General features: G+C 43.1%; 2 protein-coding genes across 3 annotated transcripts; both read left to right on the forward strand.

Moving 5' to 3' along the window:
• Nucleotides 1-5,137: 5,137 nt before the first annotated feature.
• Nucleotides 5,138-5,819, forward strand: LOC147437950 (uncharacterized). Its single transcript, XM_086486035.1, is given in 2 exon segments — nucleotides 5,138-5,749; nucleotides 5,751-5,819. Coding segments are annotated over 2 exon segments (681 nt in total).
• A 20,935-nt stretch (nucleotides 5,820-26,754) lies between these two features.
• LOC147437951 (uncharacterized) lies at nucleotides 26,755-52,195 on the forward strand. 2 transcript variants are annotated; one of them, XM_086487345.1, is made up of 7 exons: nucleotides 26,801-26,992; nucleotides 27,452-27,518; nucleotides 48,975-49,117; nucleotides 49,623-49,698; nucleotides 50,782-50,962; nucleotides 51,051-51,172; nucleotides 51,939-52,195. In XM_086487345.1, exons 2-7 carry the CDS (start codon nucleotides 27,479-27,481, stop codon nucleotides 52,004-52,006), a joined length of 630 nt encoding a protein of 209 aa, XP_086343471.1. In that variant the 5' UTR covers nucleotides 26,801-26,992; nucleotides 27,452-27,478; the 3' UTR covers nucleotides 52,007-52,195. The 2 variants fall into 2 exon arrangements, with proteins under 2 accessions (XP_086343470.1, XP_086343471.1); XM_086487344.1 differs by lacking the exon at nucleotides 27,452-27,518 and having other exon boundaries at nucleotides 26,755-26,992.
• Nucleotides 52,196-72,089: the final 19,894 nt, after the last annotated feature.

The raw sequence follows: 72,089 nt of genomic DNA on the forward strand, positions 1-72,089 counted from the left end.
GTCCGCCAGAGGTGCACTTCGCTCAAAAGGAGATAGTAGATCTTTGTACCCCACGTAATTTTGCTTCCAAATAGCTTCAAAAGGAGTACAAGACAAAAACTTCTGCATGCCAAAAAGACGAGTACACTAACAAAGCTTTTAATGCAAATAAAAGTGGAACAAGTTATAGAGATTCCAAGGGCTTACAATGGTGATCTTGTTTTAGAATTTCCACCTACCATGGGGAGGCTGCACCATATGGATGCAATGGAGCATAAGTATGATCCTCATTTGTGGTCGAAGCCACAAACCTCCAATATAGTTTTTCCAGGTGTAGTGCGTCTTAGTCATTGCCTAGGATCTCTGAAGTGAATGAATGAACAATGTACCCGCTTTGTTAAATATCATATTCCCAATACAAGTCATTTCAACGGGTACATACAAAAGGCACTTGCACCCGGGCAATATTGTAAGATTGGAGATAAGATCCTTACATGCCACTTTTGTAAGGCAATTGCTTTCTGTATTGCAACATGTGATTGTGTAGTATACTATGTCATGCCATCAGATGAGACGACCACCAGAGTCATGATTCATCGTGGCACACATAGACACGATGTGCGCATCGACACATCCAAAACACTAACGGACAACACCAAGGTGATGGTGCAAAGGATTTTGACTGTTGATCCACGTACAGGGGCCAGGAAGGTTCAAATGTGTATGGCAAAAGAAATTATAAGTACAACACTTCTTTGCAGCAACATCAATGAGGGAATTTTAGGTGAGCAACAGCTATTTGCAATCGCTGAGGAGTTGGGACCATTGGTGCAAGATAATTGGTATGTGCATTTCTCAGATTCCTATTTCAATGCAAAACTCTATGCTGAATTATTTTTGCTCTGCACATTGTGAACGTTGCTAGGTTTCAAAGGTCAGTATCTATTTTACGGAGAGGTGGTGAGAAAGAATCTTTTGGCATTGATGTGATCCTAAAGCTGAAGCGAGACTGCACATATGACTTTTTCCATGGAAGCAAGTTTCCTGCTCAAGGTACAGAGGGAGAGAAATGTTATGTCTTCAAAATGTCCACAATTGGTCTAGCATCCGGTGTGGACCTGGTGAACCGAATGAGACAAGACGGGGATGGCGATCTTCGTTGTGCGTGGATCTAGTTTGATCACACTAGATGCGTGAACGATTGGGTGACTATGGCATGTCATGTCTATGATCCAAGGTACATGGTGCACCTTGACAGCAATGTGGGTTGCCTTTGACTCCCTCTCTAACAATTTGTTTACAGCGCATGTAGGACCTTCTGACTATTGCAACTTGTGAAATGAAAGAGGAAGACATGGAAACGCAATGTCTGTTTTGGGAGTGCCTCAATGATGTGATGCTATCATGTGGGTGTGAAAGAGCTAATTTCTTTGGCTTCATGGTGGACGAATCTCAAGCAAATTGAAATGCAATTTGAATTGTTTTCAATGGTGGCGACAAGACTAATACAATGAGCGGTCGACAACGTTCTTGTCTTTTCCATTGGAAGCAAAGCTTGAATCAACACACAACAAAGTATGTGGCGCAAGCTTCTCAACACATACACAAAGAAATGTGTGAGAAGTGGAGGCAAGCACCCACAAAAGAGGCCCCAACAGCAGAGGCTCGTCTGATATGCCAATGGTGTAGACCGTAACATTCCATACATGGAATCATGGCTTAGTTAGTGGGGAATTTGTATTGCACATTGGGGTGGCATCATGACGTGCATAGAAAGAAGCTCTGATGGACCAAACACTCCACGCACAAACCTCGCCGAAAGCAAGCATGGTAGCTGGCTAGCAGAGGAGGGTTTTCGTAAACGCATTTCTTTATATGATGCATGTACAACCGACCTAGTAAATTCCATCTTACAGAGCACAAAGGCCATTTCATACAGCCAAGGAAAACACATTGGGAAGGGTCCATCAATACAAAAGCTTGTGAAGTGCCATGAAGAACATCCCAGTCAAGTAATAAGAGCAAGGAACGAGGCTACCGAGGGTATTCCAATGTATAAACAACCGACTCCATTAACAAGAGATAAGGAGACATCAAGGTGATAACGCAAGCCAAATGAGGTTATCAATGTGGAAGATGATGCATCGCATAGGCCTGAGTACAACTCGGTCACCAAAGAAGTGTGGAAGACCCTGTAAGATCAACTTTGCACAAGAAGGGATGTCACAAACCCCAAAACAAAGTATAGGTTTGGGTGGGCAGTATGTAGTGGAACGCAAGGTCAATGAGGCAATGTGGGCCATACGACAAACTCCACAAGGTAGTAGAGTCATATGTAGCGGCACTCCAAGAGGAGGACGAAGGTGTGGAAGCAGTATTACAGGTTCAAGCCTTGGGATACCGGCCCCATCTTTTGAAGGATATCGAAAGCATCCAAAAGGTGTGGTGCGCCAATGGTTTTGGTTTTGTCCTAATCATGTCTTGCATTGCCACATAGTAGACCAGAACATTGAGTCGCAACCTCAACATCCACCACACATTTGGCCCATGCATGTGGGCACCAACCTACCTGAGGATGAGGTGCAAATATTGCATGAAGGGGGGTATCAAGTGGAGTTCAGGAAAGAAGGAATCTCTACTGTAACGTCGGTTGTTCCTGCACAAAATACAACCAATTCTCCTTTCAGGTCAAAAGATACATCCACTCCTCAAGGCAGTGCACAAGCCACAGTGCGAGATGGTGTGCGTGTACGGTACCCGACTTCCATTTCCATGGATGATGCTCGCAAGATCAGTCTAGCGCTAGTGGTGAGAGCTAAGGTCGTAGAAGAGATATCTGGGGCAGATGGTGTTCATGAGGTCTTCAAAGTAGAGACCAAAGGTGAAGATAGTCATGTCGGGTTATACAATGTTTGTATTTGCAATGAGCCATCGAGCACATGTCTAGACTTCATGGAACGGGTGAGAAAGCAAAAACTATATCTTGCATGTAAACATTTTTATTTCTATTTATCTGGGTGTGCTAGGGTTAAGCCAAAATGAGAACATGTTTATCCATCAACCAATTTTGGCAGATGCTAATATATTCAGGGTACTGAGCGTAGGTAGGACCTATCCAGGCATGGATGCATAGCATTTGCCATTTTCAAATTTTTGTATGTCAGTTCACAAAATGGACAATACTACTAGGTTCTAATTTTATCTTAGGATGGCCACATTTTGGTGCATTGTTTTGCAATTTTTTTCAAACAATTTTCAAATTTGGAAGGTGGTTGTTTATGTGTCACATCGTGAATAAAGCAATAATTTAATATTTCCACAATTGCTATAAATTGGTATTACTTGTATTATTTTTGTGAAACCGTTCACTAGCTACCATAGGGCACTTCTCTTTCTTTTCACGATGACCGACGATCTTGAGAAGAATCAAGTCTACGTGGGATGGCATGGAAGCCATTCCCAACGGAGAGGCATTGTATGGAGCCGAATGGTTTAAGGAGGCTCTGAAGGCAACAATCAATGTGTATTGCCTCTATCATTGCTGCACAGACCTCAATATGCGGTCCTTGCTCAGCTTGAATGAGAAGAGACAATTTGCTTTCTCTTGTTGGAAGAAGATTGGGCTCATCAGCTGATGCATCCGGTTGGAGGTCCAACTGAGGAAATTTGAAAAATTTTAATGACGGAGGTGACCTTGGAAAGCCGTCGGCATTATGTCATGCGAGCTGCTTGAATGAACCCGGTACTAGCGCATGCTATCCTTCCTAAAATTTTAATGACGGAGGTGACCTTGGAAAGCCGTCGGCATTATGTCATGCGAGCTGCTTGAATGAACCCGGTACTAGCGCATGCTATCCTTCCTTTCTGTGTGTGTGTGTGTGTGTGTGTGTGTGTGTGTGTGTGAGAGAGAGAGAGAGAGAGAGAGAGAGAGAGAGAGAGAGAGAGAGAGAGAGTCTTGGCCTACTGCTTGACGTGTGAGAGTGGGAGAGAGAGAGAGAGAGAAAATCTTCCTTCGTCTACCACTTGCGAGAGCGGGAGAGAGAGAGAGAGAGAGAGAGAGAGAGAGAGAGAGAGAGAGAGAGAGAGAGAGAGAGAGAGAGAGAGAGAGAGAGAGAGAGAGAGAGAGAGACTTTGCATTCGACGGCCACCTACTGTTTCTTCCATTGCTGCTGCTGTTGATTTGTCTTTGTCAATTGCTACTGCCTCGGCTACGGTGTCATCGACTACCACTTACTGCTGTTGTTGCTAATTCTACTGCCTCAGCTATGGGTTCCTAATTGCTACTTAGAACTGCTACTTTGACTTCGACTAACACAAGTGCACTACCCTCGTTGTCCTCTGTCGCATGTGCAGTGCTTCCATGTGTCAAGCCGCTTCCCGTCGGCCCCCCCTGACCACCCTCCTTTGTCAACCCGCAGCTCCTGCCCGTTCACATCGCCAAATGCAGCCTGTGTCAAGCCGCTTTCCATCGTGTGCCCTTGACCCACCTTCTCTGTCAACCCGCAGGTCGCTGCCCGTTGACGTTGCCAAATGCCGTCCCGTGAGGGTCGCGTCCCATCGTCATGCCGCTGCAATCACTTCCCGCCCGGTGCGATCGCCATCCGCTATGCGGCTACAGTCGCCCGCCGCCCCTGACCACCCTTCTCTGTCAAGCCACAGTCGCTGCAGCGTTGTCCTCTGTCAACCCGCAGCCTACGCCGCCCACTGACGTCGCCAAGCAATAGGCCCGTGGTAGTAGCGTCCAGCCGCCGTGCCACTGCAGTCACTTCCCGTCCGCTGCACTCGCCCGCCATCGTGCCACCCTGTGTTAATGTGTGTGTGTGTGTGTGTGTGTGTGAGTGAGAGAGAGAGAGAGAGAGAGAGAGAGAGAGAGAGAGAGAGAGAGAGAGAGAGAGAGAGAGAGAGAGAGATGAAATGAAATGAAATGATATATTAACGTCTTCAAAAGGTCAAAATGACCTATGAGACCAAACCGGAGAAAAAAGTAGGGGATCGGAGATTGATAGGGCAAATTTTAACGTGAAAGAGGGGAGGGATTCAGGCGGCGTTCGAATTTTAGTTTTCTAGAGAGAGAGAGAGAGAGAGAGAGAGAGAGACAATCTTGCTCCACGCTCTATCCTAACTTATCCTAAATAACCTATCATAACTTCTCAGAGTAATGGAGCAAGCCCTTACCTCTAGAGGAGATTCGTTGGAGGTGGTCTTTTCTACCCCAAAGAGAGACCAAATCAACAATGTGCGAAGTGCTAAGCGTGTTGCCCGAGGGGGGGATGAACCTTCAAAGAGGAAAATTGCAGATGGATCATCAGAGAGGCAGATTGCAGATGGGCTAGGTGCAATCCGCACAATATACTCCAACATTCAAGCCTCATGTGAGAGAGTGGAGGCAGCACATGTTTCCTACAAAGAGAGCATTCACGGGTTGAGCCATTTACAACATGAGCAAGGGGCTCATCTTCGCTGCTTAGAGGTGCAGATGCAAGTACAGATCAGTGATGTTTTGCAGCAACAAAACTCAGTGCAAGTACAACTTTCTGACATAAAAAGCAACCAGGACAAAATCATGAGTCTCTTGGAGATGTCTCTTCTTGAGAACAAACCTGACAAGGATGGCATTGATTTAAAAAGCATTGTGTTTGAATTGCGAAGCACCAGCAACAAATTGATTGCCGTAGCAATACAACATAATACAGGTGTATATGAAGTCAGGTCTATCACAAACAAGCTCAATGCATTGGTGTCGACCAATTGGCCCAAGAAGGGGCTTAATGTGACTGGAGATATTCCATCGAGTTCAAAGCAGGTGGCCCCTCACAGGAAGTGAATTATATAATGGATGATAATACTCACGTCTTTCTCATTTATAGGCTTTGTGGATCTACATGTTCTTCTCTCTCATTTATAGGCTACTATGGGGATCTACATTTTGGGGGTCTATCTTATGTATGTAGTGGATGGATGATGAGCTCTCTTTTCTAAGTGTTTTTGCCATTATGTCTCTTGAGTCACACCCCCTCTCTCTCTCTCTCTCTCTCTCTCTAAAATTGTGGCCATAACATGTTGAAAGAAGTGATCTCCAAAGTTGTGTTATGCACCAGCTCTCTCTCTTTCTATTAGATCCTCTCTCCCTCCCCCCCCTCTCTCTCTCTCTCTAAGTGGTCATGCTAATTTGGGGCACAAACTCCTCTCGCCTTCTCTTTCTTGCCTCTTTCAAGGTTTATAGATTCGCCTCTTTCAAGATCTCTCTCTCTCTCTCTCTCTCTCTCTCTCTCTCTCTCTCTCTCTCTCTCTCTCTCTCTCAGCTACTTTTCGGAGTGGTCTCTGTGAAAGAAGTATCCCCCCCCCCCCCCCCCCCCCCCCCCTCTCTCTCTCTCTCTCGATATATATATATATATATAAAATTGTGGCCATAACATGTTGGATGAAGTGCTCTCTAAAGTTGTGTTATGCACCAACTCTCTCTCTCTCTCTCTCTCTCTCTCTCTCTCTCTCTCTCTCATAGTTTCCATACATGAAACGTGAGAGATGGAGATAGAGAGAAGATCCACTATCTCCTAATTCTCCACATTTAAGATTACTTATAAGAGTTCTTTTTGGGACAGATGGCTATTTGTCCGAAGGTGTTGATGACCGGTTTTCGAAACCATGACCGTGAGAACCACACCCTAAGGAAGGGAAGGCTTATTCCCAAAAGAGGAAAAAAAAAAAGCTCTTTATCATTCACCATACCCCCCCCTCTGCCAGTTTGGCCACACATCTCTCCATTATCGCCAGAAGACGAACCCCTCTCTCTCCTACTGCTCGGCTCCGCCAAATATTCCCTCTCTCTCCTGCTCCACCACTGCATCAGGCGGCCCGGTGGGCGCATGAGACACCTAAGCCTCTGTCCACACCCCAGCACCGGCGGGCCGCCACAGATATGATATACTCTCTCTCTCCCTCTTTCAAAGATTCTCATTCTCTCTCTACTTGTCCACACCCCAGCCCCGGCGGGCCGCTACATTATATTCCCCCCCCCCCCCCTTTGTTTCTTCCCCAACCCTAGGGAACCATCTCTTCCCCCCCCCCCCCCCCCCCCCCATCTTCACCTAGCCCTGAATCTAGCTCTCTCTCACCCTCTCTTAGAAGCGGTCCCGTACACCTTGAAAAAAAACTCTCTCTCTCTCTCTCTCTCTCTCTCTCTCTACCTCACCCCCACCCTCTCTCTCTCTCTCTATCCTCTAAACTCCCACCCCTATCCTCTCACCCCTCCCCTCACAATCTCACACTCCCCCTCTCTCTCCCTCTTTTTCCTTGGTGGGAACCACCGCTAGGCCACTAAGCACCTCTCTCTCTCTCTCTCTCTCTATAACATTATCTCTCTCTCTCTCTCTCTCTCTCTCTCTCTCTCTCTCTCTCTCTCTCTCTCTCTCTCTCTCTCTCTCTCTCTCTCTCTCTCTCTCTCTCTCTCTCTCGGTGACTACATTCCCCCCCCCTTGTCTTGCCCTCTGTCGGCTACGGGCCTCCGGGCCTCGCGCTCGCCCACACCCGCCTCGCGCGCTCTTGGCCATACACAGCCACACACCACCCCCCCTATCTCCTCTCCCCTCCCTCACCACCTCACCCCACCCTCACCCCCTCTCTCGCGCTCTGTAAATAGCCCGCAGGCGGCCCGTTTTCACCCCCTCTCTCGCGCTTTGTACACCAGCCCGTAGGCGCCGCCGTGATGCAACACACATACACATACGCACACCACACACACGCACACGCTGTGCACCCACCCCCTCTCTCACTCCATCTTCACCCCCCACCTCTACGTCGCCAACCGAAAAAAAAACTAAATATATAAGTATATATTTATATACATACACCCCCCCGTTCCCACGCACGCTCACGCACACATCTATACATATACACATACTCACAAACACGCACACACACTTATACACGCCTATACACATACATATTTGCATACACATACACACACACACGCATATACGCACACTCACATCATAAAAGAAGAAGGAAATCCGAACGACATCGACAAAGAAAGAAGGCGGCCGAATCACGCGACACCAACAACAAAAAGAACAAAGGCGCTGAAGGCATGCCTCGGCCAACCCCGAAAAGACGTACGGGCTACACCGAGCACTGGCAAGCCACCATTCACCGGTATCACGCAACCTTGACACCATTTTCAGTAAACCGTAGGTTATCATTATCATTTTTCTGTTTTCACCCAAGCCTTGTAAAATTCCCAATTTGTAAATTTCCTCTCTCTAGGTGATGGTCACAAAGGCCCACCTAGAGGTTTTCATTTTTAATAACTCCCAAGACAAAGCAAGGGTCAACCACACCGGGCCCACCACCTTGCTTTGTCTTCCCGATTAGCTTACCCTAATCAAACCGGGATTACCCTAATCCAAGCAACCAACACCTATAAAAAGGGCACTAAGAGGTCACTATTGGGGGGGCAGTTCATGAGAGGTCAGCACTTGGTAGAGTTTTAGTGGGACGAATTGACACTATTGGCGTCACGGGGAGGGGACTTGTGTGATGGTTTGTTTTGGGAATTGCACCATGTGAAGGGAGCTACGTCCACCTCTCAACTCCAATGGTCGATGCACACACACATACACATCCTTGGTAGCAAGTTTCGCATCATCGAGTCGTCTTTAGAGAACGCACCAAGTAGATGCACCATCTCTTCTCCCTACCTCTCTATCACCACGATGTGCCACCTCGCCGGAAGGAGGGTCGTTTGTAAATACTACAACAAATAATTCTCCCTCACACCCCCGAGGGTTTTCATCATTTGTCAATGCTCTCTGTGTGTGTGCGTGCGTGTGTGTAAGTTTGCGGTGTTCACATCACCGTCGTCTGCGTCCTAACCGCTCAAAGCTAGTTGGTGCCCCCTATTCGCTTTATCATGACCGCCTCGAGGCGTGCCATCGGCTCATGGCGTCTTAGAGGCCGTTGGGGTCCGTGTCTCGCTTTGCTCCCGTCATTTGGTGCACCCACTGAGGAGGGCTTCTAAGAAACCTTCAGTTTATAATGCTGAAAGTGATGCACGCCATCAATCATGGACGAATGGCTGAAGGAATTTTCTAACTGGAGGATGGAAGAGGAGGAGACTAAGGAGGCACTAGTCGCCTTCATCGAAGTACTACTACCACGCTGTAGTGTCGTCAGTATTCAAGAGGTAAGCTCCCCATCTCGTGTTGCTCGTTCTAACCACAAGTTGAGAGCATAAGGTGGGAGGTCTATGAAGTGCCATCACTGTTGTCAACCAAAACACACGGTCAATGAGTGCCAGCAACGAAGGCAGCGAAGGGGCTGAAATCGTCTACATCGACATTCACCGTGAAGAAGTCATCCACATCAAAGGAGGAAGGAAAACGGTAAGTCCTCTCTTCCCTAAGGAAACTGCAATCAAAGTTATAACCTTTACTCCAAAATGGCCTAAAGGGGCTGCTCGAGCCAAAGGTAAGGAAAGGTTAAGCCACTCTGGAAACACATGACCCCAAAGGGAGAAGCATCTGGCCAAGCAAGTGCTTCAAGCTCAAAGAGCCGGGTCGTACCCAGCTTGCCAAAGAGGAAGTCATCCGAAGCTAAGCGGCGGAAGGTCGCCTACCGATTCGCACGACGCATGCGAGTACTACCAGTCCACTTCGACAATCTTGAAGAAGAAGTGGTAAGAAGGTTTCCATGCCCTAAGGAAGAGTGGTTCTGCTACTGCTCTCGCTGTTTTGGAAGACGGGTAGAGGGTCTTCCTCCTCTCCCTGTACAACTTATCATGAAGAAGCTCTCCACCACAGGTGAAACCCAGTGGGCTGGAGACGAGTTGCAGCTGAATGGAGTGGAATTCATGCAACACGCCGACTACGATAATTATTTGCAGTCGCTGCTAGCCAAAAGGCTGGGAGTGGTCAGACGCGTCACCATCACCCCGTACGTGCTAAGCGACGAAGGAAAGGTAGAGCCCATGAAAGGTGATGACCTCCTGTGGATGTGTCGACTCATCAACACTGGCACGGTAAGAGTATAAGTAAGTACTCCACCCTCTGTGCATGATGGAAAATGGACCGACAACATTCCCGTTCAGATTCCTGCATCATATGCATGTGAATATCTATGTAGATAGGAAAATCTTCTACCAACATAAGATCGTGTACCTATTTGGTGCGGCGGTGCTAGGAGAAATCCTTAATTCCCCAAACCCTATCATTCTCCCCATATTGGATTACCACCATTCCTTTAATGTTTCTATCTTTATCCTGTTTTAATCTATCCATCCAACTTTGTAAAAAGCCGCTATGAGCTGCTACTGTTGTTAGTATAATATTTTTAAAAAAAATTGTAATTTCTTGAGTCACTACCATGGCAAGTGTTTCTTTCCCCACGTTCAATGGAAAGAAGGGAGAAGATCTCACCACCGACTTTTTGGATGATTTCGACATTGCTTGTGTGGTCTCCAACAAAGATGACGACGCTTCACGACTTCTAATTTTTCTTCTACTAATGAAGGTAGAGGCCAAGTCCTGGTACAATGCATTGCCCCAGGCTACCAAGAATGCATGGGATGTGTTATGGGTTGCCTTTGTAAAGAGGTTTGGTGGAGGCACAACCTCGGAGAAGCTATGGCAGCTACTGACGGAATTGAAGCAGGAAGGTCTGCTAGAGTATGCCACCTACGACTCCAAATTTGTGGACTTATGGGAGAGATGGGTTGCCTCACTGGAGGAAGGCGAAGGAGCACCTAATGTCCTAAAGAAGGACCGTTTCATTGCTGGTCTGTGGTCGTCGCTTAGAGAGAAGGTGAAGGTTTCCTGCAACATATGAGTTGGCAGTAGAAGTAGCCCGCCTTAAAGACAAGAACTGCGCATGCAAGGAAGAGTAAATGAGTCAGAGGAAACAAGCTCGGTCCGACCAACCCCAGTGAATGCAACAGCCAGTCATAGAGCCCAATCGCAAGAGGCATCAGAGGAGCAACAAGACCTGCTGAGTCGCATCACTACCCAACTAGAGAGTTTATCCGTGCATCTGGTGCAGCAAGGGCATGCATCTGTCAGAAATTCAGAACAAGGAAGGGGACAACAAAGGCAGAACCAAGAGTACCAATGCTGTAGACATGTAGTAGTGTTAGTGTGTATACGCGCTTCACCAGGGGCACTTTTCTCCCACCGGGTTTTTCCCCCTGGACATCCGGTGTGAAAGGACACCTTATCTCTTAGGGTTTCATATAAGCTTTGTTGCTCTGAGTTTGTATACATTATTATTCCAATACAGAGAGAGAGACTACAGAGATCTCGTACACAAGCTATGTGTCTTCTCCTTCTCCATCTTCTTCCTACTCTGAGTTGCTGTCTTCCTTCTGTTTCCTGTTTCATCATCTTCAACAATTGGTATCAGAGCGAGGTGATTTCCAGAGCCTCTACTTGCGTTTTCGCGTCCGTGCACGCAATCACAGTTTTCAGGCAGTTTTCGGAAAATTTGCTCGTGGGAGCATCCTCGACGTTCCGGGAGTATTCTGATCAGGCGACCTGCGGATTTACCCCCCTTTAGAAGCCGTTCGAGCCCTCAGAATTTTGTTCTGAGCAGCGTAGCAGAAGTTACTTTTCGGAGGCGTTTAGATCAAGAGGGTGTGCTTTTTGACAGATTTTCTTTAGGTAAACAGTTCTTTTGGGAAGCAGCTTGTCTTAGCTTTGTGATGAGATTTTTTGTAGAGTTTTGCTTGCATTGGAGAGGAGATTTGTGAATCTCTTGGAGGTTCTTTTGCTCTCTTGTGTGCATCTACAGTATGGCTCAATCTACGGAGAAAGAGATTTTTGGTGCGTTTACATCCGAAGACAAATTGGATGGTACCAACTATTCTCTTTGGTCTTTTATGGCCAAAAATGTTTTGGTTGGTAAAGGATTGTGGGATTATGTATCTGGAGATGAAGTTCGTCCAGGTAGCATTGCACCTGCCACGCCTGGTCGTGGTGCAGCTGTTGGTGCAGGACCCTCACAAGTCACTCCAGAGCAAAAGAGATGGGATACTAAAGATGCACATGCTATGGATGTGATTGCCTTAACCATAAAGAGGACAATCACACCACATATCAGATCTTGCAGAACTTCTGAGGATGCTTGGAACACTCTGCAAGCTATGTTTGGAGGAAGAAACGCTGCCATAATAGAGTTTTTGAAGAAACAACTTGACAAAATACAGATGGACGAAGGTGACGATATTGTCGAGCATCTTACAAAAATCAGGGATCTTAAAGAACAATTGCTTAGCATTGATGAAGTGATTCCAGAGAAGGACTTGGTTTCCAAAACACTCAATTCACTACCACCATCTTATTTGACTTTTCAGACTTCTTTGACTCTGTCTTTGTGAGCTAATCCTGACCCTCTTCATTTTGAAGAGTTAGTGGCTTTGCTATTGCAGGAGGATCAATCATGTAAGAACAAGTCTTTACAGGTGGATGGTATGGATCATGCTCTTATTGTACAGAACAAAAATAAGGGTAAAGAGAGTGCTCATCACTCCAAGTCTGGTGCAGGACAGTCTTGAGAGAAGTCTAAAGGTGATTCCGACAAGTCCAAGAAGAAAGGTAAATGTCACTACTGCAAGAAACCTGGTCACTACATTAGTGAGTGTAAAAAGCGAATTGCTAAAGAAAAGAAGAAAGAGTCAAGTTTGGTTGTTTCAGCTTCTAGTGATTCTTCTACAGCTAAAGAAGAGTCTGCAAACTTTGTGCAGAATTCTTATGCTTTTGTAGTATGTTCAGATTTTTCTGCTTACAGTGTTGACAATACACAAATGATTTGGTACTTTGATAGTGGTGCATCCAAGCATATTACTTCAAGGAAGGATTTGTTTTGTTCATTGGATGCAGCTCTAGCAGGAAAGAAGGTGACATGTGCAAATAATGCTTCTTATCCAATCAAAGGCGTTGGTAAGATTTTGATTATCATTTCAAATGGTTCAGATTTATGCTTGCCAGATGTCTTATATGTTCCAGGGATCAAGAAGAATTTGTTGTCTATATCCTCTCTTGCAAAAACTGGTCTTCGGGTCATTTTTGAGGATGACAGATGTGTTGTACGAGATTGAGAGAATGGTGTTGGGTGTATCCACTCAAAGCAAAGTCAGACGTGTTTGCAGTTTTTCAACATTATGTCGCCATGGTTGAAAATGAAACAGGTTGCAAAGTACAGACTCTTCGTACCGATCGAGGAGGTGAATACATGTCAGGTGCATTTAAGGATTTTTTGGGAAAGAAAGGCATTAAACACCAATGCACTATGCCATACACACCACAACAGAATGGTGTTGCAGAAAGGAAGAACAGGTCTTTAATGGAGACGGCTAGATGTATGCTCAAGGCTAAGAGTTTGCCTCATAAGCTATGGATGGAGGCAGTTGCTTGTGCAGCACATGTTTTGAACAGGTGTCCTACTCGTGCCTTGAAGACCATTACTCCATATGAAGCTTGGTATGACAGAAAACCTTCAGTCAGTTATCTTCGTGTTTTTGGTTGTCTTGCTTATGCTCACATCCCTCAGCAGTTACGTGGGAAGCTTGATGATAAGGCAATCAAATGTATATTTGTGGGGTACAGTAGTGGAAGTAAAGGTTATAGACTTTACAATCCTGCTACAAACAAGATTTTTGAAAGTCGTGATGTAATTTTTGCAGAAACTACTGCTCAACCTATGGTTGCTTTTGATGTACCTCATATGCAGACACATGATGTATTTGAAGGTTTGCTTCCTTCTTTTGTGGAGAATCAAGAATCACAACAGGTTGATAATCTTGATCAATCTTTTGATCAGCATGTGACACCTCATGATGTAGAGGAAATTGTGCGTGAAGAGCAAGAAGTTCTCAGGGAAGAAAGAACCTTGCCTAAATGGGTTCAGAAAACTTTGCAGGATAGCAAGTTGGATGCCCCGTTGCCACGAAAAACACGTGCTGGTACTACTTTTGGCAGAGAGCAAGTAGATTTGTCTTGCTTTAGCACTCTTTGTGATGCAGATGAGCCTGATTCATTTGATCAAGCTTTAGAGTGTGTTCAGTGGAAAGATGCTATGCAGCAAGAAATTGATTCTATTCATAAGAATCATACATGGGATCTAGTGGACTTGCCTACAGGTAAAAAGCCTATTGGTACAAACTGGGTTTTTAAGGTAAAAAGGAAACAAGATGGTACTGTTGACAGGTACAAAGCAAGGCTTGTGGCAAAAGGCTATGCGCAACAGAAAGGCATAGATTATGATGAAACCTTTGCTCCTACTTCTCGTGCGTCCACAGTTAGATCACTAGTTGCAATTGCTGCTCATCATGGTTGGAAAGTGCATCAGTTGGATATCAAAACTGCTTTTTTGAATGGTGATTTGCAAGAAGAAGTTTATGTAAGTCAACCAAGTGGTTTTGTTGTAAAAGGTCAAGAGCAAAAGGTATGTAGATTGCGTAAAGCTTTGTATGGTCTCAAACAGGCTCCAAGAGCATGGTATGAAAAGATACATACTTATTTGATTGGCCAGGGATTTCAGAATAGTCCAACAGAAAGTACTTTGTATGTCAAAAAGAGAGATGGAGTTCTCATTATGCTAACACTTTATGTGGATGATATGCTTCTTACAGGCAATAGTGCAGATGAAATTGAAGCGTTTAAAGATGCTTTGAGAAAAACCTTTGAGATGTCTGATCTTGGTTTGCTACATTATTAATTGGGTATTCAGTTTGTGCAATCAGAGGATGGCATATACATGCTGCAGGCAAAATATTTGCATAAAATTTTGGACAAGTTTGGTATGCAAAATTGTAAACCAATCTCTACACCCGTAGAAACTGGATCAAAGTTGAGCATGCACGATGTTGGAGAACCTTTTGATGTACATACTTATGCAGTAGCAGTTGGTTTCTTGATATATTTGGCAGGCAACACTCGTCCAGACATTCAATTTGGGGTTTCACAAGCAAGCAGATTTATGCACAGCCCAGGTATGCATCATTGGCAGGCTATGAAGTGCATACTTCGTTACCTTTCAGGTACCCCTAATCTTGCCATGTTCTTTCCAAGGGGGGATATGTATGGAAAGCACAGTTCTATGCAGCTTCTTGGTTACAGCGATTCAGATTGGGCTGGTGATTTTGACACACGACATTCCACAAGTGGCAATTGTTTTTTCTTGGGAAATGCATGTATATCTTGGCTAAGCAAGAAGCAACCCACAGTGGCTACATCAACTTGTGAAGCTGAGTACAGGGCAGCTTTCACGGCAACAGTTGATTGTGTATGGATACGCAGGTTATTGGCAGATCTTTGTGAGTGTCAACAGGCACCCACTACCATTTTCACTGACAGTCAGAGTGCTATGGCAGTTGCAAGGAATCCAGTATTTCATGCAAGAACAAAGCACATAGAGGTTCACTACCACTATGTCAGGGAAAGGCTACATGCAGGGGAGATCACACTAACTTACTGTCCTACACAGGATAACATTGCAGATCTATTTACGAAGGCGTTATCACGAGAAAAGTTTGAAGCTTTCCGAAAAGCTTTGGGCTTACTCTCATACACATGATGATCTGCTACCTTGTACGGATTTACACTATCACTACAGGGGGGATTTGTAGACATGTAGTAGTGTTAGTGTGTATACGCGCTTCACCAGGGGCACTTTTCTCCCACTGGGTTTTTCCCCCTGGACATCCGGTGTGAAAGGACACCTTATCTCTTAGGGTTTCATATAAGCTTTGTTGCTCTGAGTTTGTATACATTATTATTCCAATACAGAGAGAGAGACTACAGAGATCTCGTACACAAGATCTGTGTCTTCTGCTTCTCCATCTTCTTCCTACTCTGAGTTGTTGTCTTCCTTCTGTTTCCTGTTTCATCATCTTCAACAACTGCTACAATTGCGGGGAAGACGGCCATGGTATGTACTACTGCGCACATCCAAGGAAGCAGAATTTCAATAGAGGGGGGAGACAGAATCAGATCTCTCCGCCAAGGGCAAGACCACCACCACCCAGGCAACCAGGGCTAATCCCACCGATCCAGATCCTTCGACCACCTGCACAACAACCACCACCACCACAACCTCTCATTCCACCACTACCACCACCACCTGCATATAAACCAAGAGGTGAGTGTTATTAGCTTGGAGGCTAAAGGGAAGGCAAAGGTAGAAGAGTCAGTTTGAGAAAAGCACAAAGGGAAAGCAAAGGTAGAAGAAGTGGATGCTATGGGAGTGAAGCGTGCCAGGCACGAGGAAGCCTCTCAAAGAGAATAGAAAATGAAAGGGAAGGCCGAGTCTAGCAAGCAAGCAGCTAACCGCGACGAAAGATAGACATCGTGGATTTCTCACTAGGTGAGTATGCAAAACCCTATGGCTTAGTTAAGGATGTATTGATGCAGGGCCCGAAGATAACTTGGCCCCAATTACTCCACCTTGCACCAAGAATGAGGAGGCAATGGACAAAAATGGTGAGTACCAGGAAATCAGGACCAAGGATAGCTGGGGCTATCTCTGGAAGGGATCTCGACGACATCCTACCAACTATGGATGCTCACATCAAGGGGCAACGAATCTCAAACGTCTACATAGATGGTGGCGTGCAAATATGTGTCATGAGTGAAAAAATGATGCACCATCTAGGTCTAGAGGGAAGTAGGCCGGCACCCTGCCGAGCCAAAATGGTAAACAATGTAAGAGTGAAATGCGTGGGCATCATGAATGCGGTCAAAGTAAAAGCATTCAATACAGAAGTGGAGGTAGACATCTTTGTCATGCCACACAAAGGGGAGGGCTACCCTATCATTCTTGGGAGACCCTGGCTCATGGCAATGGAAGCTAAGCAAGACTGGAGCACCAGAATGATTCAGATGAAGGACGCTAAAGGGAAGTCCATATTCTACGATATGGGGATTGGGAAGCAACGCAACATGATCTTGGAGGCCTCAAAAAGATGAATCCACCAGCGACTATTCGTCTACCTCAGGAGAAGAGACAACCACAACTGAAGAAAGTGATAGTAGCATCGAAGTGATGGGGGTCATCCTCAAAGACCCAAAGAGTTTGGCACAATCTGGAGCACCTCGACAAACCAGGAGGAGCCGTGAGGTACACAATCCTTAGAGGATGCAGGTAAGCTACAACGGATTCTCTCAAAAGAGTTAACCGATGAGGAGAGGAAGGAGTATGTCCCCATGCTAGGTAACTTCACTACTTTGTTCATTGATGGCTATGATAAGATCACAGGAATTACAGTAGTGCAAGACCACATAAAGCTGAAGGAAGGTAGTAAACCCGCAGTGCAGAAGCTCAGAAGACTTGGGGTAATCCAACAGGAGGCACTACTCAAAGAAGTGAGGAGTTTGCTACAAGCGGGTTTTATCTACCCGGTCTAAGACTCAGAATGGGTCTCTCCAGTAGTAGTCACACCAAAGAAGAATGGTAAGTGGAGAGTCTGTGTGGACTATAAATCTCTCAATGCAGCCACGAAGAGGGATCACTTTCCCCTCCCATTCCAGGATGAAATTCTCAATGAAGTGGCGGGACATGAGCGCTACACAGTATGTGATGGCTACTCAAGATACTTCCAGATTAGCATTGCGGAAGAAGATCAGAAGAAGACAACCTTCATTACACCTTGGGGATGCTTTGCTTACAAAGTGTTGCCTTTTGGCCTCACTAAGGCTCCGGCCATATTTCAGCGCTATGTGACCTTTGTTTTCCAACCCTACTTTGAACATCAATACGGGTTTTCATAGATGATTTTTGCATCTATAGTTCACGAGCCCTCCATTTAAGCAAAGTCTATGATGGATTAACCAAGCTGCAAACCTTGGGTGGCTAGCTCAACGTGGATAAGTGTCACATTGGTGAAAGGAAAGTCACTCTCCTTGGCTATGTAATTTCAACAAAAGGGATTGAGGCTGACCCTAGCAAGATTCAAGCTTTGGTATCTCTGTCATCATCCACAACAACTAAGCAGCTCGTTTCTTTCCTTCAGAAGGTAAGATACTTAAGCATGTTCATTCACTTACTATCTCAAGTGGTTATTCCCCTACAACAAGTCACCCAGAGGGACGTCTTCTCATGTAGTGAGGAAAATGAGCAGCAATTTACGGAGGTGAAGCAAATCCTAACTAAGCTTCCCACCATTTCACCCCCTAAGTGAGACGAGCCATTTTATGTGAACCCTAGTGTAGGAAGTGATACACTCGGAGCCGTGCTAATGCAAAAGGACCCCCAAACTTCTTTCATGCGTCCTATTTACTTCTCTAGTCGTGTCATGACCCCGTCAGAAAAGGGATTTACCAAAGTAGAACACATGGTTCTTGCACTAATGTTTGCTACCACAAAGTTTCGCTCCTATCTTCTGCCTAGACCCTTTGTAATCCTGACAATGGTGGAGGTTTTTCCATATGTAATGCGACACATGGATGTCATCTAGGATCTCTAAATGGATGGTTAGATTACAAGAGTTTGACTACACCATGCAAGTAGAAAACTCCACTAGGGCTAGTTTAGCAGGAATTCTTACTCATCGCCATTATGAGAAGAAGCTGAAGGTCAACACGGAAGCAAAAGACGAAACACCAATGGTGGAAAGTCCTAAGCTAGAAAGAGCTCACTCTCTATTCTTTGACGGAGCATACAAAAGAACAGTGGACCAGTCTGGCATAGTCATTTTCAATGAGCAAGAAAGAGTATTCTCCATCGACCAAATTATTACACTCCCACTCCAATAATGAAGCAAAATATGCAGCCTTAATTCTTGGGTTGGAACAATGTATTTCACAAGGAACTCAGCGCCTAAATGTGTTTGGCGATGCTTTGCTTTTGATAAGACAGATAAACGGCACTTGGGTTTGTAAAAACCAAGTTTTACTTGGTCAACTATGCCAAGTTAAGGATCTTCTAAGGAAGTTTGAAGCAGTGAAACTATTTCATGTCCCTAGAGCAGGAAATGAGGAGGCAGATGCTCTAGCCAAAGAAAGAATAGAAGACGTTCCCGTAGGAGCAATCAAACTGAAACTACCCCAAGGTAGTGATGCTATGCCTAATATCATTAACTTTCTAGATACAGGAGAATGTCCGTAAGGGTACACCAAAGGCCAGAAAAAGTGGCTAGTAAGGAAGGCTACCAGATACCGCCTTGTAAACGACCACTTGTATTGTAAGGGCAAGAATCAGATTCTCAGGCGGGTGCCAACCTCTAGTGAGATCACAAAGGTAATTTCAAGTTGCCATGATGGCGTCTGCGATGGTCATTTTGCTCTAGATATCACCAGTAGGAAGATTCTACAAGCAGGATACTCTTTGCCTAGCTTGAACAGGGATGTACACCATTGGTGTAAAACATGCAAGGCTTGTCAAGTGGCCATTGATCGCACATTAACCTATGAGCCACAAACTCCTATCATCTCATATGGTCCATTTGAGAAATGGGGAATAGATGCAATCGGTCCTTTACCAAGGGCCCAATTAGGTAAACTGTACATCATAGTGGGTGTAGACTACATGACTCGATGGGCAGAAGCAACAACCACCACCCGCATTACAGCCCAAGAGGTGGAAAAGTTCATTTTTGAGCATATCTATTGCCATTTTGGCACTCCTCTAGAGATAATATCAGATAAAGGACCAGGTTTCAGAGGTGATCTGGTGAGAGAACTAATGAAAAAGTTAGGCATCACACACCAACATTCCACACCATACTATCCACAATGCAATGGTCTGGTAGAGAAGGTAAATGGAATGATTTGCAAAATCATCACAAAGCAGGTGAACAATCACACAGGAGACTGGGATAAACATCTCATGGCAGCTCTATGGGCCTATCAAACCATGTTCCGAACATCATTAGGTTTCACCCCTTTCCATCTAGTTTATGGGAAGGAGGCAATTCTACCCATTGAGGTACAGATAGCCAACTTACGAGTCTTGGCTAGCCAAATACAACGCCCAATTATAAATCTCTGAAACCACATCCTGGATCTAGAAAGGCTCCAACTAGATAGGGAAGAAGCAATCAATCACTATGCAGCGCAGGCAGAATGACGCCGGCTCACCTTCAATCAAGGGCTTAAAGAAAAGGGCCTGGAAAAAGGTATGTTAGTATCGAGATACGACAAGAGATTTGACACCAGGAAGGACAAGAAATTTCAACCCAGATGGGAAGGACCATTCATCGTCGAGAAACGCTATGACAATGGAAGCTACAAGCTGATGGAAGCGGATGGGAAAATTCAAAAGACCAGAGTCAATGGATGGAGGCTTAAAAGGGACCCAGAGTTCATGATAAACATTCCAGAAGAGGGAGAACCCTCTAACTCCACAACTAGAGATACCGAGGAAGGGCTAGAAGCATGAGTGCCTCTAGCCAGATGGGAGGGCTAATGATGATCGGTTTTCAAAACCGTGACCGTGAGAACTACACCCTAAGGAAGGGAAGGCTTATTACCAAAAGAGAAAAAAGAAAAAAGAAAAAAAAAAGCTCTTTACCATTCACCATACCCCCCCTCTAAGGTTAACTACTAGCAGGGCGCCGCCAGTTTGGCCACACATCTCTCCATTATCGCCAGAAGATGAACCCCTCTCTCTCCTACTGCTCGGCTCCGCCAAATACTCCCTCTCTCTCCTGCTCCACCGCTGTCGTGCTGTGACACGTACATAGTGGGAACGCATGCTACAAGATCTATCTTGTATTTTTTTAGATACATAATTATATTTCCTATAGTGTACATATGTATATTTAAGTATAATAATAAGCTTTCTATCTCATCCTATTATTTTTCTCAAGGGTAACATATCCTTACTTTACCATCAGAAAATACTATGGGAAAAGCATCAATAGCTCCGCCTCTATAACTTGGGGCAAAACGCATTGATTCTTTATTTCTACTATTTCATTATCATCTCACACCCTAGCTAGATCCTATATCTAGGGTAAACTCCAATATATATATATTCTATGTATTTTTTATACTTTTCTTATATTTCTTTTTAAATAGCTACTAGGAGAGAATCAAATCCTAGTGGGACACTAGGTGGCATGATTTCAAAGATACACTTATTTTAATGCATTATTGCAAGCATGATTACAAAACTTTGTCAAGGAGCAATGTCATGCTTTCATATGGCATGAGGTGTCCTTTGGAATTAAATGAAAGTCTAGGCTAAGGAGACCACATGAAGACTTTTGCTGCCATAAATGGACCCTATTTTGATGAATTTTTTACACAAGGTTCCAATCCGAATTGGAAAACGATACTAAAATGAAATCGTAGCTAATGAGCTGAAGTTTTTGTCCATATTTTTACTTTTTTATTTGGAGCCACGGTTGAGGAGATATGATCAAAATACTGGACCCCAGTCTGCCCACATCATGCAGGGGCAGCTCATTTCTAACTTTTCCAATTCCTGTTCACACTGGCTCCTCTCTTCTTGTGTAAACCCTTGGGGGTTCCCTTCACCTATAAAAGGGGACCTCTTCTTCCTTGGAAGGAACTCAAGCATTCAAGCCATTGATGAGAGGAATTCTTGAGGGAGTGAGTAGTAATGCCTAATTGTACTTAGCCATTAACATAAGCCCAAGCCTACACTTTCTCCTAGAGGGAAACTAGCCATTCTTGCAACAAGCTAACCTTGGAAGATCAACTCTAATCAAAGAAGGTCTTGTACTTGGTGTATCATTCAAAGTGGAATTATCCACTCTTCTTCTCTCTCCCATCAATAATGGTGCCGAAGGGTTTCAAGTAAGATGTGTTCTACATTGATGTTTTCTTGATTTCTTGTTGTTTTCATTTTCATCTCTAATCCAACATATATATATATATATATGTATGTATGTATCTAATCTCATCTCCTTAACCAAACCTATCTCTCTCATTCTTAGTAATTCATCCTCTCTAGGTTCTCTTTGCTATAGGTACATCTCTCCCCGCAGTATCCTTATTGCCTACGGGCAAGAATAGGGCTAGGGAGGGAAACTTCTCATCTCTTCACTTCTCTCATATCTACATTCCTCACATACTATCCTAGATGAATAACCCACATGATGATCATTTCTATCGCTTTCATTCTGTACGATCTATTAGAATTAACGTATGGATTAGTCGTAAAATACACTTTCAACAACGTATAGTGTTTCTCTTCGGCCCTGAAAGGCTCAATGAAATACTTCTATCACCGGATCCCATCATACTACCTCTCATAGACTATAAATTTTCTTTTGATGTAAGCGTAGTTATCTTGCTATGAACCAAGAGGATTTGTACACACAATTAATCTCAATCACTAGACAAAATATCTATATTATGGTAAGCACAAAACTACAATTCCAAAGAACAATTCGTAGCCTATTTGGTCAGCCAAGATTGAATGCCATTAACTCATCCATTAACCCTTTCATATTACCCATGATACGATATGACCATAGCCTTGATGTTTTCATCTTCGTATTGTTTTGACATTCTCTTTTGCGTTCTTTCTTTGTGTGTGTGTGAGTGCAAGAGAGAAAGAGTGAGTCTTCTTTGATTGCACTTCTTTCCAAACCCTAGTTTTCATGGCATCTATGGTTTAACTCCTTTATATAGTTTTTGTTGAGTTCTCTCACAAACTCTCACAGCCATAAGCCCGGTGCTTTCCTGGCAAGACCGCAAATTTCTCGACACCGCTGCATCACGCGGCCCGGTGGGCGCATGAGACGCCTAAGCCTCTGTCAACACCCCAGCACCGACGGGCCGCCATAGGTATAAGGTCCTTCAAAAATTGGGGAAACTATTAACCTTATTAATAACCTATAATCTCACTTGGATCTGAAGGAGTGATGACCTTCGGATCGCAAGCTAAAACAAATTTAAAAGAAATTAAGAGAAACACACTTTGCACTTAATTGATGGGCTACAAGTGACAATTTTATAGCAATGGTTTTGAGAATGGATACTCGTGGTTATCTTTTACTACTTTGATTGTAGGTATAAGTTAAAAAGGTCTTCAATAGGACATGGATAACAACTGATAGGGTTCGTTGACACCTCTGATACTAACGAATCTATTGTCTGGTTTACATGGATGCACGTGGGGACTTTATCTTTACTTGGGATCTTTTTGGCTTAGCTACTATCTGTCATTGATGTACCTGACCCCTTTCACTCTAGAGTCAATTATTCCCGATTGTCCTTTGTACAAAAATGTCATTAAAACTAATATCTAATACTCCCAATGATTTTCTCGTGTTAAATTGACCATTTAATATGGGGAAGTACTAGGAGAGTAAAGCTAGAATATTGGTAAGGCTGCAGACCTCGCCGGTCTCTGTCAAGGATCCAAAGGAGGAAAAATAGGGATCCAAAGGGGGATAGCCTGCAAAAGAGCAATGTGCTTCAATGGGGCTTAAAATACCTAAGGTTCAGCTCCATTAAGACTTCCATAGGATAAGGTTCCAAAAATTAAACCTTTTATCCAATGGCCAAAGCATATGGGAATTGGATGGTCATGGGGAAGACTAAAAAGTCTTCCCACATCCCTAGGAAGGAGGGGGCGAGCCCATTTTGTAGGGGATGAGAGAGAAACACACACACACACACACACACACACACACACACACACACTCTCCAAGGCTTCCCCTTTACACAAAGGGAATACTGGACACATGTCAAGCTCCTAAGCCAATTGCACCCAACGTCCCCTCAAATCCTATTGGATGGCCATAGAGGTGGACCAATGAGAATTAGGCTAGAGTGAATTTAGTCTAATCAATTTAACAATGCTCGATAAAAGAACCAATAGAAATTAAGCTCCCTAGAAGACTATTGAATAGTCTAACAAGGGTCCAATGAGCATTCAGCAGCCCAATGGCTTGCCTGATTCTTATTGGCTAGAAGACTAAGAGGTCCAATGAGAGTTTAATTGAATTATTTAGATACCTAAATCTCTCACTAAAGGGGAAAGAGGGACACTTGTCACAAGGCTCTCCATTTGACCTCTAATTTCCTATTGGCTAAGCTTGGTATGAGCCAATGAGGGGCCATGAGGAGGAAATAGCAAGAGGGGTCGACCAAGAGTGAGAGGGGGCTGATTTTGCAAGGCTTAAGGCACATACACTCACACAAACTCATGTGTGAAGTAAAGAAGACTATCTCCTTCTCAAGCTTTACTGGAAAGCTCATCATCTACTCCAAGCTTGTGAGAAGGAAGGCCTACACCAACAACTCTTGCCTTTGTGATGCAAATCCAACCAAGAGCCAAGCTCCAATGCATGCTCATCTCCTCTACCATGATAATTACTAAGCTATGCTAAGCTATTAAGAGTGATTATGTGAGGAGAAATACTTCTTTCTCGTAAGATACCTCTTCTTCCTCTCAATCTATTCTCATCCCCTGCTAGCTCTCACCATTTTTGAAGGTGTGTGAGGTCTTGGGACTGAGGCTTGGGACACTAGGTGTGATTTTCAAGCATAATTTGGTGCATGAAGCTTCCATCTTCATTGCACCAACGAGTTTTGTGAAGCAACACAAGAATTGTATTGTATAAAAGTCTCCTTTGATGAGAGAAGCTATAATACAAAGCCTTTATGGAGGGGGGACCGGCTCCATGTAAATATGGTCCTCAACTGTTGTCAATTGTTCTATTTCTCTCTCTTTCTCAATTAAGTATTCCCTCTATGCTCATTAGGAACTCGTTCTTAATGAAATGCTCACTATGTTATCAATTTCTGCTACACACAAGTTACTAGTGCATTAAATGTTACAAAAACCACTAGATGATGCTTCATTCTCACCATAGTGTTAAAAAATGAATTAAAAAGAGTCATTTTTGTGCTACTCCTCGTCCCTTGTTTAAAGCCAGTTGTCTTTTGAATTGTTATGTTCTTTTGTGTATAAGTTTAAAAAACAACAACGCACATACACACAACACTGATAGGCTCTTAAGCAATTGTGATACATATTCAAAACTAACAAAATGTGTTGTCTTGGTCATATGGATATATATGAGAGTTCTATCTTTGCTTAAAAATGTTTAGGTTTGTTGCACTTCGACCTTGAAGATGAAAATCTAGTTCATGTATATACTTACTTCCTGTTTTGAGGTATAGGATGATTGAAATAAATATTCGTTTTGATTTATATAAAAATGCTTCAAATACATAAATATTTTTGTGCAAAGACTTTTTGATTCCTAGAGTTAGTTGTCTTTTGAACATAGTGTTCTTTTGTGTTTTAGGTAGTATGCTTTTAACCCAATGACAACGAAACACACACACACACACACACACACACACATACACAATGTGTAGGACACACTCCTTGAATAGATACATGATTAAATATTTTCATTCCTTCCTCTTGCTCATGTACTAAATGTAGACCATCTTAAATGATTGAAAGCTTTTTTTATGCTCGCTTAAAACCAAGGTGAAAACTTCAGTGAGGCTTTTGAAATTCAAATGTCCCTTAAATATTTGAACGACCCTTTGCAAGCTAAGCAAGGTGAAGACTCACATGGGCTTGCTAACAAGGCCAATAACTATTTTCGCTAGGTCTTTATCGGGACCTTTTGGCACTTGGAAAACCATTGAAATATGATTTCTACATCTCTATTTGCCTATAGGCTTTTATGCTTAAAAAGCACACAATCAAAATTTGCATGCCTATCTCCCTTCTCTTCAAGGCATGTTTTAGCGTGCGAAAAATGTGATGTGTTTTCATTTAAAAGCCGACATCATTCGAGGCAACTGTGAATTTGATTCCTTAGGGGGAAGGGGTGTGAACCCACACACCCACTCAATCCACACACAAAGTGAACTTTAAATTTGATAACTTGGAAGGGGCATGAACCCCCACACCCATTCGACCCACACACCCAAGGTCCTGTTTCATACTACGAGCATATGTCGATCAATCTTGAATGCTTTTCAAGTGCCTTTGGTTTACACAAAATCACATTGGGTGTGAAAAAATAGTTGATAATAAATTTTCTAATAAGGAGTCAACGAATGAACTTTGTGCTCATGAGTAGGCGACGTGTCTTTAGCATGTGGGGTCAAGAGCCCATCCACATCCTGTGTTTTGTGCTGAAAAGCAGGTTGAAGATGTTAGCTTTCCGATTAGTGAGGTCACTCATTTTGTGGTCATATGATTCTCTGCACTTGAATCCACATACCATATATTATTGCCATATTTTGATACATTTGGGGAAGTAGGGGGTACCAGCTGGAAGATATTTAGAAAAAACAGGGAATCCTACGAGATGCGTCGAGTGGGAAAAGTTGAAGCCTTATGGTGGTTGTGGGGTGACGGAGCAGGTATGTGCGAGCGAGGCGACGCGTAGGGTAGGTAGCTGCACGTGGATGCAGACTGACGTGCAGAGAGAGGGAGGCGAGCAGAGTCAGACATTGCTTTTCTTTCTTGTGTAAACTAGCTCTTTTCCTACGAAGGCAAATCAGAGCGCTAGGAGAAGTGATTACGAGAGCAGTTGATCAGGCTGATTTTGCATCTGTGAGAGTTCGAATATCTATCGCCCTTTCTGTAAGGGTAGTGTATCCTTAAGATAAAAGAAAGGGAATCTCAAACGATAATTGAATAAACCTGCGAGGCTCAAGTAGTAAGCTGCCACTACATTTGGAGAAGTAGTGCATCACCTATTTAGAACCATTGATCCCACCTAAAAGGCAGGGTGTGAATTAGTCATGAGACACACACCCACTCAACTCACGCACCTAACAAGCTTGCTAGTGAGTGTCAGCCATACTAAAATAAGGCAAGTGGCAAGTTTGCAGATCCCATCCTTAAGGGTCAATGGATGTATGGATCGTTCCTAAGTCAAAAGGAATCCGAAAGTGTGCACTGTGCATCAGAGTGTGTGCGCGCGTGTGTGAGAGACAGAAGGAGGCAATCATTTGCGTGTGTTCGGTCGTTGAACGCTCTCTCTCTCTCTCTATCTGTGTGAGAGAGAGAGAGAGAGAGAGAGAGAGAGAGGCAGCTCTGTCGGGAAGCCGGATCAGAACCATCAGCAAACAAGGTCTCTCTCTCTCTCTCACACACACACACACACACACACTCTCACACACTCACTCACACACGTGCACACACGCATGCACGCACTCAACAAATGCGTCCTGTCCACCGGCTGACTTTGCAGGTGGTGTCCCTTCATGTGCTATGGAGGGACCTCGATATGCATCAGGGTCCTTTGACATCATCATACAGCTATTGCAATCCTTATACTGCATTAGATTTCTAGGCCGTGCCTCAGTAAACATTATGTGCCCGAGATGGTTTCCATCACTTAGGATGTGTGTAATTCCATGTGCATGCAAGACACAAGCACATATATATTTGTGTGTATGCATGTGTGTGTCTTTAAAAGTGCGTTTGTGCGACCACATGATGTGTGTGTATATATTGTGTGTATGTATGTATGTATGGAGAGAGAGAGAGAGAGAGAGAGAGAGAGAGAGAGAGAGAGAGCTGGATGCAGCGGTGGCGTTCCATTGGACTCTTGAGAATGGTGAGCATTCGGAAGCGCCGACACCTTGGCCTTGTAGGTATGGGAAAGCTTTGTTTTTGCACTACATGTGCACATGCACACATAGAGAGAAACAAAAAGCGAACAAAAGTAATGAAGGCAAAAGAACAAGCTTGCATATGAGACCCAAAACACAAGATAACTAATGCGATGTCTTGCTGTAGAGGATAGTAAGTCCTAATCAACAAAGAAAAGTACAGTTGTATGTAGAATCTAGCAAATAGCTTTTGTAATCTATGCATGTCATTGCTTGTTGCATCATGTATGGAAAGGGATTTGTAGATTCTTAGCATGTGGTAGGTAATAAAGGCCCTGATTAGATGGTCGGAAGTCAAAAGTGTTCATGGGAAGAAAGAAGCTTTAATGTCGTAGGAACAAATGCGAGAGAGAGAGAGAGAGAGAGAGAGAGAGAGAGAGAGAGAGAGAGAGAGAGAGAGAAAAGTGTCCTGGAAGGGCACTTTTGAGCAAGAGTGAATGGTGATTGGGGCACTAGTAGCTTTGTGAGGGTAGCCAGAGAGGTGACAAACTCTTACCACTCCCCGAGCTCCTAGTCAGACTACACAACTGTGGATTTCCAAGTGACATCTGAAGAAGAAGCTCGTCTTTGCCGGGCCCGAGAAGACAACAAGGCGAGGCACGCCTCCATCTACTTTCCATCAGAGTCTCCACCGTGTAATTGTAATTGACATCTATGAGTGTCTATAACAGGCTTAGACACCAAAGCGAGAAGTCAATAGGAAAACACGAACAGAAATTGCAACAACTGAACTCGAAGAGAGAGAGAGAGAGAGAGAGAGAGAGAGAGAGAGAGAGAGAGAAGAGAGTTGACACGAAGCGGCAGAGAGTTCTGCTTTTAGAAGCATTGGCCCCAAAGACTGGCGCCCCTTTTTGTATTTCTTTCTTTATTGATGGTTCGTAAAGTGAAACGGCTTGGGAGCACCTCCTCTGCAATCTGTGCGTTGTAGACTGCCAAAGAGTGTCCCAAGGCTCATATTTTAAGGCCCAAGGCCAAAAAGCATCAGATATGCAAAGCTGTCATCCCTAAGGTGTCACAAAGTGATGACGTGGCGGATAGCAGAAACCCTAATTTTTGCCAAAAACCCTAATTTTTGAAAATCGCGGAGGCTTATTTTTTATTTTTATTTTTTAATGATGAGCGACGCGAATCTTGCTTTTTACTCTACGCAAGAGAAAGGAAGAGAATGCTTTTTTTTTTTTTAATAAAAAAAGAGAAGAGCTTGAGAGAGAAGAGCTTTTGAGCTCTTATGCTTTTAACTGAAAAGCTTTTGGGGCTCTGCTTTTGGGCATCCCTTGTAACTTTAAATTAGTGGTGAGGGCCTCACTTCTCAGAGCATCTGGACGCAAAGTCTGAGAGTGAAACCCTAGCCACTCTCTTGTACTTTGATCTGATTAATATAAAAAGAAATACTGAAAGGGGCGCCAGTCTTTGGGGCCAATATCTCTAGGCACGGAACTCTGCCGGGCCAGTGCAAATCTATTGTGATTTGTGAATTGTTTTGAAGTGGTTATTTGGTGCTGTCACGGTTGATTCTTGACTTGGAGTGTCCAAGTCTGCTACGGTAGTATCAGAGCACGACTGATTTCTCTTCTACGGGAAATCCGATCCCCGAATTTTTTATTTTTATTTTTTATTTTTCCGCGGCACCTATGGCTTCAGGCAATGATCAGTCGACTCCCTCTGCATCTCGAGATGCGGGCTGGAATCCCAACGAAGATTCAGACAGAGAGTATGGCTCGCCTCACCCTACTCAGGCGGAGCAAAGAGAGATGGAGCGTCGTCAATTGATTGGCGATGCAACAAAGATGATGCTCAATTTTGCCAAGGACTTGAAGATGGCAAAATATATGAACCAGACCTCTTTGGAAGAGGTACAGATGGAGTGGCAAAGAACCACCACACCACTCCCGAAACCCGCTCTCAAGAAACCTTCTGCCTCCAAGAAATATACGAAGAAGGAACTGGAGAACGTGGTTGATGCACGGATTGCTCAGCTTTTCGACGTGCAAAAGAAAGGCAAAAAGCACGGCAAAAAGCAGAAGAAAGGCATTGACTTCCCGGGATATTTGGGTCGTCGGTCGACATTTGACAAGGCAAAGAAATTGAAGAAGCGCGTCAAGTTTGAAGACCTACCCAGTTCTTCTTCTTCTTCTTCTGATAGTTCTTCTAGCTCTTCAGACTCGAGCGAAGAAGACAGGAAAAGCAAAAAGCAAAGCAAGAAACAACGCTTCGGAAAAGGCAAGAAAAAGGCAAGGAAGTCTAAGTCTCGCCCAGTGAGTGACACTTCTACAGAGGACTCGTCTACGGACAGTTCAGACTCTGACAACGGAAACTTTTATGCGAATAAAAAGAATTTTTACAAAGCCAACCAGTATGAATTTCTCAAAGATAAAAGCAAGAAAGTCCGAGAGTTTAAGGAAGGTGGCCACTCGATCAAGTTTGATACTTTTTCAGGATTCTCAGATGCTTCGAAGGCTTTGTCTTTTATACAGCACTTTGACATCGCTTTCGCGGGAGGACGCTATTCAGAGCACTCCAAGATTCGGAGAGCTGCCTCTTATTTTAAGGGGAATGCTCGTACTTGGTGGTCCATGCTTCTTTTAAACAAGACTGTGCCAGTTACATGGCTGAAATTTAAGAAGCTTTTTATTTCTTCTTGGTTGACGCAAGAATATGAACGAGATATACGAGGTGCTTGGAACTATCTTCGGATGACCAAGAAAGATACAATCAATGCTTATTGTGAAAGATTCTGGAGCTCTTTTCTACCCGCCTCTTCATTCAAGAAGATCTCATTCAAAGAACAGATTGAGCGGTTTACCTTGGGGGTCTACCTACAGAGATCCGAGATCACTGCTTGGAACAGAAGTCAGCTTCTATTCAGGAGTGATGAGTCGTGTGAAGCGGGGCTTTGCCATTCACTCTGGCAGTCTGACCTACCCCACAAATGAGGCCATGACACAACGAGCCGAACAGACTTCTGGGAATGAAAGTAGAAAGAAAAAGAGCAACCCAGAGAAAAAGGATGCACGACTTAAGCTTACTCCTGAGGAGAGAGCTCGCTTCATCAAAGAGGGGAAGTGCTTTGGATGCGGGGAACATGGACATATCTTCGCGAAGTGCCTAAAAAGGCACAGAAAGAACAGAATGATAAAGACGACGACAGGCTTGAGAGTTCGAGAGCAGCTGAGGAACGTGGCAGAAAAGGCAGATAGAAAAACAGAACTGGTACCACATGGCGTGGAACCTGCATCGAATCTAATGAATGAAAGTACAAACTTTGCCGCTTTTGGGGCAAAGTGAAGGATCAAGAAGCTCTTTTGAAGGAGCCAAGGCCAACTTCTTTTCACTTGGAATTGGTGGATCGATTTGGAATTACGCCTGACAGATTGACGCCACATGCGGAGGTAGTTGGACTGGCACCCGGATGGGATGTTGCCATTACACCGAGCATTGGCAAACTTTGTTTGCAATGACAGGGGTGTTCAAGGCACGTGAGTGACGTTCTACTCAGGATCCCTTGGTACCACAAGAACTACGCCGTGGTTGACTACCGGGCCGAGAAAGCGACTTTGATAAATGAAGGGCTTAGAGATTGTACTTGATGAACTTTAGTTTCTTACTCATTCTTTTGGGAGAGAACTGAACGATGGATAAAGGTTAAATATGTTTTGACTTGATCAAAAGAACGCCAAGATTTTTCTCCAAACTCATTGCTTTTCAGAGGGCCTGAAGATCAAACCATTGATCTGATACCTGGAAACACGCCACCGAATTGGCCACCTTACTGTGTGAGCCAAGTACAGAATGAAAAGATTATGAACCCAGTGAAAGACCTCTTGGAAAAGGGTCTTGTCCAACCTAGTACTTCGCCGTATTGCTCTCCAGTGTTGTTGGTTTTGAAGAAAGACGGATCTTGGAGAATGTGCATCGATTATAGCACTCTCAACGAAATCACCATTAAGAACAGATTTCTGATTCCTAGGATCGATGATATACTCGACAGGTTACAGGGATCCTCGTGCTTTAGCAGGATTGACTTGAAGAGTGGATATCATCAGATCAGGATAGCGCCGAGAGATGTCTACAAGACAGCTTTTCGGATGACTTTTGGGTTATTTGAGTTTTTGGTGATGCCTTTTGGCTTAACCAATGCTCCTGCAACATTTAATCGGATGATGGACAGGATTTTTCAAGAGTACAGGCTATTTGTTGGCACTTTCTTTGATGACATCATTGTTTTCTCCAAGAATGAGGCAGAACACAAAGATCATCTGCTTCAAGTCTTTCAGGCATTACGAGATCACACGTTAGTGATTAATGCAAAGAAAAGTGAATTTTTCCTACCAGAGATACACTTTTTGGGACACATTGTGTCAGCAACAGGAGTGCAAATGGACTCGGCCAAGATAGAGACTATCCGTGATTGGCCCAATTTGAGAAATGTCCATGAAGTTAGAAGCTTCTTGAGACTGTGTTCGTACTACAGGCGGTTCATACGAAAGTTTGCAGAGGTTGCTTCCCCTTTGCATACCTTGACACAGAAAGGAGTACCTTTTTCATGGGGACCCATAGAGGTGACTGCCTTTCGGACATTGAAAGAGAAATTGACTAGAGGACTAGATTTGACTTTGCCGGACTTGCAGAAGTCATTTGAAGTATATTGTGATGCTTGTGGTCGTAGTCTGGGTGCGGTCTTGATGCAAGAAGGCCATGTCATAGCTTACGAGAGCCATTTGTTCTCTAGGCCGGAGATGACAGCACAGATCTATGAGAAAGAGCTTTTGGCGGTTATCCATGCTCTTACTCAGTGGCGGCATTACCTACTCGGAGCGGATTTTACTGTCTTTACAGACCATCAGAGTTTACACTACTACTTGTCACAGAAGCAGCTTTTGGGAAAAGCAGATGCGGTGGGCGAACATCTTGTCACAGTTCCACTTCCAGATTGCTCATGTGCAGGGACAGAAGAATGTGGTGGCAGATGCTTTGTCTCGGAAATCGTTGGTTCTGGCTATTTCCGCGATACATCATAGGAGCTTCGAGGATATGGTCGATCAGTATGCCACAGATACAGATTTTGCAGATATTTTCACACGGCTACGGGATGGGGAGACAGTAGCTGGATACTCCTTCGGGAAGGCTACTTGATGAAAAAGACTATGTTGTGCGTTACACAGCCGTTGAGGGAGAAGGTTATGACTGAATGCCACTGTCCACCTTTTACGGGTCACCGCGGCATTGCTACCACCATGAAAGGGGTAGAGAGAGATTTCTTTTGGCCGAGACTCAAGAAAGATGTGGAAGAGTTTGTGCGCAGTTGCTTGGTATGCCAGAAGGTCAAGTTTGACAGGCATAAAGCACAGGGATTGTTACAGCCTTTACCCATACCCACCCGCCCCTGGGAAAGTATAGCAATGGATTTCATTTTTGATCTCCCGAGATCACAGAGTGGTCACGATGGTATCTGGACTGTTATTGACAGATTTAGCAAACAGGCTCATTTCATTCCATTGAAGAAAACAGTCAAGCCGGATCACTTAGCGAGACTGTTTGTGGCCCAGATTTTCAGATTACATGGCATGCCTGAGACAATTGTTTCCGACAGAGACCCCAGATTTATGAGTTTGTTTTGGAAGGCAATTTGGGAGAACATTGGCATGCGGTTGCAGTTCTCGTCATCGATCCACCCGCAGATTGACGGGCAATCCGAGATTGCCAATTCAGTGGTTCTAGATTTATGGAAGTCTTATATCTCAGATCAGAAGACTCAATGGGAAAGATATTTACCTTTGGTGGAATTTGCCTAAAATAATACGATGCACTCGTCGACGGGGAAGGCGCCATTTGAAATTGTTGAAGGTGCTATGAAGGTTCCACCCTTCCTGAGCACGAAAGATAAGATCTTTGAAGCGGATGAATATACGCGAGATCTGGATACGGCTTTTGCCAAGGTTCGCGAGACTTTGCAGAAGTCTCAAGAACGACAGAAAAAGGCAGCGGATCGCCATCGTCGCGACATGAAATCTAAGGAGGATGATTGGGTGCTCTTATGTTTTGAGAAGGCACGCCTACGAAAGAAAAAGAGAAAGGAGAGGCTTTTTCCAAAGCTTAGTATGCGATACTACGAACCTTTTCAGATCACTGACAAGATAAATGATGTCTCCTTCCGATTGAAATTGCCAGATACTTGGAGGATTCACAATGCATTGCATGTGAGTCTCTTGAAACCTGTTAAGGGTGGTGTGCCTGATGATGGGGAGCCTGATGAGCAACCCGAAGTGGAAGAAAAGGAGGAGATCCTTGTTCCTGAACAGATTTTGGCACATAACAATACAAAGAAAGGTAAAGTCCGAAGGCGGTTCTTGGTTAAGTTCAAGAACTTTCTTGCATTTGATGCGAAGTGGATGGAGGAGGAGGACCTAGCAGATACTTCTCGGATTGTGAAACTTTACCTCGACGTTTTGGTTTAGCATAGTCTACTCCAAACGGAACCCAGAATTTAGCTTGGCTGGAGATCTGGTGCAGTGGGATGCACAAGAGGGGAGTCACTCCGCTCCCTTGTCAACAGATGCCTCGATTTTGATACTAAAAGTCACTGATGTCTCTTTGAGCTTCAGGGATACTGAGAGCTGACAGTATTTTGCTGGATGACTTTATGAAATGGAATTCCTGATAATGATACTGATTTGTTCTTGACTTCTTGTGAGTGTAGGAACTGATACCCGAAATGACTGCAACTTTTGGGTCTGATTGATCTTGAATAGACATGGTTGCAATAGGGGTTAGTCAATCGGACATCGATGAGGTCCCGATTGGACCTAGATGTGATTGCTAGCTACATTGCTGATAAATCATGGTCTAAGATCCGAATGAATGTGGAATGTCATGTGATGTCCTGTGATGTCGTGTGATGTGACTGTCGATTTTGTACATGTGCTAGATGTGTGTTCTTAGTACGTAGGTACTAATAGTCAGTGTCTGCTAAGACGGTTTATGGCTTTTGTCGGTTTTGCAGGTGTAATCGCGGTCGATTACAATGCTTTCACGAGGGGGGTATGTCACAAAGTGATGACGTGGCGGATAGCAGAAACCCTAATTTCTGCCAAAAACCCTAATTTCCGAAAATCGCGGAGGTTGAAAATAAAAATAAAAAATATATATTTTAATGATGAGGGACGTGAATCTTGCTTTTTACTCTACGCAAGAGAAAGGAAGAGAATGCTTTTTTAAAATAAAAAAAGAGAAGAGCTTGAGAGAGAAGAGCTTTTGAGCTCTTATGCTTTTAACTGGAAAGCTTTTGGGGCTCTGCTTTTGGGCATCCCTTGTAATCTTTAAATTAGTGGTGAGGGCCTCACTTCTCAGAGCATCTGGACGCAGAGTCTGAGAGTGAAACCCTAGCCACTCTTGTACTTTGATCTGATAAATATAAAAAGAAATACCGAAAGGGGCGCTAGTCTTTGGGGCCAATATCTCTAGGCACGGAACTCCGCCGGGCCAGTGCAAATCTATTGTGATCTGTGACTTGTTTTGAAGTCCTTAAAATGTGGGATTATATCACGAATTCTGGGATGTCTGTATAGGTGCCATATCATTATATTTTGAGGTTACAAACTTGTCGGACTTAATCCGGCCACTTCTGGGTGTTTAAAACAAGTCTTCTTTATATGGAATGCCATGTCATCACATTTGTGACATACCCCAATCCCCCCTCTTGAAAGAAGAGTAGTCACCCTCGATTACACGTGCAAAACAAACAAAGGACAAAAACTAGCTTAGTGGATACTGGCTCGTCACTCTATGTGCCCATGTGCTAGACTGCAAACGTCTAGCACTTGCACAAAGACAACAATTACATCACATTCACATGATTACCTTCTTTGAGATCTTAGACATGAATCATGATCATTGTAACTATTTAGCAATCACATCCAGACCACGATGAACGTTTCATGAATGTCTTGATCTATTAAATCTCATTACTATCATATTCACATCCCTTCTCACATTTGATGAAGACATGCCAATGACCATGTGCACAAGACAATACATTCACAAAGCATGCATCCACACAAATCCTACCCCACACTAGATTTCAGATCTACATTCACATAGTTCACAGTGAACACTTTGATGCAAATTAATGAAACTAGTCATCTCATCGATTCTAAAACTATTGATGCACATAAATGACTATCCAATCATCTCATCCTTGCGGAACTTTTGATGCACTAAGATTAGTATCCAATCATCCTCCAGATAGAACTCTTGATGCACTAGGATCACATTTACAAATGACATAAATCATTTAGTCATTACATCCCAATCTCATTGATGTCTAGTAGAGGTCTAGATGCATTAAATTTATCATATCAATCATCAGTATCACCCTTGTCTACCCTTGTCGGTGAGTAGAGACAAAATGCTATAGACATTGCACCTCTTGCCTTGCACTTAAACAAACACACGTTTGCAAGAACACATTGATCAATTAGTTCTTTAGGAATTTCCATTTTATCTTTTTATAAAGTCATTCCGTAGAATATTGTGAGTCTGTCATTATCTCTAAAATTTCGATGAGAAATTAGTGACTTCATTTTATCTAGGTAATTTGTGACAAATGAGTGGAGTGGCTCTCCTCTTATGTAGCACGCACCGCACCAGACTCAACCTGTTGATTCGATGTGCACGTAAAGAGTAGACGATGCTAACCAAAAGCCTCAAGGCACAACTCTGGTAAGTGAGGAGAACTTGCTAAATTCTCCTCCTCTATCCGCTTTGCATCAAGAGCCGAGTAGTTCTCGCTCTTGACTAAATATCAATGGACCAGCTTATCCTTCACTCTCCTTTCCTTGTGCCCTAGTTATTGGTCGGGCTCCTTGTCCACTGACACATCACTCCTGAGATTCTTTGTTTGGACACTTAGCTAGAATGTGCCCAACGTCTCCACAGCCACAGCATTTACCCTCTTTGAAGTAGTCTGCACGATACTCTAGTGTCCATCTCATCCCTGTGGATTTCTTGTTGTGCTTGCTTTGGCCGTCTTTATTGAACTGGGGTCCAGTTGGTATGGTGGTAGCTCTTGCAGCTTCTCTTTTTGAGAGACCCTCTTCTTAGCCTTCTCCGCAGCTTGCATTGCTACTGTTAAGTGAATAGAGTGCCAAAGTTAGAAAGTTCTACAATTACCGCTTTGAAATACCCTTCAGTCTGAATTGCTGACAAATTGAGTCCAATTTGCTTCAAATCTATGCTTGAACATGCATAGATGCATAAAAACATGTAAAGGCCAAATTCATAAATTCCAAGAAAAAATTTGCAACAAAAGTAAATAATCACGATTATTTACATTTGATGAATTTTTCCAGCTTTTTGTAATTTTGGCATCATAAGCTTGAAATATATATCAATTAGATACTCTGAGTGAGGTGTGGGCTAATTTGAGTGCACAGGGTGAGAATGGTGCCACATTTAGGCTTCGCCCTTCTTCTTCTCCTTAGAAGAGTCATTCTCAGATGACTTGGACATTGGCTCGTCCACCGCATAAGTCAAGGAGCCTGAGTGCATGGAGAAATTTCCATACCTTGTTCCATGAGTTACCCGGAACGCGGAAGGGAGCGGCAACGGGATCCCCGCAAAATGGGGGAACCGCCGATGGGCCCGAAATGAGAATAATGTGGAATAGGAGGCATAGAAAACATGGGAAGGCGGCCATATGCTATGGGTGGCCAGCCCGGAGGCACACTAGCCGTACATGCATGCCCTAGACTTGTGAAGAAGCAGAGTGATGTAAACCTAACAAATTTACTGAGGTTGGTATATAAGCAACCTTGAGTCCCCATTGTATTGTACATCAATTATTCATTGCCAAGGTTGATTGGTTCTCTCTCTCTCTCTCTCTCTCTCTCGTGCTTTCTCCCCTTGGTCTCCACGCTTCCGCATCGTCGACTTTGACATGGTATCAGAGCAACTCGGTGATCCTTGAAGGCCTTGGCTTGGTGGAGCAAAGTAGAGAAGAGCACCGAAGAACCCTTTCTCTGCTGGCGTTCCAAAACGCTGGCTGTTTGCAAGTGCCCCAAGCCGGTGCCGGTCTCCCCCACAGTGTTCCTGCGAGCGTTTCAAAACGCTCTACCGTCAGCCCCTACTGTCCCCTCTCTTGCGTTTTGAGATGTTGCGCTTAGCAGCGTTTTCATACTCAGCCGATGGCGCTACCTCCCCTCCACTGCCTCTGCGCGTTTTAAAACGCTGCCTCAAGCAGCTAATCCCGCTCCCCTTGACCCGAGCGTGTTGAAACGCTGCAGTAAACAGAGCCCAGTCCCCCCTCCTTATTTCCGTTTTGAAACGTTGCATAAAGAAAGACAGTATTGAGGATTTTGTTTTGGCATAGGCTTGGCCTCCTAAAACAGTGATGGCTTTGGGGAGTGTCTTGGTAGTGAAAATGCACATGTAACGATGCATACACAGATTGGCGAGTCTGTTGTCCGAACCTTCAGTGGGTCCGGTGCTTCAATAAATATTATTGTGTAGTGCGAGGGTGTGAAAGGTGGCAGAGAGGAATTGGTGGCGCGGCAAAGGAGTTTTGTTGGAATGACTTGGGAAGAGCAACAAAGGGTGTGGACAACCAACAAAAAGCTATGGATAACGGATCGTCAACCATCCATTTAGCGGCCTCTGCAACGGCACAATTCTCAAGGAACCTGTAACAGACTTGGACTCTCCAAGTCAGGAATCAACCGCGACAGCACCAAATAACCACTTCAAAACAAGTCACAGATCACAATAGATTTACACTGGCCTGGCGGAGTTCCGTGCCTAGAGATATTGGCCCCAAAGACTGGCGCCCCTTTCGGTATTTCTTTTTATATTGATTAGATCAAAGTACAAGAGAGTGGCTAGGGTTTCACTCTCAGACTCTGCGTCCAGATGCTCTGAGAAGTGAGGCCCTCACCACTAATTTAAAGATTACAAGGGATGCCCAAAAGCAGAGCCCCAAAAGCTTCAAAATCAAAAGCATCAGCTTTCTCTCTCTCTTAGAGAGTCTATTTCAAATAAAAGCAAAAAGACTTTTTCTCTCTTTCTCTCTTGCTAGTTGCGTAGAAAAAGCTGCCAGCGTAATTTCCGCCGCAAATCACGGAAATCCGTATGTTGTTGCCACGTGGCACCCCTGGCAGAGATTAGGGTTTGCTGACAAAAATTAGGGTTTTTTGAATTAGGGTTTCAGCTTCCCGTAGCCACATCATCACTTTGTGACATACCCCCCTCTTGAAAGCATTGTAATCGACCGCGATTACACTTGCAAAATCGACAAAACCATTGTAACAGACTTGGACTCTCCAAGTCAAGAATCAACCGCGACAGCACCAAATAACCACTTCAAAACAAGTCACAGATCACAATAGATTTACATTGGCCCGGCGGAGTTCCGTGCCTAGAGATATTGGCCCCAAAGACTGGCGCTCCTTTCGGTATTTCTTTTTATATTGATCAGATCAAAGTACAAGAGAGTGGCTAGGGTTTCACTCTCAGACTCTGCGTCCAGATGCTCTGAGAAGTGAGGCCCTCACCACTAATTTAAAGATTACAAGGGATGCCCAAAAGCAGAGCCCCAAAAGCTTCAAAATCAAAAGCATCAGCTTTCTCTCTCTTAGAGAGTCTATTTCAAATAAAAGCAAAAATACTTTTTCTCTCTCTCTCTTGCTAGTTGCATAGAAAAAGCAGAAAAAGCTGCGAGCGTAATTTCTGCTGCAAATCACGGAAATCCGTACTGCTGTTGCCACGTGGCACCCTCGGCAGAGATTAGGGTTTGTTGAATTAGGATTTCAGCTTCCCGTAGCCACATCATCACTTTGTGACAAAAGCAAATGGCGGAGTTCGCTCGAGTTCGTGAAGTCAAAAGCAAATGGCGGAGTTCGCTAGAGGATAGCGGCAAAGGTCTGTTGAACAAGGATGACAGTACTAGTACTCAGTTAGCTGCCTTGGTACCCGGGAGGTATGATGACAATCATGATTATGATTCGACGCTTTGTTTGGCTCGGGAGTTTGAAGCCAAAGGCAAAAGTAGGAACTCACACATAGACAAGGATCATGGCAAGCTGGACAGAGATTACGGTAATAAAGATTTGACCGAGGAGATCGGCATGGCACTCGTGACGGTGGCCACAGTGGCCTCGGTGTCAGATTTCTAGTCAAATGACAGGTGTCACCACTAGCTTCATCCAGAGAGAGGCTTGTGAGTGGAGAGGGGCAAGCACTGCTCCCTATAATTAATTTGGACCCTTGTGTTGGAGTTCAAGTTATTAGTGTTTGGACCCGTAGGTCGGAGTTCAATGCACATGCATCTAGCAGGGAACCAATCAGACGTCTAAAACACTATGGATGGGCTAGCCAATTCATTGTTGTTGGTTGGATTATGGACAGGATGTGTTCCAACAGTTCATTATCTTGGAGTTTTATATTTGGACGTGATGTGTTCATAGTTCACGAATGGGGATTATTGGACGTAGTGTGGATTACAGTTCAAAGTTTCTACAATGGCAACCGATGCTCAAGATGGCATTACTTTTAGGTACAAAGTTGAGGAGAGCAACACCGAGGTGTATCCGGTTGGGGGCCACTATTGGGGTGTCCATGGTAGCTTCTTCATCGACTTGGTCTCACTATTGATGTCCACTATGAGCTGCAAAGAGGGTGTTAAAGTTTAGGCATCTCAAGTGAACTGCCCAATGTGATCCCATTATTTAGTTTGGCTTTAAGGTATTTATTTTACTTACTTGTCAAAGTCTTGGGTAGGGCAATTTACTAAGGGTGCTATATAAGCAACCCCTTGCCTCCATTGTATACATATTCAGTTATTCATTGCCAAGGTTGATTGGTTCGGGAGACTCTCTCTCTCTCTCTCTCTCTCTCTCTCTCTCTCTCTCTCTCTCTCTGTGTGTGTCTCTGTGTTAGGTGCAGCGGAATGAATGTTTGCGCTTTGCTCAAGATGAGTGCTCCGAACTGTGCTCAAGGTTCCTTTTGTTCCTATGGAAGGTAGAGCCTTCCGTTCTTAATGAGAGAATGCTATGATCACAAACAAAGTGAATGGACACTGTGCGTGCAAGTGTAAGAGACTGAGAGAGAGAGAGAGAGAGAGAGAGAGAGAGAGAGAGAGAGAAGAGAGATACGACACCAGAGACGTTGTAAAACCCTCCTCCGAAGGCCCCACTCTCGTCGGCGAGAGTGGTCTACTTATGATTGCACAAACTGGTACAAACTGAATGCATGTGACTGGTGCAAGTCTAGGCTATATCGATGACGACGACTGTGATGGCGACACCGACCTAAGGGCTGAAATCTGCAATCTTTTATCTGCTGTCCAAAAACGCTATGGGCTGAAATCTGCTGCAAGTCCAAAAACGCCGATTTTGGGGGCTGTTTCTGTAGGTCTTTGTCGCTGAAATTCTGCAGGTTTAGGGCTGAAAACTGAGGTTCTTAAGGCTGAAATCTGAGGTTCTTACCGGCTGAATCTGCTACCCTTCTACTGCTGAAAATCGCCAGGCTGAAGATTGCAAAGGCTGGAATTTGCGAACGCTGGGAAAATCCAAAAGCGCTAGGGTTTTAGCATTCCAAAAACTTTAGCTGACGTCTTGTCAAAAACGCTAGGCATGGGCTTTGGTGGCGATGATGCTGATGCAAAACGCTAGGCTTAGGTTCTGCAAAAATGCTATCTGCTGGGGCTCTTCAAAACGCTAGGCTTGAGAGGATCTTGCGGGAGGATCTGATGCAAAAACGCCAAGGGAGGTTCTTGCTTGGAGGGGGAAACCGCCAAGGTCTTGTTGAGAAGTTGCCTGCTGAGCTTGGCTCCTGTTGCCTCTTCTGCCATTTAGTGCTAGCTTTGATTTGCTTATATACAAACTTACTCAATTTGCCCTACCTACTTTCCAACAAAAGTCACTTAAAAATAATAAGTGAAAAAATGTCAAAAATAGGGAAAATAGGCTAAATGCACTGGAAATTCCCCTGAAGGATTCTGATGGATTATGTTGGGAATGCTTATGATCATGCTGTGTGCAACCAGAGGATATGCATCTATACTAAGTGACTCGTCATGCACGGTCTACGAATAGACTCACAAAAGTGCCAGATCATACTGTGTGCAACCAGAGGATATGCATCTATACTAAGTGACTGGTCATGCACGGTCTACGAATAGACTCACAAAAGTGCCAGATCACTTCTAAATCTAGACTGACTGGACTGAGTGAACCCTGATCATGCTGTAGCTTGTCCATGGACACATAGTGTTGGATGTGTCACGTGACACACACTCTCTCTATATCAAAGGCACCCTCATTGACAGGGCTATCGAGCTTAGGAAATCGAGACGACCACGACTGAGATGCAGAAGCACACTTCACCGGAGGAGACTACAACAAAGGATTAGAAGCATTCTAGCCAGACACCCAGAATGCTCCTAAGAAGTTTACTTAATACTTTGTATTTAGTTCACATTTATTTTCACACTTTCACACTTTTCACACTTAGTACTTTAGTACTAAGGTACCCAGACTTTGTAACAGATCCACCAGTTTTGTATCAGTTTGGTCTCATAGGTCATTCTGGCCTTTTTGAAGACGTTAATATAACATTTCATTTCTCTCTCTCTCTCTCTCTCTCTCTCTCTCTCTCTCTCTCTCTCTCTCTCTCGCTCGCTCACTCCCCTTGGTCTCTACGCTTCCGCATCGTCGACTTTGACAGATCGACCATCCAGTTAGCCGCGTATGCTCAACAACGGTTCTCAAGGAAATTGACAAATTGTTTGGCTCGAGATTGTGAAGCCAAAAGCAAATGGACAAGTTCGCTAGTGGACAAAGGAAAGGCAAGCTTGACAAGGATGAGAATAGCATACTCATTTAGCTGCCTCGATAGCCACAAGGTCCGACCACAGTTGTTATAAATGTGACACGACGCTTTGTTTGGCTTTCTGAAGTCGAAGACAAAAGCAGGAACTTACAAAGAGACAAAGACAAAGGCAAGCTGGACAGAGATTACGGTAATAAAGATTTGACAGAGGAGATCGGCATGGCACACGTGGTGGCGACCACGGTGGCCACCACACCATATTTCTAGTGCGAGGGCAGATGCCGCCACTAGCTTCAGCCAGAGAGAGGCTTGTGAGTGTTAGAGGGGCAAACAGTGCTCTGTTGGAGTTCGAGTTATCAGTGTTTGAACCCGTGGGTCAGAGTTCTAGGTACATGCATGTGGTGCACCAATCCATTGTTGTTGGTCGGATTATGGACAGGATGTGTTTCAAAGTCCGTTGTCTGGAAAATTTTGGACGTGATGCGTTCACAGCTCACAAATGGGGATTCTTGGACGTAGTTAGGTCTACAATTCGAATTTTCTAAAAGGCAACCGATGCTCAAGATGGCATTCTTCTAAGGAACAAAGTTGAGGGTAGCAAATCCAAGGTGTATCCAGTAGACGGATAGACAAATCCTTTGTTGGGGTGTCCATGGTAGCTTCTTCATCAACTTGGGCTCACTATTTATGTCCACTATGAGCTGCAGAGAGGCATCTCAGGTAAACTGCCCAATGTGATCGTTTTATTTAGTTTGGTTTTTAGTTGTCAAAGTTTGGTTAGGGCAATTTACTGAGGTTGGTATATAAGCAACCCTCAGCCCCCATTGTATTGTACATGAGTTATTTCATTGCAAAGATTGATTGGTTTAGGAGACTCTCTCTCTCTCTCTCTCTCTCTCTCTCTCTCGCTTTCTCCCCTTAGTCTCTACGGTTCCACATAGTTGACTTTGACAATGCCCACCGTAGTGTAACATCATCTGTTAAAACACATGTACAAAGCATTTATACAAGAGGGTTCCAAAAGTGGAAAATTGGCTCTAGAAGTCGATGAAGCACGTGGCACATAGAGCCATGTGCACGTGACATCCCCTCCTGCTTAAGGTGAGGTAGTGGTACCGAACTCCATGCACACCATAAGATGGTCTCAGATGAAGTTCCTTCTAGATGATGTCCTCCACGGCCGCTTTTGAGAGAGGCTCTTGTGGTTGATGTGGAAATGTCCAAAACACAGGATGGTGATGATGCATCTACTCGCAAACAATGGGTTGCCTCTTGGATCAACGATGCCCTTGTTGGTTACCAGCCAACAATCTGAACCAAACTACAAACCGTATGGATGCGTGAGAGCAAATGGCTAGATATGCAAACGCCGATGTCTACGAAGGTTATCGGCCAACCTATGCTGCCCCTATGCAGGAAGATAGGCGAGAGCAATGCCAAATGGGAGATGAAGATGGCTATGTCCTTCGGAAGCCCATGAACTATGGCAAGTCCTTTGCATTCTGTCTCATTAAACTACTAAGTAACTCCTCAAAGAAAGAGGCTCCTCTTGGGGCTTCAACTAGATTGTTGTATGATGGAAGCTCTAGGTGAATCCTTGCCTCTGCAAAACGGATGTGGCTGCAAATGCAGGCTCATGATGCCTGTGAACTCTCGCGGTGCTTGCCTTGGATTGGAACCCTTTGGCTCCGGATTGATGGCCACCGATTGCTAAGAAGATGCAGAGCATGTAGAACCGATGTGCTACCAAAGATGTGTACAAATCAATGACGATGCAATGCCTCTTTTGGAATGATGGAATTCTCTAAGCAGACGGGAGAGATGATTGTGCAAACAATGCCAAGACTCCAAAGCTAATAGGCTGATCTGAATGGCGGCTTCCTTTGTCGTCATAGGCCGCTAACAAATCTTGATACTCGCAATCGACATCTCATGCGATATGTCATGGCGAAGTAGTTATGACTGCAAATATCCATGCTAGGATTTCTTTATGTTGAGGTGGTAAAGCACGCACACCAAGTCAACTACCCTCTCGCAGGTGCACCACGACTGTAACCCCTGGTATACAGTGTTCGCATTTCCTACGCCCAAGGCGCATGGTCTTACGCGCAATGGTAGATCCTGCAGTTCTTTGAGTGAGAGAAGTGTCCTTGGGAGAAACGCTACAACTTGAGGGAAAAAAATTCAAAGATTAGCGGATTAGTGCAAAATCATAAAGCTCTAATACCAATGTCAGGTGCAGAGGAATTGAAATGGTGAAGATCTGGTTTTACACTTCCACAATTTCTTTGCTTCTTTTCCTTGCGTTAGTGATCCCTTTTAGCTTGAATGATGGTTCTTTTTTACTTTTTTACTTTTTCTCAAGGGCCCCCCACATCGTTGCTGATGTGGTATTAGCTTTAGATTGCGTAAATGGAAGGTACACACATGCAATACCTCGAGTGCAGACTCTAATGACTCGAATGATGAATGTCGTCGATGTGGTATTAGCTTTAGATTGCGTAAATGGAATGTACACACATGCAATACCTCGAGTGCAGACTCTAATGACTCGAATGATGAATGTCGTCGATGTGGTATTAGCTTTAGATTGCGTAAATGGAATGTACACACATGCAATACCTCAAGGGCAGACTCTAGTGACTCAAATGATGAATGTCGTCGAGGCTGATTTGATGCACCTTTGGATCCTTCTTGATGTGGGATTGCGGATGGTCACCAAGGGGAAGATCTGGGGCTGAATTGCTCTCCCCATGTGAGAGGAATGAAGGGCTGAAAACGCAGATCTTGATGACTGCGATGATGGACAACGATGGAGCACTTGATGACGGTGAGGGAATGGCCGAGGGGAGGCTTGATGGGCTGCCGAAGTACGAGATCGCAAGGAGGATGGCTGGCGATGGCAGATCCGAGCTGATCCGGCAAGGAAAGGATTGACAATTGAACACGCTAGGGCTGATCTGCTGTATTGGGCAGCGCATGTAGAAGTAAAAACGCCGAGGCTGGTTGCTCCTGCACGAATCGCCAGGCTGATGTGACTTCAAAACGCTAGGCTGATTGCTCCTTGCTGCTAGCGCTAGTCTTGTCCGAACATTTGGCTGCCCTCCTCCGTGCATAGCCAAAGTTTTAGGCTTATGAACTCCTATAGGCTTAGGTAGGGCAAATTGTTCACCAACCCAACAAATTAAATCATTAAATGATTTAATTTATAAGATTTTGACCAAGGCTAAGTTTTGGTGAAATTGTCGCACATATGCCCACCCGGGATCCGATTGACGGGGGGAATGGCTCGTTGGATTCCTCTAACCTAAAAGTACATGCACGTCATGCCAGAAGCCCATCGTAGTGTAACAACATTTGTCAAAACACGTGTAATAACCATTTTTGCAAGAGGGTTTTAAAACTGGAAAATTGGCTCTAGAAGTCGATGAAGCATGTCCACGTCTAGGTTGGCGTTTTGTGGCTATCACAAAGTGATGACGTGGCAACTCGTAAGCAGAAGAGAAAAGAGAAATAAAAAAAGGTTCTGAAGTGGCAATTTTTGTACTGTGCTGGCGGGGCAGCCTCTAAAATGAGGCGGAAAACCTGGAAGCAGAGGTTGCAACCCAGACATAGTGTGAAATCATCTGTGGCACCGGTTTTGGTCAACACAAGCTTTTTGTATCAAATGCTTTTGGGCTTGGGGCCTCTATAAGCGAGGCCTTCGGAGCACTTTGGTAGATCAGCTTGGCAGCAGATTGCAGAGTGACTCCCCGGTAGTTGTACTCTGAAGAAGCATGGAAGGGTAACCAAACTTTAGGGCCAATGCATTTGGAAGTGGAACTTCGACCCTTCGTGTCGCAACTACTGTATGTGTTCATGTTCAAGAGTTAAAGTTGTCAGTGTTGTTCGTGTGTTGCTCTGAGATTACTAGTGTCACAAGACGGGCACTACGTGCCAGTAGAAAAGAACAGATTGAACAACTTTAAGCACTTCAAATAACAACTGAATTGAAAGAGATGCACGACACGAGTCAGGGAGTGGCGAAGTTCCACCCCAAGAGAGCATTGACCCCAAACACTGGCGCCCCTTTCTGTATTTCTTTATTACTACTGATTCGCAAAGTACAACAGCCGGGGAGCACCTCCTTTGCAATCTGCGCGCCCCCAAGGCTCATATTTAAAGGCTTAAAGCCTAAAAGCATCAAATATGAAAAGCTGACCCCAAAAAAACACCTTCTTGAAATTTTGGGATTAAAAAAAAAATCCGTTGCGAATTGCGGAACGCTTGTACACGTCATCATATTTTGCTGTGCAAAGTCTTCTAAGTGTGTTCTGCTTTATTTTTAATGCCTTTATGTAACTTGGGCCCCATCGGGCATGATCCCGTAAGTTGGTGGGACCTCTTCTTTAAAAATAGGCCACTCGTCAAGACTTTGTAAGTCTGTAAAAATTCTTCTTAGGGTTTTGGCCCCTTGATCGGGATCTGAAGGTTGGCTCCGTTCTTCAATGGCTTGACACTTAGCAGTTTGTGACAACTACCGTGTTAGTGCCAAGCCGGTTATATAGTGGCAGCACGAGTCCTCTCTTCCTCTCTTGCATTTTCAGCCCTAATCGCTCTCTTCCATACCTTGCCTTTTCAGCAAACGTCACCATCCTACTTCAGCTTGGTCGTGGCACATTGGAGGGGCTCTTCATTGGTGCAGTTTCCAGCCATCATCCACCCATTTAGCCTTGGTACCTTGCATCAGATCTGCTGTGTTTTTGCAGCCATTTTTCAGCCCTTGAACCCTCTCACTTTGGGTGTGCAAATCAGCCCCAGATCTTCCCCAGTGTGACCATACGCAGCCCAGCTCCACATCGGGTCAATTTTTATCCGTCCCAGATCTCCCCAAGGTGACCATGGGCAGCCCAGCCTCAGATCTTCCCCAAGGTGATCATACGCAAATCACATCGTGTGTGCAAAGCAGCCCCAGATCTTCCCCAAGGTGACCATATGCAGCCGAGCCCCACAACGAGTCGATTCAGACTGGTTCATCAGATCAGCCCGAGGTGCTTTATCTTGAAAAATTTCCATGGTGGTTATCTCCCTAGAGTCTAAGTCAGTCCATGGATTGAGGCATATCATCTGTTGTACATTCTGTTTATGCAATGGAAAGTAGATCTCACTTTGGTTACAGGGTGGGGGGGCCCTTGAGAGGGTTGGTCGGGACCCCATCAATGTGTTCTCTCTCTTGAGACCTGATAGAGTGGCGTCTTGGGGGCCTCTCCTCCGATAGATTGGTCTTGTCACAAAGGATCTAAGTGGTTCTCTTGGTAACCCTTGGCTTTTGTGGAGTGCCATGATGCATATCCCTCAGGATGCAGCCCTCTGTCTGACTCCTGCTGGGTTGTATTCCCTGCGCATTAACTCTATGATAACCTTGGTTTCCTCTGTTGTTGCAAAGTTGGATTCTGCTGGGGGAGCTTTAGATCATTGAGAGGGGTCTCTCTACGGGGGACTGAGGTTGAGACTGAGAAGACTAGTGGGTGACAGCATGAGCAAGCCTTTGCCAGCTGTCTAACGTTGCAACAAATAGAGCACCGGTTCATGAGCTGGGAGCAGATCCATTCACCGGTAACCCAAGGAAGGTGGGCATGGAGATGTCGTTGCATTAAAGTATGAATAGTAGGCAAACTTATTGCATTGTCCTTGACCGAGGTAGCTGTCCGGGGAGAACCTAGAACCATCCCAACTATACACCAATTGCAGAGAGCAAGGGTAGTTCCCTTTGCAAGTGAGAAAGGTATCCAACACTGAAGCAAAACCATGGTTGCATTGCCTGAAGTGAGCTCTATTACTTGGGGCAAGAGGTCTCATGCTCCAGCAGAACGTGGACTCATCTGAGAGCCATACCGGCAGATTAGAACTCAATCTGGAAATAGCCACATCCCAAGATAGGGATATTGATGATTTTGCTACCTCCTTGAGCAAGCAGGCCTGAAGGATGCTGTGAGCCTCCCCTTGACTATGATGGTTGCCAATTATCTTTTAAAGCATTAGAGTTAGCCTAGAGGCTATCCACCTTAGCTGCAAGCTTGCTTTCTCCTCTAGAATAGGAGGAACTTTGAGGGTGTTCTATGTGGGGTTGGACTGGGGGGGGAGGGGGGGGGAGACGGGGGTTGCATGCTAAAGAGTCCCTCCGGAGTCTGAGGTGGAGCAGAGGAGCCATTCGTGCCTACCACTGGAAAAGCGAAGTGACAAGGGGAAAGAACGGTGACAAAGATGGTGCCACTTGCTGCATTCCAACGATGCCAAAGAATAGAGTTGCTTGGAGAGAGAATAAAGAGGGAGAGAATGAAACTGAAGCAAGGAGGGAAACAGAACAAATTGAAGTACTAGAAAGAGGGAGAGTACAAAAGTGAAGGTGCAGGCATCGAGAAAAAGAAAATGATTTTATGTGTGAGGCAAGCAATTCAAGAGGTTTAGCCATTGATTTGCATTTTGTTCATGTTTCTTTACCTGATTGTAAACAGAACGGTGAGGATGTTGTTGTTCAAGGCTGTTCGATCTTTTCATTACCATTTGTTGTATTTTTTTAACTGGACAAAGTCTTTGTTTCCATTTGCCTTGTAATGTTTAAATGAATTTTGTCTGCAGAAAAGCTTAAGGTTCTAAACCAGGTCTCAAGGTTGAATGCCTCCCAAGAACAAGCAGAGCAACCCAAAGTAGAGCCTAGAGATGAACCTGCTATTACAAAAAGTATTATTGAGCCATCAGACCATTATCTTGAGTTACGATTGGTATGTGCCCAAATCTTTAAAAAAAAAAGGGTTGAGTAAACACTTAATTAAAGAAGCTTAATTGAACTTGTGAAGCAAATTTAAGTATGGATTTTGGTATTAGTCTCGATGGAGCTCTATGTTGTACCCTTGGAAGATTTTGTAACCTTTTGTGTGAAACTTGGGTTGATTGCATGTCTTATCGCACTTTGTGTATTGTTGTTAGGTCCTAAATTTACACCAAGGTTCTGGAATTTCAATTGCCCAGCCACTGTGGTCACTTCCTATGCCTAATAGAGACCAAACTGTCAATATTGCGGAGGCTGTATTTTGACATTGCAATTATCCTTATAGTTAACAGGAAAAATTTTATTACCTAAAAGTCCCATTTTCAGCGGTGCCTGAAACCAGAGAGTGCCTATATTCAAAGGCTGTGGTTTCAGGAATGCATTTCTTTTATGGCAATTTCTTCTTGACATTTTGTTCATGTTGCCATTAGGTGCTAAACTTGCCTATCATGTTTCAGGCACAGGAACCTAGAATTGGCCCTACTGTAGTCTCTGAAAGTAACTCCTCAAAGGATAGCAGAAATGTCGTGCAAGGTAATGGGGACTCTTCATGTTATTATGACAAATCATACACTGTTATTCAGGAAAACTTACATACATGCCATAATCCATTGTAGTCACATGTCAACATGGCAAAGAGCTGTAGCTGTTGTACCTCCATTTCTAGAGCATTCCAGTGGTCATAATTTGAGCTGAGAAAGTAGAGGTTATTCATCTCCAGCTGATTTACAGCAAGCCTGTCTAGGACATTTGAGGTACTGTGCTGCATCTCGTGTGGTTGGTTAACACAAAAGCCCTAAGCATCTCTGTTCAGAGTAGTCCATTGATCTCCTCGGTGGCCCAAGGCCATCTTTAAAATGCTACTCCCCCCCCCCAAATTTCATAGCGAATGCTCCTTGGATTTACCTGCACATAATCTGCAATAATTTGTGTATGTTCCTAAGGTGACGTTGATGTTGCCTGATAGTTCTCTATTCCATATAATCTTCAGAGCCAGAGGAGTACGATCGATGTGTAGGTTTAAAAGAAGCGACTCAGTCTGGAAGATGTGGCACGTGTGCCATGTGTCAGTCTGTGATGCACGTGGCGCTATCATGCTACAAAGCCACCTCCTTGCTTCAACCAAGTTGTAACCCAATAATGCTGGTGTTTCACCTTATATAATACATGAGGAGAGTCAAAGCATTTTTGGTGGACATTTTATAAGGCTCAACAATTCTTAGCCAAAAGCCATGCTAGAATCTGTTGCTGTACATCCAGCTAAAAAGGCTTTATAACCATGGTAGTGCCTAAATCTAGTCATGCTTTCTTTTTGCCGTAATCTGATTTGAGGGGGAAGCCTAAGGTTTTCCCATCACTTTATGCATTCTATCTATAGGAGGAGGACCCCCTATTTTCAGGTAAACTTGTGCAATTTTGGATTGTGTCTTGTCACAAAAGAGTGGCCTCATGTGATTTTATAGTTTACCATCTCTCGTTGTTCATAATTTTCTGTCATCGGCTGTGAGGCCTTTATCTTATTTTTGAGCTAGTTGGCTATTGCTTGTAGAGAGAATATACACCTGCGCTTTTCAAAGAAAGCTCTCCATTGAGTTCTTTAACTTCTTTGTTTGGCAGAACGTGATACAAAGAGGAGGAAAAGACCAAGGAGGAAGCAAGTAGAAAATGAAGAGGCTTGCATGTTGCGTGGCGTGTATTTCAAAAACTTGAAGTGGCAAGCTGCAATCAAGGTAGACAAAAAGCAAATTCACTTGGGCACGGTGGCTTCCATGGAGGAAGCGGCTCATTTATATGATCGGTAATCCCTCTTGGAAACTGTTTGGAAGAGAAACACATCCACCATGATAGTGTGTAGTCCCTGATTATTTTTCTTTGGTGCTGTGTAGTGCTGCATATATGTGTGGAAGGGAGCCAAATTTCGAGCTTTCAAAAGAAGAGAAGCGGGAGCTGGAAGGAATACAATGGGAGGACTTTTTGGCCTTAACAAGGAATGCGATCGCAAACAAGAGTAATGTGTTGCAGTTTTTTCAGAATAGCTGGAGTGGGTGTTTTGTCTCCCTTTTTTTACATGCAGCTTTGGGGATTTTTTTTTAATTTTTTATTTTTTTTTCCTGGGGTGGGGGGGTGTTTAGCTGGGCTGGTTACATTCTGGGGTGAAGGCCGAAATGCCCTGTCTCGGCTCTGCACGGCTTGGTGGCCTGTGGGGGCATGATGGATCTGGTTGGGGACAAGGGACGATGGAGCATAGTCTTGACCCTTATTTTCCTTGCACTCATCGTTAGCTCTTAGCGGAAGCGTGCCTGAATATTCAAATGCACACTGTATAGCCTTGGTTTTTTCTTGACAGTGACTCATATAAAAGCAATGTGCTAGTGCATCAAACTTGGAAGATTGTGTTATGCTGAAGCACATAAGGAGCGTGCTCTTGTGCTTTATATGCATTTTAATCACCACCCTTTTATGATGGGAACTCATGCATCTAGATTCATTTAGGCCAATCGGATTCTCTAGGCTTGCAACGAGCTTGTTCATTGCAGCTAATGACACAATTTGTTGATGCTAAAGACATGGCTCCAGATCACACACATACAAGAAATGTGGGCATTAGGCACACATTCTTATGGGCACACACAGAACTTTTGATGTGATAGATGCTTTCTTTTTAACAACATCTCACTTCTTAAACACTCATTCTTTGGCTATGATTAAGTGAAAGCATTCATATTTCGTTTGATGAGTTTCATTAAAGCCTGTGTGATGATGATGTTACACAGAGAGACAAAAGAGGATCGATATACGGACAAAGCACAGGCAATTTGAAGCAAGCAGTCCATCTGTGTGACACTACTACTAACAAGGGGGTAATGGCACGGCTGTTGTTTCTTATCAAAGTTGTATATGGCAGTTATAATTATTATTTGATTCCTTCATTTGTAAGCGAACTTTTTCAGCAATCCGTAATTTCCTAACTTATGACAAAGATGTAAATGTTCTCATGTACATAGACAGTTGAAAAAGGATTTGATTAAAAGCGGTGTGGTTGATGCGCTATGAATGGAATAAATTATGCCGGGATAAAGGTATCTGCATGCACAGCTAATGTGTCAGGATTAAAAAATTTCTTAAAGTCAATTTTGGGTCATGCCATCATCGGGGCCAGAATGCGAGTGCATTGCCTTGTGTTGTGTTAAGATTGAGGTGCCATACTACGTACAGGGCCATATGCAAGCAAGAGGCCATGCCAGTCACCTAAGATCTGATTTTCAGCATACATAGCATTTGCTAAGTACAAAGGGTGCTCTTTAAAAAAAAAAAAGAAAAGCAAAACTCACAATTGTGAGTGAATCATATTGAACAGCCCAAAAAATTACAAGGTCTTGTCATGCTCTTGTTGAGCCATGACATCATCCAGGAACTTCAATTACAACGGCTATCAGGGCAGCCACCCCCACCAACCCGCCCTCTCCTCCTCGAACACAAGGTCCATAAACTTGTCCTTACGAGATCTTTTATTTACCGATGGCCAAGACTTTCCCCCGTCCTAGGCATTCCATCTGCTGACAACAAGGCACACGTAGTCCTAGACCAATCCTCCAAGTGTTGCTTGCGCCCTAGCGTCCATATTAGCACCTTGCTCTTAAGGAGCTCCTTAATAGCCACCTTTTATAATTGCAACAACTGCTTGGAAAATGCTCTGTCAATTTGCCAATTCGAACATATCAAAGCAATCTTGGTAGAATGGTCTGGTGAGCTAGCTTCAACATGTCATACCAGATCTTTGAGCTGCCACAAGAAAATCCTTTGTATATAGCATACTAAATGCACCCATCATTGAAAATGTTTAAACATTTCTCTGCATGTCATATCATGTCTATAGCAAGGTTGCAAGAAGCGAACTACCAATGTCCATTGATGTGTAGGTCTCATTTTGAATGACCCCTCAGTTTTACATGAAAGTTCTGTATATAGTCCTAGTAGAGCTACAATGGTTGGTTCTTTTAAGGCAAAGTTGTTTGGATGTGTCATGGAAATGAAGATAGGCTAATGGGTATAAGTCATATGCTTTCTAGAAGAATTGTACTAACCACTCCTAAAACCAGCTGTGCACATGTGAGGATTGCGTCTGCAAACTTTTATGTATGTTAAAGTGCACACTCCGATGTTTGTTTTTTGCAAGAAAAAAGATCCTTCCATTAGTTAAGAAAACTGTCCAATGGGCTACAAGTTGCCCCTACGAGAGGGGGCTACATCAAAATGTGGGGCGACTCTCCCAATGAAAAGATAAGATATGTACAATGACACCGAGATTAGGATATGTGAGGGGGAACAACCACATTAGTGGGCGGTAACGCCATCTAGGCAACCCATGAACCATGGTGAAGAAGGGCATTGGTCGCAAAAGACGCACTGGTTGCAAAAGATGCAAGAAGGCCTCGTGATGCTCCCACATACGATCGAAGCTGCCTTGAAGCCTCTCAAACTGTCCTCTGAGTGTATGAATCAGCTCCAACCAAATGTCACGCATTGTCTCTGTCGGTGGGACGGGTCGAGCCTTGAAGATGCAAAAGCATTTGGCTCTCCAGATGAACTAGATTGTTAGGCTATAGATGAGCTCCCAACAACACTCTTATCTTTGCTCCACTCTTGAGATACAAGCTCTATGGTGTGTTGGAGTGTAAGCTAGCTCTCTTGTATCACAATCATCTTGCAAACTAAATCCATCTCAAATCACAATCACCTTGCAAACTAAATCCATCTCAAATCGAAGTGCTGGGCTCGTGAGGATACACCAACTTGTAGCACTCCAAGTGCGTCTACTTGAAAGTACAGGCATCGGCAGAAGAATCTGAAGCCAAACCACGTGTTGTGCCATGGGGTAGTCTCACAAATAGTGGCGCTATGTCTCACTCTTGTCGTCGAAGGAAATGACTGATCGGACACGGTATAAATATTTCTTGGCAGGAGCAAGCAAATTAAGTCTGGAGAGGCATGGAAATAGCAGAGTCAAACATGCTTTAGATTGTCCAGAAGCCCACGTTTTAACATTTGTTTTTAACCCAAGTTTTAAAAACCTTTAAAATGAGTGGCTAGGCCAGTTTTAAAGGGGTCACATTTTATAACATGAAAGTAAGACTAAACAATTAGCATGTAGCGAGAGATTTAGGAACCACCCGACATAAAGTTTGTTTACGAGCCTGAGAAGCACCATGTAGCCAAAATTTCATCATGTTGGGACATAAGAGAGGTAGCACTATCGGGTAGAGAGGCTCTGGTAGAACACACACAAAGTTTCCCTTGGAGCTGCACCTCTCATATATTCTTTATATGGGGTATTAAATTGAAGGAAGCTTTTGAAAAGCTTAAGCACCTTCTTACCCATGGACCAATCCTCATTGTACTTGACCTATGAAAACCATTTAAAGTATAGTGTGGTGCTTCAAGTGATTGCATTGGTTAAATTCTTAATCAAGAAAGTCACACAATAGCTTATGAAAGTAGATGAGAGAGACAAATAAAATGGGCCAATTTTCTCTCTATGTATTACTTCCAAATTTTACACATGTCCAAGAAAAAATGTAGTTGCAGATGATCTTTCTCGACGGCCTCAAGTAAATGCTATATCGAGCATACACCATTAGGAAGAAGAATCTCTACCCGAAATGTATCCTAACAATTCAGACTTGGCAAAATCTGTCAGTAGCTACAAACTGGCAATGAAAATTTTCCTTACTCTATGAAGGATGGGTATCTTTATTTTCATTAGCATCTTTGTGTGGTATGTCTTAGAACGAATGCAATGGATGAAGCACATGCTTCTCCTTACGTGGGACATAGAGGTATAATGTCCACAACACAGGCATTAGAAATATATTTCTACTTGCCACCACTACAGACTGACATCGACAAATATGTCATAGCATGCTAGAAGGCTAAGTATGATCGCCTTAATACCCCTGGCTTACTTCAGCCCCTGCCAGTACCCCAAGTACCCTAGTATTGCTATGGATTGTATAATGGATTTGCCACGAACTCCGAATGGAAATGATGCTATCTAGACTATTATAGATAGATTGAGTAAGCAAGCTTATTTCATTTCAGTAAGAAAAATCATCAAAACTGACCACATAGCAAAGGTCTTTGTGGCACAAATTTTTAAACATCATGGAATGCCCAAAAAGATTATAAATGATTGCAGTCCGCGAATGACTAGTAATTTTTGGAGAGCTTACGAATTTAAGAACTAAGCTGAAGGTGGAGTCGATAGGCGGGGAGGGGAGGCTTGGCGGCGGTGAGGCCGAGGAGGTGAAGGGAGTCTCCTCAGGCACATCATGTTTGTAGAGGGTTAAAACGGTTCCCTATAGGAATCGAATGCTGCTGGCCAAACATAGGGAGACCACCATGGGGGCCTGTATAGCGAGCCTGTCTTTGACGACATCGGCCATGTCTTTGTTGCCAGTCATCAGCTGGCTGGGCACCTATCCCTGAACATATGCCAACCTATGCACTCTAAGTCTTAATTTGTTGGGTCTGGCTAGCCTTGATAGGCTGAGTTTGAGACGTGGACTGGGTCTTTGTGTGAGGACACGCCTTTGCAAGGTGGCCCATCTGTCTGCATATGAAACATTGGTTCGGGAGTCCCAAGTACTCCACGCTTTGGTGGTACCATCCACCAATCACCCTAGACAATAGGACTACCTTTGGGAGAGTGTGAGTGTCTCAAACCAAAACGTGTACTACAGGTATACATGCACCCATGGCAACTATTGAAGCTGTCGTGCACGGTGTCTCCAATATGGTCCCGATCTTGGAAAGTATCCTGGACACAAGCGGGAAGTACTCTCTCCTCAGTTCGAGGAAGCAGACCAAAAAAGACAAATCTGTTTCCTCGACAAGAACATCAAAAATTGGTTCAAAACTATGGCAGGCCTTGACTGCACGGATGGCCAAGGGGCTCATCGAAATGACCTTGGTCGCCATCTCGGGAGTTTCAAACGCGATCTGGTGGTAGCCACGTCCGAGGAACTACACGTCGATGATCTTTCCCATCTCCAAGAGAAGGCGTGATTGGAGGGGAGCGCGCACCTTGCCTCTACTAGGTCGGGTGAGATAATCTTGCAAATAACAAAGGTGGCATAAAAGCGATCCACTTCTCCTGTAAGGCTTGCTTGTTTCATCACTGAGAGAGTAAGTTGGATGGTGGGTTTTACATGGTTGGGCCAGGGGAGTCCCTCTGAGGTGGAGCAAAATCCTCTATGTATATCACACTCCGATGTTTTATTTGAGCAAAAGCATGTGTTACTGATTAAACCTTTTTGCCATGATGTGCATAGGCTCCCTAGCTTCGTCCAAAATGTCTTGTAAAGCGCATGTGTCATGCTCCCCCCATGAGAGTTGGTTTCATACATCACATAATTTTACCAAGTTGTGCTGTAGGTAGAAGAGAAATTTTAACGTAGTAGGAACAATCCCAAGAGACCCTAAAGATCTATCCGACAAGACAAGTCTTGAGCTCAAGACTTGTTATTCAAGAGGGAACTAGCCTAACCAAGGTAAGAAAAAAGGTATTCTAGTCTCCTTCCTCTCTCTCTCTCTCTCTTTCTCTCTCTCTCTCTCTCTCTCTCTCACACACACACACACACACACTCTCACTCACTCACGAGCAGGCTGAAACAAAGTTTTGGAAACATCTTAGGAGATTGGCTAGGTGTTAAGAAGCTTTCACACACTTCTCCTCAGCCACAAGTCTTCCTTTCAAGAGGGCAATGTCATCCAGAGCATGTTAAAGACTTAAGCTTAATATTGCTACGTTGCTTGAACATCATTGCTACTATAGTGCTTATTTAATTTGCATGAGCCTTCATGATAAAGTGGACATGAGGATCAAGCAAAAAAGAAGTCATTAGAATCTTGAAAATGCAATGGAGATCATCTAAATGCCTTGTGAGAGTGGGTTTACATTTTGTTGTTTTGAGCCAAAAAATTACATGTGCGCGGAAAATTTATTTGAAGTGTTGCCGGATGACACGAACCCAAAACTCTTCTCTTGGTTGGCATATAGGTACACTGAATGTTTGCTCAATGAATATACATTATAAGGTTATTATTGTGTACATTTAGTTGGCTTTGCTAGATGCAGAACATTACCCAAAGAGCATAGCTTAGTTGTTTGAGCCTTCATGATGAAACCCGTAGGATGAGGGTTTGAATCTCACGGGCTGCGCTCGATGGTGTTACCCAGCTTCTTCCTTGGGGAACTCGTTCCCACGTTATGGCCCCTTGCGGATGTGGTGTGTATAGCAAGACCAGTTGTAAATACATATATATATATAAAGTTCTCCTTAGTGCCTTGCATGCATTGATGGCTTTATTATTTACAAAAAACCTTGAGGTTTCATTAAATACATAGATATTTACAAAGTTCTCCTTAGTGCCTTGCATGCATTGATGGCTTTATTATTTACAAAAAACCTTGAAGGTTTCATTAAATACATAGATATTTATAAAGTTCTCCCTACTACCTTGCATGCATTGATGGCTTTATTATTAAAAAGAAACCTTGAGTGTTTTCCACAATCTTAACTGGATTTAACACATATTGGAGGTTGGTAAAGTCATTTAGTGTTGGTCGATAATAGTAAATTTATGTCAAGGTCACAATTACATACACAACAATCACCTCGATCACCACTCCTTTACAATTAACAAGATTACATACATCAAATGCATGTAATAGGTACTTTTAAAAAAGTGTTTTGGAATATACATTTGTTGGGATTTGGAAAGGATGTCTATGATTATAGGAAGTTGTTTGTTTCTTTTGAAGAAAGACATCACATTTGCTTTGTTTTTCAAAACACTTCTCTGCCAATACATGATTCATAACCACTCAAGGATAGCTAAACCTCTTTGAACATTTAGAAGACACTCCGGAGGATAGACAACAACAGGGGTGTGCAGCCCGACATACTGTAGGTTTGGGCATGCTTGGCCAATGTCCGCCAAGTGTGAATAGCTAGGTCTATATAGAGGTGACTCTTGTTGGAAATACGGTTGTAGGGAAACACACACAGTTGGGAGAAGACGAAGGAAGCTCAAGGCACACAACAGAGAGTGTATTACTTAGTGTGCAATGGAAAGATAAGATAGCCCTACAGTGATGGACGTATAAAAATGCTTAGGGGAAAGAACCTCCTAGTGAAGGAAAAAATAACCCCGGCGGTCCTAAGTGTGTTCACACACATCACTACCACATGTATATGGTAACCAATCCCCCTTGGGAGTGATGCAGTGAACGCGAACTGGCACATAGAGTATAGGGAAGTGCCATACCCTGAGGACATGATCAGTCCACAAAGGGGAGTAAGCCCAAAGCTTTGCGGAAAGTTCCAGACTTCTTACGAGACAATGCCTTTGTGAAAAGATCTGCGAGGTTGTCATGTGTTGGCACATAAGCCAAGTTGATCTTTCCTGATGAGAGTCTCTCCCTGACATAGTGGTAATGCACCTCAATGTGCTTTGTGCGAGCATGGAAAAGTGGGGTTTTCACAACTGCCAATGCGCTGTGACTGTCAGTGTAGATAATATTGGTAGCGTCTTGTCCAACACCCAAATCAGCCCATAGGCGTCTAAGCCATACACAATCAACCGTACCTGTGAAGACTGCCTCGTACTCAGTCTCACAACTAGAAGTGGCCACAAAGCAACCTACTCAACCATGATATGCATGAATTGTCGAGCATGAAACAAAAACCACTTGTGGACACTCACATGTCAAAACAACCAACGCAATTTGAGTTGAAAAGGCATGTAAATCTGGCATCAATGATCCCCCCTTGGGATAAAACAACCCAAGATGTAAAGTGCCACTGAAATAGCGAAAGATCCGCTTGACAACCTGCCAATGCTTAGACCCTAGGCTATGCATAAATCTGTTGACCTGTGAGACTGGAAACAACAGTTTGGTAAAGAGTGAGATTGACAAGATAACCATCATCATGAAGACTCAATTTCAAACCTGTTTCCATGGAAGTGGCAATAAGTTTGCAATCCTCAAGTCCAAACTTACATAGCAATGTCTCTATGTAACTTGTCTAATACAAGGCAATACCACCATCACACTGCTTAAATTGTATACCCAAATAATGATGGAACATCCCCAAATCTTTCATCTTGAAAGTAGCATTCAAATCAGCCTTAAATTCAATAATATGTGTCTCATTCGGACTAGCAATCAACAAATCATCCACATATAGAACAACGATGAGAAATACATCACCCTCACCCTTTACATACAAAATGCTTTCTGCTGGACTGTTACGAAAACCTCGTATGAGTTTCAACTTTCTCATACCAAGCATGAGGAGACATATGCAATCCATACAAAGCTTTCTTACATTTGCACACTTTATCCTCTTGTCCTTTCTTGACAAAACCACGAGGCCTCGTTACATAAACTTCCCCAAATATGTCACCATTCAAGAAAGCAATAGCAATGTCTGATTGATGTACATCCCAACCAAAATGAGATGCCAATGCACATAGAAAACACACAGTAGTCATATGACAAGTGGGAGTAAAAGTCTCTTCATAATCTATGCCTTTCTGCTGTGCATAACCTTTTGCAACAAGTTGAGTCCTATAGCGATCAATCTTACCATTTGGCTTGCATTTCAACTTGCAAACCCACTTTGTACAATGGCCTTTTTTGCAGGAGGCAAATCACATAAAGTCCCTGTGCCATTTTCTATAAGTGCATCATATGTTGATTGCATGGCAACCATCCAATTTTTTGAATTTTAAAGACAGAGGTCCTCAGCATCACATAAGCTAGACATAGACAAAGCATAACAATATGATGCATAAGAAGCATGATGAGAACCGGAACGAGTACGACTAAACAAAGGTGCATCCAATTTACTTTCACGCAAAGTATGCACCAGCCATTTTGTCATACCTAGCTTGCTCATCTTAGCCCTTTCGACATCAAGTACATCATGTACATCTGCATCGGAAATTAGCCGATCTGTAACATTTTTAGAAACCTCCATATGCTGTACATTTTCCTCATTTGAATTTACATTCAAATTTCCACCACTGAAAAGAGGCAACAAGCTATCATAAATGTCCCGTGAGCTTACATTACTGTCTCTAGAACATGACAGCAAGGGCTGAATAGAATCTTCTATAAACACAACATCCCCTGAATCCAAGATACACTTTGTTTGTGGATGGTACAACCTGTAACCTTTGCTTCAAGCACTATAAACAACAAAAATACATTTGACAGCCTTATCATCCAATTTTCTGTGCTGCGTTTGTGGCACCAAAGGATAAGACAAACATCCAAAAATTCGCATGTGCTCAATAGAAGGCTTTCTATCATGCCATGCTTCATAAGGAGTCATAGAATGCAAAACTTTTGTAGGACACCTGTTAAGTACATAAGTGGCACACATGATAGCCTCAAGCCAAAACAAGCGTGGCAAAGCTTGAGTTTTGACCATGCATCATGCCATTTCCATAAGTGACATGTTTTTTCTTTCAGCAACACCATTTTGCTGAGGTGTATACGGAACTGTACATTGGTGTTTTATCATACGGCTCATCAGAAATACATTAAATTCATGAGACATATACTCCCCCCCTCAATAAGAACGGAGGGTGCCCACAATACATTTCGAGACATTTTTAGCCATAGCCATAAATTGCTTGAAGCACATAAACACTTCGGACTACGCTTCAAGCGGGTACACTCATGCATGCCTGGAGTAATCATCAATGAAATTCACGAAGTACAGGTAATTGCCCAAGGACGGAGTTTGCATGTGTCCGCAAACATCGCTATACACAAGCTGCAACCTGCATGTAGCCCTTACTGAACCATCCTTTGGAAACTTTGAACACTACATCTTGCCCAAAATAGACCCTTCATAAACATGCTTCACAGGTGCTTCAAGAGGCAGCAAAGAAGCAACCATATAGGATTTCTGCAAATGCAGCAAACTGACAAAATTCAGATGCCCAAAATGTGCATGCCAAAGTTTTGCATCTGAAATAGCCTTTTAATTGACAAATGTATCTGCAAAATTTTGTTCACATTTGTCATACAAAGTGAGCTTATAGAGTCCACGATATAAAATACCAAATGCAACAATTTCATCAACAAAACTGAGATCATGAACTGTACATTTGTCATCCACAAGATTCACAACAAGACCAAGTCTAGCAAGTGCAGATATAGACAAAAGGTTCTTTTTTATCCCAGGTACATAAAGTACATCAACAAGTGAGAGAACTGCCATTCACAGCAGTCAACACAATCTTTCCAACTCCCTTAATCTAATAAGAGGTATTGTTGGCACAAGTGACTGAATTCCCATAAGGGACATCTTTGAGAGAGGAAAACAAGTCACGATGAGAGGTAATGTGCTTTGTAGCACCACTGTCAAAGTACCACACATGAGCATCTGCAACAATTGACATACATGCATCATGGATAGATGGATCATAAGTGCATTCTGTACAAAAAGCCCACTTAGCCTCTACATCATCATCACAATCTGATTTCACAAAAGACTCTACAATTGTTGCACTTGTAGTGGAACCAACCTCTTTCTTCTTAGCCTCTTTTGCCTTCAATTTTGGACACTGCTTGATCAAGTGATCATTGTCCTTGCAATAATGGCAACACATATTCTTTTTGACCTTTTCATCAGAATTCCCAGACGACATGTTGTAAGTAGAAGCATTAGGAATAGGTGCCTTTCCACTCACACAAGAACCATAAGAAGTGGCTACATTGATGTTACCACTTTTTCTTTGAGCAACAATAAAGGCCCGTTCAACTGCACACTGTTTAGCCCTATTTTTTTTGGAAAGTCACTCTTGCAACAACAATGTGCATGATGCATCAAACTTAAAAACTTCAGGATCTCCTTTGGTCATAAGTCTCCAAGTGCTAGCAAACGTCTGGTAAGAATCTGGTAAAGTATGACTTCACATGCAAAAATAAGTTGCTCATTAATATCCTTGATACCAACAAGTAAAGTTTCCATTTAATCTTCCTCATGCATAATCTTTGACTCCAGATGTTTATGCAACAATGCAATTTTAACCTCATTGAAGTTGCATAAAGACCAATCAGAATATCCCAAGCTTGTTTTACAGATTTAGTTGAACGAATGTGAGCAATAATAGTGCACTTCACAGATAATTCAATCAATGCATGAGTTTGTGCATCGCTTACATCCCAACGAGCTTGCTCTGCAGTAGGCAAAACAGCTCTAGCAGCAACAATCCTGCCACCAAAACTGCAATATCGCTTATATCCACAGAACTAGGATGTACATCAATGCTCTGCACAAGATTCCAAATGCCCTTTGACACAAGAACATGTTGCATCATTTAAGACCACATTGGATAATTGTCCCTATCCAATCTATCGTCCTCAGCAAACATCTTGAACACATTTGTGTTGTTGTCAGCCATGGCGAATACATGCACCGAATGTAAAAACTGCACGAAAAAAGGAGAAACAAAGTGGGACTAATGTGTGCTATATAGCACAACCCAAAGAAGACTGTAAGGAACCTATTATGCAAAAAAAAGCACTAACAAAAATTTTGCACAAAATGACAAAATAGCATGTGCAACACTGCCTGTAGTGGAAATGGAGGCCAAAATGAGCCCAAATGACAAATCCTAGCAGACAAAGCTCTATGAGCACTCCCGAAGTATTGGTCAACCTGCTGACGCTCATCAAAGCTCATTGAAATTGGAAAAAGTGAGCAGGCATGTGTTGATGATGCTGGCGACTAAGCCTCACGCAACCTGTTCTAATACCTATTGTTGGAAATAGGGTTGCAGGGAAACACACACAACTTGGAGAAGACAAAGCAAGCTCAAGGCACACAACAAACACACACAACTTGGAGAAGACAAAGCAAGCTCAAGGCACACAACAAAGAGTGTATTGCTTAGTGTGCAATGAAAAGATAACACTAGAGTGATGGGTGTATATACAATGCATGCGGGAAAAACCCCTTCTAGTGAGGGAAAAAATGCCCGACGGTCCGAAGAGTGTTCACACACATCACTACCACATGTATATGGTAACAACTCCTATATGGTTGGGTGGAGAGTCTTATGCACTGCTCTTATGTTAAAGAGATCTTTCAAGTATTAAAGTGTAGTACAGTGGCGTATGATGTCTATAGTACACCCTCCGACCCGATAGACGCCAAGTTTAGTAATACCTTCAATGGCGGATCTTTTAATGGTGCTTTTCTCTATCTTTTCAATTGTATCAAAGTGAGGTCACACTCCCTAAATTTCATTGATGTCTCAGGATAGGGCTTCTTGCCTCTCTACTCCACCCCACTTTGTGCTCTCTCTCTCTCTCTCTCTCTCTCTCTCTCTCTCTCTCTCTCTCTCTCTCTCTCTCTCTCTCTCAAACACACTACATCCGTGTACCCTTCAATTGGTATTAGAGCGCTCAACGATGGCCCAGAGCATGGCAACATCAAGAGCTCCGAGGCGATACCTTGCTCGCTCTCGACAGTGGAGACATCAAGAAAGATTGGAAGCTTTATGAGAATGCAATGGGAGCTTGTGAGCTCAATTGAGAGTGATGTGTGATCTTGTGAACTCAATTGAGAGTGATGTGTGATCTTGTGGGAAGCTCTGGAGAGCATGCAAAAGATAGTGTGTAGGTGAAGGTGTCCTAAATATTGCATGTACATAGCAACACTGCTTTGCAAATCAATTTTCTCTTTGTAGATTGCAGATTTGAAAATTTTTACAGCACTGGCCCTTCGTTTCAATGTGGTCTACAACTTTGCAGAAGAAACTCTTTGCAAATTCCTCAGGGTTTTTCTGATATTCTGCTTAGACTAACTGTTCACATGGAATTTCAAGTTTTTTGTTTCGCATAATGTGCAAGTATGATGCACTTTTGAAAGCACGACAGGCACTTGAAGTTGGGTACATATTATTTGAGGTTGAAGATGCAATTTAAGCTTGTGCAGATTTTGAGGGTTGAGGTTTTGTGGTAGATTTGAGTAAAGAAGAAGCAGGTAGATTTGATAGATTGTAGCATTTTAGACTGTGACATTGACTTCCTGACGTCGAAACCTCCATCCGACAATAAAGGCATGACATCGACAGTTCAAGATCGACATTGGCATCTCTATCTCTTGTGTTCTCAGACACAAGCATGGAGGCATTTCGCAGTGGTCTCTTGAGAGATGCGCTTTCTTGGACACACACTCTTAGTCCTCTGCATTGAAAACACAGGTAAAGAGCATTGGAGTTTCGGCCTAGGATCACTTTTTAGCCAAGGTTTTCTACTCAGAGCTTGCACTTTCTTGAGTGTGGATTATGCCGAACAACTATTATGCTCATGTATGATAGTGTGGGTTAGCACAATTTTGTGCGGTTTTTTTGCTATGTATGCATGTGGATACCAAGTGAGCTAGTTACACCTTGCACGTGGTAGATTCATAGGTTTACAAGGATTTTGGACAATTGTTCATAGAGCCGCTCGATTAGGAGTGAGTTAGATTGCTAGGATTTGGGTAATTTATGTATACCATATGCGAATTTATTACTGAGACACTGTGTCTATTTATGGTGTATGCAATTTTGGTAAGATTTTTTTGAGATTTAGCTTAAATCTCAAGGAGAACTATGTCTGTTTTTCCCCCGATTCTTGCCATGCTTTATTCCCACTTTGACAATAATCAAGTTTTGACTCTTACTTTAACATGCTTTGTTAGTTTCAGACACAATTTGGTGTTCTTGTATCCATTCTTGCACGAGTGAGATTTGTGTATGCTTGTAGTGGCTACAACTAGTTACACGTTCTACAAGTTACATGTACATGTTACTTACAATTGTCAAATTGTGCATGCAATTCTGCGTTTTATGCTCTTTAGAGAGTTATTTATCCCCGGATTATCTGTGCACAAATTTTGCTTGGCATAGTAAAGGTTACTCCATCGTAGTACGTTGAGTCTTGGACACTGCTACTGTGTATTTCTTTGAGAGAGCTACATTGCGCATATGAAAGCATTAGATTGATGTAGTGGTCAAATGATCTCCCACTTTGTTGCCATTTTGGCATGGTTTATGGTTGAGATTTTTCTTAGTTTACAAGGGAGACTTTGTCAAATTTCTCTCAGCATTTCTCACCATAGTTTTGGTTTCTTGACATCTATCTAGCAAATATGTGTGACGTTTGAGAGTCTGCAGATATGACTCCTAAGGGACGGAGGTTGGCTTCTTGACATCCATCTTGAAAATATGTGTAATGTTTCAAAGTCTGTAGATATGAATCGTGAGAGACAGAGATCTAGTTCATGTCGATACTTGCGTTGTTGGCATTGTGGTCACACAAGACACATTAGGCGTCATTGTTTTGACATATGAGGTTGCGATAGTGATATATACAAGATGCAGATGTGATTTTGACACATGCAAGAGCGGTGGCTTTGTATGCTAGTGATGGTGATATCATGTTTACCTCTAGCATTCCTGTTGCTTACATGTCTTTGAAAGGTGGCATTTCTTCCCATTGGTTGCTCTATGAAGACACAATTTTTCATGTCACACCACATTGTGAGTGGTTCAGCACTTTCTCTAGTAGTGGGAGACTTGGCCAATGGTTTGGTGTTTGACATTGCAAGAGTAGGAGATGTATGCTTGTCGTTGCCTAGTGTTGCATTATATACACTTTGTCATATGTGCTATATTCCTTAGTTGAGATAGTGTTTGATCTCAGTGAGATAACTAGTAGATTGTGGATGTTGTAAAGTGCTTAGAGAGCAGTCTTTTCCAGATACATTGTGTAGTAATTGTGCAGGGAGCTTGAAGTGGCTTGGTCTACCCTATGAATTTATTTGAGATACTTGCTGGCATGTGATAAGCGAGAGACGAGACATGTCTCATTTGCTAGTGAGCTCCACCATGCTCACAAGACAGAGCATGTACCTATGCAAGACATTGCAATAGATTTTGCAAAGACAAATGTGGAGCAGGATAGCTCTAGTGAGACACAACAGGTGTTATTAGTTTTTGTGTAGCATGAGGTAGAGGGAGTCTACTCCCTCTACCTCAATTACACACATGGATTTCTAAGATACAGAGAAGACACACATGGAGTTCTTTGATACGCTCATGCTAGAGGTTGATGTGTTGATGCCATGACACATAGTTCACCTATGGATGAGAGGGACTTATCCATCCCAGTGTCGGTGATGACACATCCATATGTGATGAGTATTCTTGATGATACATTGCATGCATATAGTGCTGAGAAAGCTAGTACAACCAAGTTTGCACATATTTTATCAGCATTTGGGCATCTCATGTGTAACATACTAGTGTTGAGGCCGGATCTAGCAGCTAAAATGGAAGCATTTGAAGGAGATATTATCAGCCATACAATGACTGACACTAGCATGATGCATTATGGAACTATGCAGACCATACAAAGATGTTTGCGGGATTTGCATGCAAGCTCTAGCATGCATACGTACGCTCGCCTATCACTAGAGCCAATAGGGCTGCATGCACATCAAGTGAATGAGCCAATGGGCATAGGTTGAGAGAGTCTCTCACCTATATTCTTGTACATACTAGTAGTTTAGCTAGTAGGATCCACTTATCTATACATTCGTCTTTAAGTGGGAAGTTGTTGGGGTTAAAGGCGGATGTGCCTTTGTCTTAGGGCCGGATGTTTGTTCGATCGCCCATTAATTTTACTAATTGCATTGACTTTTCCTTACTCTTTATATGCATAGAAGAATAAGGAGTGAGGGCTTCTTGCAACTACTCTCTCTCTCTCTCTCTCTCCCCCCCCCCCCGAAGCGCATCTACGCACCCTTCAGCTAACGCTCATTTGGTTGAACAAGGCTTTCGTAACCATTTTGTATGCCAAATGTGAGGGTGATTTATATCTCATTGTCATTTGGTATGTAGATTATTTGTTGATTATTGGTCCAAATGAGACACACATTGTTGAAGTCAAGGATGAATTGAATGCTCCTTTCAAGATAAAAGACTTGGGGATTTTGCATCATTGCTTGGGCATACAACTTAAGAAGTGTGATGGAGGTATTTCTTTGTGTCAAGCAAGATACATAGAGACATTACTATGTAACTTTGGACTTGAGAACTACAAACCTATTGCTACTCCAATGGAAATAGGTTTGAAATTGAGTCTTTATGATTCTAGAGATCTTGCCGATGTCACTCTTTATAAAAATGTTGTTCGATTCCTTATTTATGTATGAAATACAATGCTGGATATTCAATTTGTAGTTACACACGTCAATAGATTTATGCCACAGGCCTAGAGTCTAAGCATTGGTACGTTGTTAAAAGGATCTTTGGATACTTGAGTGGGACTTTACATCTTGGGTTGTTTTACCCCAAGGGAATCATTGCAGCCAAATTTGCATACTTAGATTGGGCTAGTTATTATGACGCATGAGTGTCCACAAATGGTTTTTGTTTCATGGTCGATAGGTCATGCACATCATGGTTGAGCAAGAATCAACCTATTGTGGCCACTTCCAAATGTGAAACTAAGTACAATGCAGTCTTCATAGCTATGGTTAAGTGTGTATGTCTCAGACGCCTTATGGCTAATTTGGGTGTTGGAGAGGACACTGCCAACATCCTCTACTTTGACAATCAGAGCGCATTGGCAATTGCAAGAAACCCAATTTTTCATGCTCGCACACACATTGAGGTTCATTATCACTATGTTAGGGAGAGACTCTCAACAGGAGAGATCGGTATGGCTTATGTGCGAACACACGACAACCTTGCAAATCTGTTCATAAAGGTATTTCCTCGTGAGAAGCTTTTTACAAAGATTTGGGCTTGCTTCCCTTTGTGGATTAATCGTGTCCTTAGGGCATGGCACTTCCCTATACACTATGTGCTAGCCCTCATTCACCACATCACTCTTAGGGGGGATTTGTTACCATCTATATGATAGGATGTGTGAACACACTTAGGACCACCGATGCACTTTTTCCCTCTAGGAGGTTTTTCTCCCTGTGCATTGATATTTACGTCCATCACTCTAGGGGTCTCTTATCTTTCTATTTGCACACTAAGCAATACACTTTGTGTTGTGTGCCTTAAGCTTCTTCATCTTCTGCAAGTTGTGTGGGCATCTAATTCGAACATCATATTGGCTTGGCAAAGCTCCTAGTAGAAGGTTGACCATGGAAGAGAGAGAGTGTGGATGACCCTTTTGTTGAGAATTTTGCTTGTTGTAGGAACAATCTCTTCGAAGGATAGTCCTCTACAAAGCACTTGATGAAAGTTGGGCTCTTGGTGCTTTGGATTGAAACGTTTTTCAAAGGAACACACTCCTCAAACTCGACTACAACCGATACAATGGATTCAAGTCACAATGTCCGGGTGTGAAAGCAAAAGATGCCACTCGCTTGTGGGAACCCCTACCACATACTGGACCGGACCTCTAAGTGTATTTGAAGTGAGCTTGAGATCCGTCCACAATCTTGCCACAAAAAGTGGACAAGAGCTATGGCCCCACCACCCCCTCTCCATGATAAGGGTCAAACTCCCCTAATCATGAGGTCACATCATACATGGCTCTGATTGTTGGGGAAGGTCTTTATGCGTCTCTTTTAATTGCTGGCTAAAAAATGGTGCACACACACATATCTATTTATCATAACTTAAGTAGCACCTAATTGGGAGAGCTGATATCCAAATGAATATAGGCAGGTTTTAAAAGAAGTTTATACACCTTAGCAGATATGCACATACTTTTGGCAAGTTTTAAAGAAATTCATACACCTTAGCACATACACACATACTATTTGCAGGTTTTAAAAGAAATTCATTTTTTTTCAAGATTCCTTGGATTCCATGTACGCAATTTTTGAAGTGAGTGATGCAAATGATTTTGTAATCATAGTTGAAAACATTATAACTTGTGCAAATAACATAGGAAACTCAACATACAATACCAACTATTTCTTCACCACTTTTAATTTCAATGGTGGCCATGCATTGATTGTTGCAAACTAGAATTGCAAGTGTATATTTGTTAAATCCAAAGTGCTCAAAATAGGGGTACATTCCACTTTGTGTAAAAATATAGAGTTTGCATGACCTACATATAGAGTTTGCATTGTTGAAGATCCTTACATGACCTACATATATAGAGTTAATTACATGAAGTTACATAGTATAAAGGTGGATGCCACACAAAGTGGATAAGCCCTCAATAGCTTACATGGTGGCACTGCCACTATTGGAACTTGCTATTATGTGCCAACATTGTGCACTCTAGCAGCTCCTAAGCACCCCATCAAGAAACATCGTGGGCACTAGCACCAGAAGCTACAGACAGTTGTTGCATAGACTCCCATAATCAAGTGGTACCATAAATATCCTCCCTATCAAACCAAAACAATATGCCACCATCAATGGCCACACCATTCACCACCATTGTGCAGGTGTGTGTTGGAACCCTTAGCACAAAGCTTGTAAATCTTTTTGACTTACTATAGGTGCACAAGCCTTCTCTCTCAATTGTATTTGACCCATCAAGAGTGATGTCCAAGCTTTGACAATATTGGATTCAATGTTTGATTAATTAAGTGGGGGTTCCCACCTCACTCAATCTTATAACAAAAATGGTTTCCTACAAATTTGAAACCGGTGAGGATGTTACCATATACATGTGGTAGTGATGTGTGTGAACACACTTCGAACCGCTGGGGCATTTTTTCCCTCACTAGGAGGTTTTTTCCCCCGCGTGTAGTGTATATATGCCCATCACTCTAGGGCTATCTTGTCTTTCCATTGCACAATAAATAATATACTCTCTGTTGTGTGCCTTGATCTTCCTTCATCTTCTCCAAGCTGTCTGTGTTTCCTTGCAACCCTATTTCCAGTAATTGGTATCAAAGCAGGTTGCATCGTTTCAGGCTTACTCATTAGCGTCGCAAGCACACGCCTGCTCACTTTCTTAGATTTCTGTGAGTTTTGGTGAGCGTCAGCACTCTCTATTGTGTGCCTTGAGCTTCCTTCGTCTTCTCCAACCGGTGTGCGTTTCCTTGCAACCCTATTTCCAACACAGGATTCGATTGTTTCTTCAACAAGGTCAAGTCAAAAATCCAAGCCAAGGAGGCAATCGTACAAGAATAACCTTTGGACCAAGATAAGTGAAAGGAACCCACTCCTACTATATCTTTGTATTAAATACATGGTCTAAAATTTGCATTCGCGGCAAGTCTTGGCAGTTATTAGCTTCTCATGTAGGGCTTTATGGACCAAGGGTGTCAAAGAGAGGGTCAACTAGAATACTTTGCAGAAAGTTGACCCAAATTCAAAGCCTGCCATTGCTCAAATTATCCATGATCATGATCAAGTAAGAGAGGTATGCCAAACTCTGCACTTTTCAATTTAATTTTTCATCAAATTTAGTATTTTCTGCTTTGCACTAAGAAATAGACTTTTTTCATGAGGTTTAACTTGCGGCTTTTAAATATGTATACAGTTGGATTCTAGACGCAACTCAAGCGCTTAATGCATAAGGTAAGACCGCTCATCATATTTCCCAATGCATTCATGAGACCTAGAGTTTGACACAAGGGAGAATTCACTAGTTTGGTACCAAAACTGGACACTTAAATGTCCTCTTTTCAGGATTTGAATAAAATGCCATGTCTATTTAAGAAAGAATCCTTTTAGGCTCATTTTTACAATTTCTAAAAATTGGCTCCTTACACTTTTGAGCTTATCATTAATGAGAGCCATAAATAGCTCGCACAAAACTGCAAGTAATGAATATAAAGGATAGGGATAATAAGCTTAGAAAAAAATTCCAAGGCCCAGGTAAAAATTGTAGGCAGCTTATCTATAGTAGCCCCACATATTTTTCTATATTTAATGTCGTTTTAAATTATGTTATATGGGTCCAATACACAAGTTTTGTGCTTAGCATTATATATGAAGCGAAACCTTTTATTTTTATAATTTCATATTATAGTGCACTATCCAAGTAATTCATCAACAAAAAATTATAGTTGCTTATGTAAGCTATAAGTATTATATATTCTTTATCTCAAAACTACTCACTAAGAATTTTCAATTCTAACTTAAGAGATAAACTATAAAAATGGACATTAACTTTGAAATTTTTTGTCAATTTCAATAAAGCAGAGCTAGTTTCTCAACTAGAACACAAAACGAGCATCTGTAATCTCATTTACATGGTTTCTTGGTGACACGTATATGAAAATGCGACTTGACTTATGAAATTTATGTAAGATTGGACACCAAAAAAGAATATGTACATTCTTGATATTAATCTATAGATTCACTTTGAATCATAGATTTACACTAAGATTACATCAATCTTCTATACAAGCTTTGAAAGCCCAAAATTTGATTGCATTTTTTTTGCTTGCTACGTTTGGTGGGTAGGAAAACTAGGATTTTCAAGATAATTCTCTTATTTTTACAATAATTATCTATTACCAAGATTTTAAAACTTCAAAGAGTTTTTTTCAAGTAGTTAGAAGACTTTTATGATTTTTGAGAAGAAACTTAAATTTTTGATGAAAATTTCAATTTCAAATTTACGATCAATCTCTTAGTATAGTCCTCATTTTGACATAAAAAAAACCCTTACCTATCTTTTGCTCATAAGTCAACTCCTTGATTAGAAATAGTTGAAGGATTAGTTTCTAGTTTCACAAATTAAATCCAAAAATTTGGAAGGAAAATATGACACTTGAGTATCCAATTACAAAACTAGTCTTAATTAAGCTCTATTTTTCAGTATGTTCTACTTACTAACCCTATCTATATCAATTTTTTGAGCTTTTTGTTTCCATACTTGAAGGCATCTCATAAGCTAACTCCTTGAT

The sequence above is a fragment of the Adiantum capillus-veneris genome, chromosome 17, assembly GCF_014529385.1.
Source record: "Adiantum capillus-veneris isolate H3 chromosome 17, ASM1452938v2, whole genome shotgun sequence".
Classification (NCBI taxonomy): Eukaryota; Viridiplantae; Streptophyta; class Polypodiopsida; order Polypodiales; family Pteridaceae; genus Adiantum; species Adiantum capillus-veneris.

Excerpts from the sequence above, each read along its gene's own strand:
- LOC147437951 (XM_086487344.1), top strand. The coding sequence starts at position 26,770 with ATGGATGTATGGATCGTTCCTAAGTCAAAAGGAATCCGAAAGTGTGCA. Across the intron at positions 50,963-51,050 it reads GCGGCTCATTTATATGATCG|TGCTGCATATATGTGTGGAA; the intron begins GTAATCCCTCTT and ends GGTGCTGTGTAG. Across the intron at positions 51,173-51,938 it reads GAATGCGATCGCAAACAAGA|AGAGACAAAAGAGGATCGAT; the intron begins GTAATGTGTTGC and ends GATGTTACACAG.